The sequence below is a fragment of the Rhododendron vialii genome, chromosome 2a, assembly GCF_030253575.1.
Source record: "Rhododendron vialii isolate Sample 1 chromosome 2a, ASM3025357v1".
NCBI lineage: Eukaryota > Viridiplantae > Streptophyta > Magnoliopsida > Ericales > Ericaceae > Rhododendron > Rhododendron vialii.
The window spans coordinates 23,481,552-23,553,640 of record NC_080558.1 but is presented as its reverse complement, the minus strand read 5'-3'; the positions used below and the strand labels follow the sequence as shown (position 1 = coordinate 23,553,640).

The window sequence follows — 72,089 nt, the reverse complement described above, 5'->3', positions numbered from 1 at the left end:
GTGGGTGGCGGCGATGGAGGAGGAAGGGTGAGGGATGCGGTGGAGAGAGAGAGAGAGAGTAACGCTGCTACTGATGTTATGTGTTTTGGGTGTAAAGTGAAGTAGGGTTTGAGGTTTCAACAGTAGATAGATCTCATTTAAATATCAACGGTGGAGATTAGAGATGGGTATTTTTGTCATTGAAATTGTTTTATTAGGCTAGTAGACTAGAGGGGTTACAAACTTAAGAGATAAACTAGAAGGGTTACAAACATGCTATAGTGGATCCTAGACCATTTTTTTATCAGAAATACTTTCAAATGGAATACTGGGTTGAAGATGCTCGAAGAGCAAGTTTACCAATCTATGTAAACAAGAGAAAAAGCTATTTTAGCTAACCAAAGAGATAAATTTCCCCCTGCAGCAGCATAGGTAAACCACACTGTATAATTCCTCCTCTAGCTATAGTCGTTCGCTTCATCTACTGAACGGCTGTTCATCCGGTTCCCATTTTTTAATTCTTTTTCCTCCCCTCCCCCCCTCTCTCTCTCTCTCCACCAAAGAATTGAAAGAAATGGAACTGAAACGAACGAAGAAAGGTTTCGATCTGGAATGATCGATCGACTTTGATCTTGCCGACCAAGACATCCTCCTTTAATCTCGCTCACCAAAAATCACCCAATTTCGGCAAGACCAGTCAACATGGGCGGCGAAAAAATGGTTGAGAAAATGAAAAATAGGTTCGTTCATGTATATACTTATATAGACATGTATATATAGACATATATAAGCCTGTGTATAATTTTTGGGGTTCCTCAAGTAGGATGAATTTTTGTTGGCCATTTGATTCCAAAAATCCAGATCTAGAGTTGTGTTGTTCTAGGGCATCCTGCGCATATTCTGGGCTTCAAACCCAAAGTGGGAGGAAGAAGAACAAGAAAAAAAAATATTTTAATAGAGAATAGGTAAAATAAATAGTATTAATGTGGTGTTGAAAGAGATGTGAGTAGATAAAATGAAAAAATTGCACTGTTCATTAGCATTTTTACATGATAACTGGTAAACTTGCTCTAAGGCTCGATTTTCCTTAGTACTTTTATTTTATTATTTTATTCATCATTTTCTTAATTTATGTTATAATTTTTGTCACTAAAAACAAAAATATATATATATCAACCAACTAAGAGTATTTTTGTCTTTAGTGTCGTATTGTAAGGAAATTTTTAAATTCGGTCCAAATTCTTATACTTTTTCATTTCTTACGTCAAGGAAAATGATTAATGTCAAAAATTATGACAAAAAATTAAAAAATTAGAAATACCAGACCAAAAAATCAGGAAGAATGAGACCTAAGCAAATAGAGGAAAAGGAAAAACAAAAAAAATAAAAATAAAAAGGATGATTCGCTTGAATATGATTAACACGCTCCCCCAAAACACAAGTTAAGAGCTTTGAAACCCAGAAATGGTATTTACAAATGCTCTTTCAATCCCGCTAGTATTAGTGTATATCTTAGAATTATTGGAAGACAATCTTGAGGGCCTTGTTGAGGCCATTGTGAGCGATTTCCGGACTTGCTTTGATGATCAGAACCATCTACTTTATACAGCTTGTTTATAAATTAATCATAATAAAACATATATATCAGATTTCCCATATGATTTCAAAATATATTTATCTTTAAAATAAGTAGGTTTCCCATCCAATGTGCCAATATTCTTTTTTTTTCCAAGATAAATGTTTAATAATCATATTTATTTATAGACAATTGAATTTTTGGCACAGTTGGGTTCTTGACGAGCTTTTGCAGAGTGACCTACTAATCATTTGTCTAACCACATAGCTCAAAAGATTAATCTCAAATTATACAATAACTGCTCGCAAATCCTTATGTCATTTTAAACCTTTCATCTTTTGCCGATGTGGGATCTTACACACTAAGGGCACACAAATGCCCTAAACTGAACGGTGCTAGAGAGACTCCAAACCCAGAATCATTTAAGAAGGATTCTGCAAGGGAATGAAGATAGAGACCAAAAGAAGAAAGGAATTTGTCACATTATTTCATTGTTTTCTTTTCTTTTGTTTTTTGCTTTACCTTTTTTAACCTCAAAGATTACTCAATAAATCCATGATCGAAAACAATCACGACCAAAACTTCAACTTCGTTACAATGCAATGTGAATACCGCTTGCGACCAAATCAATGGGATGTCTTTCTGAATGAGAACCAACCAAAGAAAATTATCAAAGTTTTTTCACTCTCTTCATCAGCAATCGACCAAGGTGTGTCTCTTTCAGATCCTCGTTATTGTATGTCAACCTTCAAAACAGTGACAAAAAACAAAAACCAGGAAAACCAAAAAAAAACACCGTCTGCAATACATAAGGCGGGGAGAATATGCTGCTTTCCCCTTGTCTATGGTTCTGTACTTTGCTTAATAAAGAGTTCGATAAAAATGAAATGTATACTAAAAAACAGAATGGAAAAGAAAGGAAACGAATCCAACCATGGTGAAAATCACCTTAGGTAATTGAAAAAATGATGAACTATTGATCTTTCTCCTTCTCAGCGCATTGCTGCAAATCGGTTCCTCTTCCACTCCAGAGGTTGGTGTTTCTTCTCTACGTCTTCGTATTTAGTCCATGGGAACTTGTGCTTAGCCATCTTCCGCTTCTTTGCAGCCACTCCGAGGTAGTCTCCAGCACCCTGTGAAAACCAAAGCTTAGTACAAAGACTGCAAACACAACGGTTAGAGACCTTTGAAAAGGCTATTTACAGGATGAAGGGCTGTTTTGTAAATTAAGGACAAGAACAAACACTCAGAAATCATAATACACACTCTAATTAGAGACCCTTCAAAACAAATTTTCACCAAAGCGTGACTATTAGTTAATGGTACACGGTCTTCTTCTAGAATTTATGCAGAGCAGTTGATCATAATGATGTGACCCTAACATCTTTAAAATAAGGGGCTACTTCGGTGAATCTTTAAATTTGAAATCAGAAGACAGTGCCACATCATTACGTACGAATTTCCTGTACAGTCACTTTAGTGGCTCTTTAAATTTGAAATGAGAAGACAGTTCTCACACATCATTATTATGTATATAATTCCTGAACTAGTATATCTTTTTTAACCGCATGCAATCGACTTTTAATAGTAATGCTAAAATGAGCATATTTGACAACCAAATTTTGGGTATCACCTTTATGTGACACCTTAAATGCATCGATCAAAGGTGATATTTGAGGTCCTACAGATGATGTGGTTAGTCCCATACAAAGAGCCACATCAAATATTTTCAAATGTAATACCCCTAGATTATTTCAAAAAGATCATACCAAAAGTCAATATCATCTGGAATTGCTACGTTCTGAGTTTCCAGTTTATCTCTAAAACAGAGAACCATTTGTTTTATCTTGTAGTTACGAAAAAATCGACTACCACATCTTGGTGGACAAGGATTTCGTGTAATAATTATCAAAGAATTTCGTCCAGAATGTTCAAGAGAAAGCATAAAATACATACCCGGAGACAGAGTCCTTCTTCAATGTCACAAATGGGATAATCACTAGGGCAGCAATACTCAGTACCAGTACAGCACACAGCATCTGTGTACTCGCAGCAACCGTAGATGAAGCATACATCAAAGAATTCAAAAATACAGCAGCATGTCTCCGATGCAGGGCAATAAGAGTAGTCTCCACACTCACTAGGCGATGGAGAGGGAGGTGGTGGAGGCGGAGGCGGAGGCGGTGGCGGTGGCGGTGGTGGTGGTGTTGTTGGTGGTGGTGGTGGTGGTGGAACAGATGGAGATGGATAAGGAGATGGAGAAGAAGACTCTTTGGTTGGATAAGAAGCCATGGCATTGATTGCACAGACCCCATACGTTTTAGTAGTGCCCCTTCTTATATAACCGTACCCCTCCATTCCCCATTCAGTTCCCCATGAGTTCTTTATTATCCAATACTCCTCATCCTCTTCGGCACCATAGCCCACTATCAACACAGCGTGGTCTATGTCGTCTGGATCGCTCGAGCAGGTCCCATCATAGATTCCCTGCATTACATCACACATATAACCTCATTTTAACACATGATTTGGATCCAAAAGAAGATATGAGTAACGACTGATTGCCTAGATGTAAGTTTTTGTTTTTTAATAATCAGTTATAGTAGGAGTTAGGCACACTCCACATATCCACACAAGAAAAGCATTTGCCCTCTCATTCCCTAAATCTGCTTCTTTGGGGCAATTCTATAGTACACATGCCCTAGTTAAGTGGCATAGTTAGAGGTGGCAATCTCAACCCATATTTTTTAACCCGTACATATTTGCCCATTTATAACCCAACCCAATCCGCCCATATTGTATAATGGGTTGATATGGGTTGAATATGGGCTAGAATTAAAAGACCCTGTTCCATTTTTTTACTCTCAAGAGCGCGACCTCTGCAATAAACAACTTGCAAGTGTGAACAAGTGAAAAATTGGGTTGAGTTGTCACATGGTCAAAGCCTCGCATCACGCTACAATTGTTGATGTATTGGGACACGTGTCAAACCGCTATGGTGCATGGGTTCCTTCACACGCGTGAGTCAGCGCCCCAGCCCTCTTATTCCTCAGATGTTTGGTTCCTCTCTCAGCTCATATGTGCTTGCAACACCAAATCATTTTCCTCTTGACAGGCGACAGCTCAAGTACACTCCAGCTCTCTCCTCTCCTTCCTATATACTCTGTACTAAATGTATCCATTGGGTTTAGAAAAAGGTGAGGAAAAATTACAAAAGAGGATAAAAAACAGAAAAAGAAAACCCCAAACAAAATAGTAGTACCTCTGACTCGGGGTCAGGGAAAGAAAGAAAAAAAAAAAAAAAAACTTTCTTCCCTATGGGATGGGTCGGGTCCGGTTTGGGTATGGCTTGACCCATATTTGACCCGACCCATTTCAATCCGCCAGCTATTGACCCGTATTCAACCTGCCCATATTCAACCTACGACCCGTTTCAACTCACCCATTTGCCACCTCTAGGCATAGTGGTTGAAGTTATGAATCACAGCAGTGTTAGTTTTGACTCAAAGTTATCGTCAAAGTCAAACAAAATGAGGTCAAGCAATGGCCAAACCTAAGTGATCCCCAACTTGTTTATGAGGAGGCAGGGTACTTGGTTATCTATGAAAGGGCCTTGGTAATTCGTTTTGAGAATTTTGGTCATGGCTGAAAGTTTTCTTTTATTAACCAAAGGAGGTGTTGGTTATAATCAACTGCGGCAGAAAATTTGGGTGCATATGGTATGCACCTGTTTGGTTTATATAGGGTGTGCAGTGTGTTTGTCCTTCCTCTTTTTTTCCTATCTCTCAGTCTCGGAAGAAACCAAAGTACCCATTTTCTGTGGCACATTATTTGGGGATGATTTTGTCTTGTCTCTTACTTCTTATTGAAGTAATGTGTTCCAGGTTAAAACATGAAATTGAAATTGGAATTTGGTAGTGATTGTAGTTGGTTCCTTCTATACGTTTTATTAAGTACAAGTATATGAATGTCACCACAGAGGAAAATTCCGAGAGTCCACATTTCATAAAAATGTGTATAATAAATGAAGCAGAAATTATACTTACACTGGTATATAGTTGGAAATCCCAAGCACTTCCATCAATACCGACGCTAATAGGTTGATTTAGAACAGCGCAAAAAAGCGAACTTTCCTCTTCTGCTACATCCACATAGCCATCAATGGTCACTGCCTTGGTTTCCTCCTAAAGAACAGAACAACAGACATTGTTGAGAAAGAGAATGTAAAAAAATGAGGAATCTTCACGTATACCAGTATCATACCATCTTATTTGAATAAGTTAGGTAAGAGAAGCAAAAGAATGCGTTATATTCTTCGGTTCGTTGCAAAAGTAACCAAGATCGGGGAAAAAATTAGAATGACAATGTATTTATGTCCACATCTTTCCAGAGATTCAAAAAAGGGTTTACAGCATCTCCAACCATACTATAGTTCTACAAAATGGGGACAAAATCCACTCCAACCAATCTCTATTTTACATCTCCAAAATGGAGAACTGGATCTGAGTCTCCAAAGTTGGAGACTAGAAGGGATAAAATTAGATGCATCTCTACTACTACAAATTAAATAAACCTTTCAATGTATCAAATGAAATGTGAACTAACTAGGGAACATTAAATAGATATGGATGACACCTTTACAATAAGTTCAATTGTACACATATTTCAGGGAATTTTTATATTTATAGTAAAAAACATAGATTTCGAGCAAAAATTTTGCAGAGCAATGGAGGCATATGGTTTGGAAACTTGGAATTCGTATGACTAGTAAAAGACTCAAAACCACTTTTCAGAGATATAAATGGTGTTCCTGTTCTCCCCAATGGAGAATTGGGTTTGAAATGCTCTAAAAGGAAATTTTCTCTCCATTTTCCCCAGTTATCTCCTGCTATGTTGTCTGAACAAGTGCTGGTAGAAGTTTTTTTTTTCCCTCCCTGGATCATCAATCCAAATTCCAAGCGGGTTGGGAAAGTCCAACATTTTGCATAAATAGCTTAGACTATTGAGATCACAACTAATAACTAGATTCAAGACAGGGACTAAGACCTTGGAGGTGACACAGGTACCATCCTCTCCTGTGTATGGATAATCAGTTTCCGTATCTATCCCACCATTACTAATAACCCACTCGAAAGCATAGTCCATGTATCCACCCTCACAACCATAATTTGTGGAATCACAATCCACAAGTTCTTGTTCAGAAAGGCTGACCAGGTCACTGGTGACTATGGCATTTATTCCCTCTATGGCTCCAGTTGAAGAGAATGCCCAACAACTTCCTGTAAAACCAAAGTTGAGATTACAAACAGATAAGAAAGACTCCTTGGAGAGAAAATTGTTAGGAAGTGTATTTCTACCCTCCCTGTGATCCGATAATACGTGATACGTGACACAATAAATTTAGTTATTAAACCACGCTATACGGTTGAGGACGTGGAATTGTGTATCCTCTTTTTGTCACATATGCAGTAAATTCCATATTTTGCATTGGGTAACTAGTTTACATCTTACATTTAGTTTGGTAAACAAGTATCCCGCATATCACAAAATGAGAAAATTTCACAACCTTGCATTGGATAAGTTCTTATCTTCTTCCAACCCTAAATCCATGAAAGATGAACCTCGCAATCAGAAGATTTTCTTTAATGCAATGTTTCGACTTCCAAGGGAAAACTAATAGTCCTTCTTCTATCCTGATTATCTACTCTTAGTCCCTATTATATAGGTATTCAGTTCCATATTATGCGCAAAGAAGCGTGGAAACCGTACTGCATTTTATTTCCTCATTGTCGACAACCAAGAACCATTTGCATTCATTGATATATCTCTATACCTAAAAGGGAAGATTATCGAATTACGAACCACTAGACTTTACCAATGAATCAGAAAAACGTTTTCCTTGTTTGGCCTCTAATTTCCCAGATTTCTTTCAACAATTCAACAAAATTATAGCAAAACAGATCAGTGAATAATAAAATTCCCACGAAAAACCCACATGGAAACAGAGCTCCCAAAAATCCAACGTCACACAAATCAAAATCAGCCATGAAATAACCGGAAAATGTCAAAATAGGAAACCCAATTCGGGAAAAATAGGGTATGTATACCTCATTGTTCTCAGTTCTCTCGGCAGCAAAACCATACCCATTAGTGTTGATGGCAACATTTGTCTATCCAAATTGAACCTTTCAAACAATCCCTAACGGGTAATCATGAACCAGTATCTACATCTTTCGCATGGCAGTGATCGGTGGTGGTTCTAGGGTTTGTTATTAGGGCAAAAACGACATCTTTGTGTATAAGCGACATCTTTCAAACAATTCCAACATACATAACAAATTTTTGCTGAATGTTGAAGGCTATTCAGTATACACACAACATTGAAACACAGCCCTGGGACAATTGTGTCCATAACTGTTACGCGTGCAGGGCGCAGCTATGTTGCGAGCGGGGGTTTAAAATTTTTATTTTGTATGATAGTATCTGATTTTGAAAGGGTGCACTTAAGGGCGTGTTCTTCTTAAAAAAAACCATTGGCTTTTCTGTAAAAAATGAGCCAAATAAACTCACATAAAAACAAAAATAAGTCAATAAGTCACTTTTTTCGTTTTTATTCAAAAAATATTGGATTTTGATTAAAATTTTATACTTTTTAGATTCCTCTCGTCATGAAGATGCAATAATCTCCAAAAAAAATGAGGATAAGCCAAATGATACGAAAATAAATTTGAATAAGGACAAAAAATAAGCCACTTTGGCTTATTTGTCCGAACACCCCCTAACTTGAAGTTAAAGGATTTCTCTTTTTCCAATCAAATTTTGATAATTCAAACCATTTAATATGTGCAGAACGTGATTTTAAGGGTATGCGCGAAAAATCGGCAAAACAGTTTTGATCTGAACAGTTTTCATTAAAATGCATTTATAACGTTTTTATGAAAAACTGCTCGGATCAAGCCCTTTCTGGTCATATTTGTTGCCAATTTCTCGCTTGTACCCTGAAAATCCCGTTTTAAACACATTGAACGATTCGAATCATCAAAATTTGATCAGGAATAATGTCAAACTCATGAGGTCCTTAAATTAATAAGTTAAGGGCACCCTTAGTAGAATGAGACTGACTATTTATAATTTTAATAATTTTGATTTGATTTAATAAAAAATTAGTTATTTAACATTCTTATTTTTCAATTTCTTTCGTAAATAAAAAATAAGGTGTGACTGTTGAACTAACCTAAAGAAAAAAATAAAATGAACAATATACTTTAATTGCATTAGGCTAAAATTATTTTAATGTATAAATGTAATGTATGGCAAAGTAAAAACTTTATGATATGATAAGTATACGTTCTGATAAAAAATATACTATATGTCTGTTAAGCCAACATCCCAGGTCAAAATGTCAAATAATCTCAAAATATAGCTATGTCTAGAGTTATATTTTAAAATTGTGTGCCTAGCATTGGGATCAATATATAAGAGTGAGAAACAACCGCTAATGCGCGAACGATGAATCTAGAACAAACAAGTTTTGGTTCAAACTTTTTTTTTTTTGTCAATCAATAGGAGGGGATAGGAGAAGGGGTGCTGCAGCAATTCGCAGCGATAAAACACAAACTCAGATATTTTACCTGATAAGAGAGTGCCACAACCACTAGGCCAACTCCTTGGTCTTTGATTCAATTTTTTTAAGGATCCTCACGATCCAAAAAAGTTAGTCAATTGATCCAAATGGTTTGACTCTCGGATAGGCTTGTCAATGGACTGGATCCGATCCAAATTCGATAACGTCGATCCAATAATCCGAATCTGGTAATCCAAATATGGATCGGATTGAATTGAATTCAGATCGAATTAGATTAAATCCGTTATCAATCTGATCCGAACTTTATTTATAAAAAAATATTTTTTATTTTATTTTATTTTAAAAAACTGTAAATTTTTTATTTTGAAAAAAAAAGGTTTAAAAAGTTGTTTTTTTAATTTTTTTTTATTTGGATTTTTTATTTTTTGAAAAAAATCGTATTCTTTTGAAAAAAAAAAATTTCCTAAAATTTTTGAAGTAAAAAAGTTTTCAGATCGGATTCGGATCTTATTTCATAGGGGTCCAATATGTATTCTTTTTTTGGTAATGAATGCGATAGACTAAAATTAACATTAACAATCTATGTTTATGTGGACACCCACATAAAATTTCACCTACAATGTAAAATAACTTCTCATCGTACATTAACTTAAGATTTTTTTTTACTTTTTTATTTTTGAACTTCATATAATGCCCAAAAGGCTACGAAACAGAATCAGAACATATAAGAGATCTAACTTAAGATATTGGTCATGCATTTTAATGAATTTGATGGGAAAAGAGCTTACCCATTGATTTCTGTTTTGTTTCTGCTTTTTCTTTTTTAATCCGATTTTAAGTGCTTTAATTTCTCTTTTAAATTTTTTTCTTGAAGTGATATCTGATTTCAAACAGGAACCAAACGTTATATCTATGCTCGGATTGGTTCGATTCTATGGTTTGCATAAGGATTGATTTGGTTCTTGATTTCATATAATCCACACCAATTCTGTCCTATTCTATAAACCTACCAATAATACTACGTACTACCACAAACACTTACACACACAAATTCACTCATATCAAGTGTGGGGTTCAAACACACAGTATGTGTACGTAGACCACATATTTAATGTGAGTGAGTTTGTATGATTATATGTGTAAGTGTTTGTAGTTATAGTGTATTTTTGACCTCTCAGTAAGTAAGTAAGTAAATACTGCACAAGTTTGGCGAACTAGCTAGCTTAGTCCTAATCCTAGAGCGTTATGTCAAAACCTTAACTCACACTCAAAACTTATGACAAAAAAGAAAAGCATTAGTAGGAGATGGCTAGCTAGAGCATATATTTCTAGTAGCGTGTCTTATCACTCATATATTACGGAGTACTTGTTTTGTCAAAATTTGTTAGGAGCTAAACCAAAAAAAAAGAGGGATTATCTCTAATTACTTTCTAAGTAAGCAACTATGATCTCTTGCTTGCAGCCCTTTCTCTCTTCTCTTTCTAAAGTATATGCCATTTATCTGTTAAGCATTTTACACATACATACATACATACATCTATTGGCACTTTTTTTAATTCCAAGAATTCCAACTTGCAATTATGTTAATTAGGAAATTCAGTTCTATATGCCTCGATCGAAACAAAACTATATACAGAAAAACCAAATTTATGGATCAGATTTACTTATAGCGTTGACTTATTATTTTGCGAAGACTATTAATCCACTCCAATTTCAGTACTCCTATAGGATTTGACTTCGAGTAAATCGATTTATTACCTTTTAATTTCAACCACATAACAATATTCTTTTTTTTTTTTTATCAGCCACATAACAATAATAACGTTGCGGCCAAATAACACCTATATTTGTTTTATCGGCAAATGCCAGTAATTTTAGAATAGTTAAATCAACACCTCATAAGCTCAGCGTTTGAAGTCCTGAGCCCCTCTCTCCCAACACCTAAATACAATGCTGATGCTGCTGGGCCAAAAGACAATTTGACCCAAATAACACCCATATTGTGCAAGGTCATGACCTCTTTTTGAAACAGAACTACGTACTATTTCACTATGGCAAACTCACTAATTAACATGAAAGCATTATGTCATACTTGACGATCTATAAAAATAAAAACAAAAACAAAAAATACCGCAACAATATCTACCAAGATCATAAACAGAAATCACATACCACAGTCTCCTTGGTCCTTTATAGCAGTGACAACCCCATACTTCCTCCAATCCAACGACGACGGCCCCTCGCACGCCGCCACCCCCTTCTTCCCCCTCCTCTCGACGGTCATCGTCTTGTTACTCGGTTTCCTCACCTTCGATGTGTAAATCTCCCTGAACTCCTCATTGCTCAAATCAGCAAACTTATTCAACCCCACCGAAAACTCCGACCTATCCCTATTTTTCTCCATTACATACTTCAAATTGTTCCGAAAGTTTCGGAACCTCTTCGCTGCCTCTAGTGCGTGCTTGTACACCTTTCCGTATTTCTCTTTCCAGTGCTGGAATAGCTGAGCCACTGTCTCCTCCGAAATCGACTCGCTCGCTGCCGGCCGATTTACTATTGAGAAATCAGCAGGGGGAGTAGAACTGAGGCATGTGGATGAAGCCCAGATGAAGAAAAGGAGTGTGAGTTGAAGCTTTGGGGTACCCATCGATCCTTCTCCAAAGTGGTGACCAATTAAAAGTCTGATCTTTCGATCTTTGCTTTGGAGTAGTACTATATAAAGTTGAATTACACTTAGCCTACCAGTCAGTCAGTCAGCTCAAGTGAAAGTACTGATAATTCATATTTATAGTTTAGGCGAGGGAAATGTGTTTCTGTTCCGTGTGGACAAATTTGACACTGGAAGTCATGAGTTGGGTGGAAATCATGTAGTTTTCATGAGGGTATTTTGGAGAATTCCAAGATGATTTGCGGAATTTGATTGGGAATTGGAGGGTTGTTATACTATTTTACTTGGTTGTACCAAATTGTCGTGCTGGTTTGTTGTCCAGTATTCAAATCATTTGACTGGTTAGTGGATTCAAGTGGGAGTATGTGAAGAGTTAACTACCAGTCAACGAAAATGAAATTAGACGTCCTCTACGTTGGATGGAGTCTTGGACTAGCTCTCTTATTGTTTGGGGGGGCAGTTTTGTCCATCTGCCTACGTAATTACTAAAAATTAAAAATTGTCATTGAGCTTGTCCATCTGCCTATGTAGTTAGCTCCTACCCATTGGATATGCTCTAATAAGATGCTCAATCCAACTCTACTTCTTCCGCTCACCATCTCTCCATGTCCTACTTATATAATACTAGGTGCTTTGCTACGTGCAAGGCACGTTTATCATGCCCGTTGTGAAGATTGGTTTTGATTGTTTCTAAAATTTTAGACGTGTATGAGTATAGCAATTTTAGATGTGTATGAGCATGACAAAAGTTGTACGCATAAATTTGATCATGGGTTTGATCATAACTAATTGTTTGCAATAGTTTTGTTCTACGTAAGTAGCTACGATTTATGACTAACTGCACGACTTTGGCTAGCATCAAAGTAGAGTTTGTGCAAGTTAGACAAAGCATAAGTCTTTGGATTGCAAACATGAGTCTAAATTCCAAATACAAGAAAAGGAATGGGAAAACTGAAATAATCCCCTGTATAATGTATCTATGGTGCATAAATATCAAGAAATAGAGAATCAAGAAGAAACCAAGACAACTTTCTGTCTATTTCCTCCAAACATAGTGTTCATAAGTATCAATCTGGCTTAGATTACTAAAAGTACAATTGCCTATATTAAGCTTACAACAATGCTATGTACACTCCTAACAAAGCCCTTGACTAACCTCCAGAGAGATACACACAACCAACATCAATGGAAATCCTAAAACATTACATCTCCACATCATGAGTTAACAACCGGGAAAAAATATGTACAACACAGGGACAAAGCATACTCCCCTTCAGGTGCACAATGTAGAAATTCAATAGTTGTTATAATCATACAACAAAGATCGGCATGAAAGGGTAGCACCACAACCACATCTTTTAATCTTGTTATTGAACTTGCTGTTGTTTGCTTACGATTGTCAATAACCTAGATTAATGGATGTGTCCAACATGGAGCAACCAGACTATAGATGCACCCATGTTACTTTACTTGATTCCAATAAACACAGGAATATATTGCCCACATACCATCACCAATATGCAGAGTTAGCAACTTTGACCATTCCAAACTACATTAGCAAGCTCAAATCTCAAATCTTTAGAAGTCATCCAAATATGGCGTAATCTAACCCCAACAGAAGCGCTACATATTGCCTAAGGTTAAACAATGCAAACTGTAGAAAAGATGAGCACATTCCAGCCACATCTCAATCACATCCAAATATGAAAATGAAACTAAAAAAATTGATCCCTAGTTTGTATATGAGGCTCAACTACAGATTTAATTTTTATTGCAAAAAAAAAAAAAAACTAAGCAAATAATGCATATGAACACCAACTTCTCACACAGGGCCAGTGGGAATAAAGCCCAGCCGGCCCGTGGGATCCAAGTTAACACCAATCAGTCCTAGTCTGAGGTTTATCTATACAAATGCAAAAGGGCTAGCATCAAAGTAGAGTTTGTGCAAGTTAGACAAAGAAAAAGTCTTTGAATTGCAAGTTCTTCGTGTCAAAGGAAAAAAATATTTTGGGTTAAGAAACTGCAGTTTATGCTTATCGACTTCTAACCCAACAGAAATACATGTACTATTTTCATCTTCTCCATGCTGAGTACTCAATTGTTCCTGAGCAGCTGCTATGCATGAATTTATCAACTTGCAAGTAATGGAGAGTTCACCAAGTTTTCTGCTAGCATTGTTGAGTACCTAGTCGAGATTGAAAATGACTGAAAATATCGATGACTATAGAAGAATGCAACTAACTTCAATCTTCAAAAGCCAAAGAGGATTATGATATCATTCTTGTACACCTTCCGCTTATTATTAGCCTCATTTTCCATTTTGGGATATTCCAAATCCAAAATATTAGTCTCTTTAAAAGACACATGTTTCCAGATTTCCAAAAGTAGGTTGCTAGCAAGAAGAGATTCATGAAATAAATGAGCAAGACATGCATTAGATACATTTCTATAAAATATATTAGTAGAAGGGTTAGAGTCTGATGGATCAAGATGAGAATTGATGTTTAAAGGTAAAGGATAAGACACCCATGTTTCTACAAAACTGATGATACATCAGACTCTAACCCTTGCAAAACCATACAATTACAGATCATTGTCCAACAAAATTTTCTTCTTTTTAGAAGAACATCACTAATAAACTATGAGTAATCTTCCCCATAAAACTGATCATTACTATAAGCAATTTAAGTTCGTTAATTAATGGAACTTACAGTGCCAATCACATGTGTACAGTTGACGACACTATAGGTACCTGCAAGGTGGGAAATAGTTTTCATTCAGTCTATTCAAGCACTATAATCTCCGTAAATGCATAGATCTTCTCATTCTAGAATGGAGTTTCAATTCCACAATTCAATATTCCCATTAATCCTATTGATCACTGCACAATGAACATATCTTTCAAAGAAACAGAAAGAATAGACATGATAAAGATTAACCCAACTAATGAGTAAAACTTTTTTTAAAAAGACCCATTGGAAGTAGTTATATCAATGTGTGTCCCCAGAAAATGAGCCATTGTTGGCTTCATACTTTCTTGAGAAACTGGTACATCAACAGAGATACATTCCGAAATTGACAATGCAATTCAAAAACCCCATCTTTGCAAGGAAAACCCTGTCACCAATCACATTATAAGAATTCAAATTCAACCAAAACACATACACCAAGTAAAAATTTCGTACAACCAGTCAAAAGCAAGCATCTCCTACTCCAAATTCTAAGAAGGAATTAGGGAATACATGCTTACAATCAGTCACACCAAACAACGGATGGATCTCATGATGACAACCCATGAGTTCCTAATCAGCCTTGCAAAAGGAATGATACCGACGAGAATGTATTGAACTAATAAGGGATAATCAACACCATCAACTATTCCTACTAAGTAACCCAACAAAATGCGATTATGTCCAAATGGGGCTAATAACTTTTTAATCTGCTTAGTGATTCATAATAACCAGGATTCCAAAAAAACACTTAATAAAGATCATGGCTAATATTTAATAAATTTTCTTTCGAAACCTGGAAAAGTGAACAGAAAACATACCCAAAATCCTTCCAAAAAACTTCGGAGCTCCACTTCAGCTTCAGCTTTCAAAATCACTCGATAAACTACAAAAATCCAATAGGCTTGACCCACTTTAGACTGGAAAGCGGAGAAATAAGAAAGTGTATCCAAAAACTAAACTTCCATTTGGTTGGTAAGAAATTAAAGCAAAATAGTTCTGATTTCTACATATCTAATGTTGTTTTTGTAGCAGCTGGAGTGAAATCAAATCATATGGATCCTACCACAACAATAGAGTCTAAATCCTAGAGTGCGTTCTAAGTACCTTTGTTAATATCTATGCCATGATGTCCTCTTTTACCAACTAAGACTTACGAATTTCGATTTAAAACATGTTAGCTTTAATCAAATATAAAAGCTTCTTCCCTACATAGATTCAGGACTTGTCAATCCTGCAAATTATCTTGTTAATAAGCTGCATAATATGTGCTAATTTGATTATCTACTCACTCTTCAATCACAAATACCAAATTATTAGTCAAAATACCAATCCAAGAATTGAGCTCTATTCCACATATTAGAGTAAATATAAGTCCAGTAAATCTAAACACATCACTACATATTGGAGTTTAAAGTCCATCCATTGGAGGAGTTAGGGTTTTGGAAAAATATGTTTGCTATACATTGGAGATTTGAAAAAAAAAAATAGCTACGAAAATCGTATGGATTAATTAGAAGCATATCTTTAAGCAAACAAAAGAGAAGCACTTACAAATAAAGATGATTGTTGATACAATTAGAGAGCCGACTAAGGAGAAGCACTTACAAATTCAGCGAAATAAGTTTTACCAATCTACGAGTCTTAAATAAATTTAAGGAAATAAAGTTACACAAAGTAATCTTTATCCCACTACTCTTTTCAGAGCATAAAGATGAAAGCTGGCGCTCAAGAAATCCAATCTAAAAAACTGTGAAAAAAACTGAACGGCCCACAAAGAGCAAAAGAAGGGAGAAGCAAAACTAAAAATTCCAAAACAGCACAGGCCAAGGGAACTGATCAAAGCCGAAACCACTATCCAATATGTTGAAACTAAGAAATTATTTGGAAAAAGAAATTGGTCAAGAAACTTGATCGAGTTTTTTCCCACGGTTTCGCAGAAAATCTGAAATTTAACAAACAAAACATTCCCTCTGTACAACCGAAATCATGTCCAAAAACTTACCAAAAATGTAGACGGAAAAGTGTAGATCGGGAACGGAATCAGCTCTGTGATAAACTCTGCAAAAAAAGTTACGAAGAGAAAGAGAGGAGAAGAAGAAGAAAAAGGGAGTTGATTTGAGACCAGTGAGAGACATGCAAAACTTGTTAAACTGATATAGTGCGAGTGACTCACCGTCGCGATAGCTGTGTTGGTTGCCGGAAATTTGGACTGCACTGGTGCTCAAGAGTCGCCTGCCCTGAGTGGAGAGGGAGAGATGAGGGTTTGTCTGTCGTGGTGAGAGAGGGAGAGAGAACGGCGAAGGAAGAGTTGAGAAAGCCTGAGGGTTTCTCTTCAGCGCCACGTAGCCCACTATGTTCTAAACGTAAAATGACCATCCCGGACGACCGAGCAAGCACAACACTCCAGCAATAGGGGCTAAAATTGTCCAAATTGAGCCTAAATTGACAAGCGGAAATCCCCCCAAACGTGATCTTCTTAAAAAGAGGTAGGAAAAAAAAAGCCCGTAGGTATTTTTTCTGGATTCGTAAGGACAAAATTATTCAAATATTCAGTTTTGTTTTTACAAATTCAGAAAATATATCTACTAAAATCCATTAGAGCTAATTTTTTATAATGCTCCATAAAAAAAATTTAAAATTTATGGATATTTTTCTGTATTTTTGTGGGATCTGGGGTGAGCCCCACACGGGGTGCGCCAATTCGTGCAGTAAAAAAGTGCGGTAAGGATAGACTTAATGCAAAAATAAAAATAAAAAATGTCGCTCAGAGTCAGAAATTTTTTTTTTTTTTTGCTTAAATAAAATTGATAGGTAATATACATTCAAATTTTTTTTATTGGCCATAAACCAACAACAATATCGTGCGTTCGAATTGTAAACCTAGGGGGTGTTCCACTTTTCAAAAAAAGTACTTTTTGGAAGAAGAAGGTAATTTCAAGTTCAAAAATCATATGTTTACGCAAATAATTTTCCTACTAACATGGATCTTGTTTGATAGATCTCATTAAGATATTTTAAACGGTGCAAAAATATTTGAAAAAATATTTTCCATTTTCATTATAATTGACTTTGAAATTACCTTCTTTTTTCAAAAAGTATTTTTTTTAGAAATTGGAACACCTTAATCCGCCAGTTCAGTGTAGACGTATTGGATCTTAAAACTCGGTTATTGACAGGCGGCGGAAGGGGGGGATCCCTCCCCTCCGATCTCCTCCACCCCCCATCTCTCTCCCTCTGTTCTCTTTCTCCCACCGTCAAATCGTCTTCTCTCTCAATCCAGCGACTGAAATTCAGACGTCCATCGGGAACTTTTTAGCTAGATCGTTTTCCGGCGACGTTACAGGGCTTCGATTTCACTGGTTGCGGGTAAGATGTTGTTCACAACTATTCTCAGCATCTATCTTTTCAGATCTGTGATTTGACACCATCTACCGTGTTTGCTAGACGACCACCTCCCAACAATATGTTCCTATTTTGTGAAGCAAAGGTGATGATTACGAGTTTATCAAGGTGGTTGCGAAAGAGTGGTGGCGGATGTCTCGGTGGTGCTTCTTTTATTTTGTTATTTGTTTTAATATTGTCTTCTCTTTTGGGGGGTTTGTCCTTCTTTAGAAGGCTAATTTCTTCTCATTCTGTAGTGCGGCATATCTATGTGTTTATACGTTCTTTATGTTGGAGTGTCCGATCTTTGGACTTCCGACCTTTATCCACAGGGATCTTTGATGAATAGGTACCTTTTAACTTTTGGTAAAAAAAAACCTGGTTATCATGACTTGAAAATTTTCAGTTGTCACAGCCAACGTCCAGGAAGATTAGTTGTGATCCGAATCTGTACGCATATAGGAGCATTTGTCAACACTAGCCAACAAATTAAAGCAGTTGACCGGCTCGAATCCCATTAATTTTATTTTAAGTAGTACGGAGCAGTAAAAAAGAGAGGGTTCTCGATCGATCTCCTATATATCCTATTCACATTGTGTTGGACAGACTCTAATTTAGAGGAGTGGCATTGGAGGCGGTGGGTGGGAGTCTCATTCTTTTCTGGTTTAATAATAATTAAGCCACCCATTACGTACGTACGTACGTAGGTCTCTCGGTGCCGATCATCGATGAAGAAATTCAATTTGAAATGGTAGTAATTAATAGCGGCACATGGATTCGTTACACTTGTGTGGTGATCGGAATTTACAAAAATATAGGAGTAGTTGCACTGTTTGGTTTGTAATTTTGAGATTTATTTTTGAGATAAATTTTTTTTATAGATTCACGTATTTTTTTTTTGTTTTTAGTAAATTTTTTTAACATTTTGACAAATTCTTTTTACTTTTTGATTAAAGGTATGTTATGTACATTCAAAAAGTATAAAATAAGTAAAAAAGTTTGATAAAAAATCACTAAAGACGAAAAATACGGAGTCAAAAGTTTTGGAAAGATTATTTCTGAGAGGAGAACCAAACAAAGTCAGTCTACATCTTATGTGGGCTCATTTAGGGTCCAAAAAAAAAATCCAAAATAATATCCATAAATTTTAAAATATTATTTTCTAAAGTCCTATAAAAAAATCAGCTCTAACGAATATTGGTAAGTATTACTTTTGGATTCATCCCGACAACTCTATAAATAATACTTACCGATCTCCGTTGAAGTTGATTTTTTACAAGACCCCATAAAACAATAATTTAAAATTTATGAATATTTTTCTGAATTTTTGTGAGACTCAAAATGGATCACATAAAATATAGTATAACGTATAGTGTAGGCAGAGAATTATTTGAATCACTGAAGAATAACTAGAGGTGTCAAACGGGTCGTGCCGTGCCGGCACGGCCCGTTTAACTTCGTGCTAACCGTGCTTCGTGCCGTGCCGTGCCGGCCCGTTTACTATATTTACTCAAATCGTGTCGTGCCGTGCCGTTTGTCGATCGTGTCGTATCGTGCCGGCCCGTTTATTTAAATCGTGTCATGTCGTGCCGTGCCATTTGCCAATCGTGTCGTGTCGTGCCGGCCCGTTTTTGAAATCGTGTCGTGTCGTGCCGTGCCGTTTTCAATCGTGTCGTGTCGTGCCATTTGCTATTCGACTTCGATTGCCCCTTCTTTCCTTTTTTTTCTTTGAACGTCTCCTCTTTTTCCTCGCTTTTCCAGCTTCCTACTTGATAAATCTCTAAACAACTTTTCGGTTAGTATACAAGCGAATTTGGTAAATGGCTCAGTTAATCTGCGCTTGCGCTTTCAATCCTTATTGTCGCACAAGTCTCATTTGACACCTCTATCCAAAATGGAGAGAGTAGTAAATTCTAAAAATAAATAGGAGAGTATCGAAAAAATGCTATGTCATTAATTTTATGATAGGAATCACTTTCCATTTTCCATTGTCAATCCTTGTGTGCCTCACTGCACTCCAAGGCACTAAAAGATAAATTTTAAAGTGCGAAAATCATTGTGGTCTCAAGTTTGTATGCATTGTCTTGTAAAAAATGAAAAGGAACAGCCATGCCTAAGTCCCTTTCAGGCCACAATATCGGGCAAAATCCAAGCTGCTTCAGTTGTACCGGTGAAATTCTGGTTATTTCTGCCACCTAACGCTGTTCAATTTCCACACAAAAAATGTACATAACTTCAAAAGTAGAGTTTTTTTGGTTTTATAGCCCTCGCAAAGGTAAGAAAAATCCCAACTGGCCGCCTTATGCAGATTTCAACTAAATGCAGGTTATTATTGGGCTAATACTGTCAAGACATTATGTACTTCAAAAGGCTGCAATTTCAACTGCTTTGTATAGTTCTAAGATTTCAGTTCAAGTAATTCTCAAGCCTATTCAACTGCAACATATTCACATAGAGGATTGTTTTCCATTAAGAGAGACATCTATATAAACCAAATGGGATGGATAAAGAGAGTTCTACGATGATCAACGATCAATCAGAACTGAAGGAATCATCAACCTTAAAAAGAATAATTAACCAGTCAAAACACATCCCCATCCGAATTCCCAACCCTTCAACTGCAACATATTCACATAGAGGAAAAAACTGGCCAGGAGCAGTACATCGAGACAAAGTTCTACATGGGCACATAATGAATAAAAACTGCCATCTAGCTAAAATTCCCTACTGGCAAACAACCCATTAACATATGAATCACAGGAAAATCGCAAACAATGATAGGACTCCAACTAGAATAACCGCACGTGTTGAACCACAGCCATGGAGGTAGTGGGAAGAAGAACTTGAGCTCCAAGAATTCAATGCCGGGGCTGTGCTGTTTACGAAGGTTCCATTGTTGCCACCACTACATCGACCAAAGGCAAGAAACGTGAGTTGCTCATTAGTTGCTAAACCTTGTTTTCCTTATACTTGTGGGTAGGAGTTCATATGCAATAAGAGAAATTGGGGACATGAATAAAGCATGTACATGCAATTTATAGAATTGGATTTTGATCCTCTCCATTTGACAACTAATGGCGTGAGAAATGGACACCAAAACTCTTAATTTCAAACTGAAAACTATTCCATAAAGTTAGCAACCAACTCATACTAACAACCACATGATCAGATTTGATTGGAGAAATTATTTTATGTTGAGATCAATTAATTCCTGTAGGTGAGTTCATGTCAATGCATGTGACCCTCTAATTATATTATATATATTATATATACCGTATAAAAGTTGATCTATTGGAAATTAAACCGCCGTAAAATCAAATCTCATATATGCATCATTACTAACATGCTTATGGAGATCACTATAACTCAAAACCATTGAAAAAACTCACTCAAATCAAATCAGGATCAACAAATAGAAACCATAAACCCAGATCTGTTCACGTCTGGAGAGGAAAGTGAGAGAGGTACCTGTTGACGTCTGGAAAGGGAAGGGCTAGATCTGTTGACGTCGGTCACCGGAAAAGGAAACTCGTCGTACACGTCTGTCACCGTAAATGACCTCAGTCGTCGCGTTTCAGAGACAAATTGCTGAACGTGACAGGGGCCTTCAGTCGGGCAAACAAACGACCTCAATCGGAAACGGCAGTCGATCTACGGTTTGACTCACCGCCAGACCACTGCCAGTCACCGTTGAAAGTGGAGAGCAGCGAGAGACGGAGAGAGTGAGAGAGAGATGTTGAGAATCAGAACGTTGAGAGTGAAGAGTGTCAGAGAGACGAGAGTGAGATTCAAACGTTGAGAGTGAGAGAGATCGGATTTATCTATTGACAATTCCGAACGTTAGATTTCCGAACGTTGCTCTGGCCTGAGACTGCAAGTCGTGAGAGACTTGAGAGAGTGAGATTGTGAGAGGCAGAGAGAGAATCAGAGATGTCTGCTAGGGCAACATCTCTTCCCCTTTTATATGAACGGTATGATCATGTGCGTACGAGACGCCAATAATCCATATGCACCAATAACGGAAAATTCTCGTAAAGTCCTATAATGCATCACTTGAGGGCGGCCTGAGCTTTTTTTTGAAAATCGAAACCGTCTATCTTTTATGTGGGAGCGATTATATCATTCTTGCCAAAAATAAAGTAATTTGGTTATCGTTATATACTTGATTGTTTATAACGTTTATTTTTCTATTAATGAATCTACGTCTTGATGAAGGAGTTTTTAAAATCCGGTAGACCCAAAAATTGGTGAGAGTCATTAAAACATAGAGAACAACAAAATGAACAGTACGGATCGTCATTTTTGTTTTGTGATCGTGTGGCTAACGTACATTATATTATAGCAGAATACCTTGCTTCATAACCAACTAAGTTTGATGTATATATTTGAAAGGTAGCTACAGACTCTTTTTCCTGAATGTTCGATCTAAACCGTTACGATTTCACGTCTTATCAAATTTATCATTCTCACCTGAATAGGTGATATTCGAATGTCAGAAACCACATGATCGAAGCACATTCAGTTCTTCTAGAGGCATTAAAGTCCAATAATACACTACTTAAGTGCTGCTTAAGCTATTTTTTAAAAATCAGAACCATCTAACTTTTATATGGGAGGGATTTGATCATTCATGTCAATAATCAAGTAAAATGCTTATCGCTACATACTTGATCAGACGTAAAAAAAATTCAATCAAACAATGAATCAATGTGCCGATGAAAGAGCTATCAAAATCTGATGCACGAAAAAATTGGATCCAATGATTAAAACACTAAACACAACAAAATGAATGCATTGAATGGTATCGATCGTTGTGATTGCGTTGCGATTGTGTGGCTACTGCTTGATGGCCTTGTTTTTATATAATAGAGCTACATAATATATACTAATTTTTCAAATTCATAATACAAGTTAATTGGTGGCATAGTGGTTTGTTTGTGTATAAAAGGACCTAAGGACCTGGGTTCGAGTCCTAGTCCAGGCTGTCTAGCTAACCCTTATTTATTTATTTATTTCCCTTATTTCTACTATGTATTTTTTTTCTTTTTTGTTTGACACTTTTTTTTCTTATTTCTTGTTAGATTTGGGGTAAATAATATACGACTTTCGCACGTTTCCTTTCATATTAAATTACTCTTGCACCATAAATATTTTGATAAGTTTTTTTAATTTTACTTGTTATCTTGTGTTGTAATGTTAAATTTGCAAACCAAAGGTCCAAAGCCTATTTAATTTTACTAACAAAAACAAAACAAATATTTTTACCGAATAAAATTTGATAGTTTTTTTAAAATTAAAAAAATGATTTTTTAAAAACGTGATTTTTTAATAAATTTTTTTTAAAAAAAATTAAATATCTTAGTTGTTTACCTTTAAAAAAAGGTAAACAAATATTTTTTACCAAATAGAAATTGTTTAATTTTTTTTAAATTTTAAAAAAAAAAGTCATTTGGCTTAATTAATTTTTTTTCCCATGCCTCGTGCCGTGTCCTTTCGTGTCCATGCTCGTGCCAGGTCGTGCCCATGCTCGTGCCCGTGCCCGTGCCTTGCTAGAACCGTGCCGTGCCGTGCCGTTCCTGTCCACTTTTTGTGCCCGTGCCCGTGTCGTGCCCGTCTACGACTGTGTCGTGCCGTGCCGTGCCAGGCCAACTTTCGTGCCGTGCCCGTGCTGTGCCGCCCACTTCCGTGCCCGTGCCGTGCCCCGGGCCCACTACAATCGTGCTGTGTCGTGCCGTGCCAGGCCAATACCGTGCCTGTGACGTGCCGTGCTGCCCCGTGCCCGTGCCGTGCCGGCACGACCCATTTGACACCTCTAAGAATAACCTTAACCTATACTACGACGGCACCCATGTGTCCACAGTCTTGAGCGAAGCAGCCGGCTCCTTAAAATAAAGTAGTAGTAAATATTCCGAAGTAAAAATAAATAAATAAATAAATAAATAAATAAAGCAGTACAGTATATGCCATATGGTTACCTAGTTGCATTGTGGGGATTCTTTGTCAATTCTAGAAACATTAATTTTTTTTTTTTTTGATAAACATGATCACAACATTAAAATTAAGTAAATAAAAGGGGACATGAATCACAATTCTAGAAACATTAAAATTAAGGAATTTAGAGACTACTACTATAGGTGTATATGCAATGTACATACTATGTACATATGAATTTAGTGGGGTCCACTTTGGGTTCTACAAAAATGATTCGAACCGCTCATTATTTTTAAAATATTTTTTTATGGAGCCCTATTGTTTACACCATATTTCACTGCCTGTCAATGATCGACCGAAAGGTGACAATTATGAGAATGCATCCTATTTTATTATTATTAAGTATTCGTATTAATATTAGAACTAGTATTAATATTTCTTTTATTATTGTTATTTGCATGCAGGACACTTGGCTTGCTCCTACACATGTGGAAGTTAAAAATGACATTTGTGATGCTCCTACACATTTGATGGGAAGTGGAAAGTTATTTTGACAAGTGGAAGCAAATGAATGAATGAAGACTAGTGGAGAAGTTAAGAAGTTATTTCCTACGTTTGTTGTTTTCTATAAATAGTCTTTTAAGACTTTATTGTAATCTCTCTCCAACAAATCAAAGTCTATCTTTATTTGTCTTAATTTTTGGCACTACTAACCTATTCGGGTTATAATTAGGAGTAGGAGTAGAATTTCATATTCTAAGCTTAACTTAGGATCTTTGATGTGTCACTCACGGCGATAGATCAATCGTTGAAGATTGATGGAAGAATCTCTTCCATTCTTCTTCTTTCTTATCATCAATTTCACATTTGACTCGATTGTCATTTCTCTTCCGGTGAAGTCTTGAAATACGGCGTGGAACCACGGATCCGTCTTGTGGAGACATAGCCGCATTCGCCCTTATTTTTGTTGTTGGCATTGTTTCTCGAAATCTCTGTCAATTTCAATCGAAGGAAAAATTGGTAAACACCTATAAAAAATCAGCTCAATCCGATAGCATTAAGGATTTTTCGGGAATACATAGGGACAAAACTGAACAGTTAAGTAGTTTCGCCCTTACAAATTCCAAAAAAATTCTTACCGATATCGGATTATGCTAATTTTTTACGGGGCTCCATAAAAAAAATATTTTAAAAATAATGGGCGGTTCAAATCATTTTTTTTAAAACTCGAGGTGGACTTCATAAAACTTATATATACATGATATGCACATTCTCATATGTATCCATAACTTTATTCAACATTAAGTAAATAAATAAAAGGGGACATGAATCACATGATCAGAACAGCGGAGTACAGATCATAAATCACATGATCATAAAAGTTTAAAAAACTACTCCAACTTATTTGAAGGAAAATGATTTCTACATTTCCTTTTTTATTATGGTACTTCATTTCTTGTCTTTTAGTAAAGCTTTTGTGTACATTTTTCTCACTAAAAGACAAAAAAGAGAGTGCCATAATCAAAAAATGAAATGTAGAAATTATTTTCCTATTTGAAATATATACCCTATTTTTTTTTTTACTTTTTCAAGTATGACCAATCAAAAAAGAAAAACAAGAAATTGACTCAAATTTAGCGGAAGTTTTAAAAAAAACCCAATAAGCCAAATCCCTTAAGTTAAGCCAAACAACATAAATGTTAACTAAATGTTAAGACTTAAGAGCAAGCGATTTGATGGATGAAGACTCATTCTATTGGTTGAAATTGTAACGCCCCGAATTTTGGGAATGTTAAATAGATATTTTCATTGAAAATCTAAATAGAGTCTGACTCAATATTACATCATAATTCTCACAAGAGTACTTTCATTCAACAAAAGGAGAGGAAACTAGGGTTTCTATCTACTGCTCCGCCTGCTCCTCCATCCTAGCCAGCTCCTCGGCTCCGGAAGTCTCCAAAGTGTAGAGTTTTCCTTGTTCATCTATAAAGTCTGACACATTATACCAGCGTCGCCACCAGTATAATATGTCAGGGTCACCAAAGGTAGCACCATGAGCTACGAAAGCTCAGCAGAACAATCTCATACCCGCTAACCCATAACTTACACATAAAAGGGCATAGAATCAGTGAGATCCACATAGTACATGCGTATTTTAACAAAACAATTAACAATGACACATTCACATTCACATTCACTATTCAACTAACGTTGGTGTTCGTGATTTCTGAGTTTCTCCTACGCAATATCTCGTAAACCGTGTCTCCATTTTCCACTTTTTATTTTCCCAAATCAACATTTCTAAAATCGTTTTTACACACTCAACCTCGGTTCCGCCGCTCCGGGTTCCCATTGGCACACAATTGGTATTGTCACTTCTCCGCGGTAACCAAGCCACACACCCTACCTCGGTTCCGCCGCTCCTGGTTCCCGAGTATCCGCACAATGGTTCCGCTGCTCCGGGTTCCCATTGGCACACAATTGGCATTGACACCTCTCCGTGGTAACCAAGCCACACACCTTACCTCGGTTCCGCTGCTCCAGATTCCCGTGTATCCGCACAATGGTTCCGCCGCTCCGGGTTCCCATTGGTACACACACACACACCACACAATGGGCTACCACATCCGGCCTCATTTGTGGTTTCAAAATATTTCTTCTTTTCTTTTTTTTTCAAAACACATCTCATCATTAACCACACCCTAGGTGCCATGTTTCTATTTTCTCGATTTTTGTGTCTCGTTTTCATGCAACGACTCCGCGGTAGGACTTTTCACGTACGTAATCATAAATCATTCATTGTAATCTTGAAACTAAACTAGCAAGATCATCAAACTCTATATTATTCTATCATGCTAATATCACAACTTAAAGCATAACGCCACATGTACGGACGCCTTTGGAGTGAAAATTACTTATGCTTTACAACAAGACAAGTAATGCAAGCAATTCATGTGTAATACCCGCCCCGGATATTTCGGTATTTCAATTACTTTTAATTGAACTATATGTTTTGGGGGTTAAAAACCGTAAATAATAGAACTGGCGAGGGTCTTATAAGTGATTTACAATTAGAACATAAGTTAACAATAGGTCTCGCTTGCACAAGATAATCTTTATATAGGTTTACAAGTATCCTGGGGAGATATGTCTCCCCATTCTTCTCTCGTACATATATATATATATATATATATATATATATATATATATATATATATATATATATATATAAGAGAGAGAGAGAGAGAGAGAGAGAGAGAGAGAGAGAGACGGTTGGGAAGAGGAGAAGAGAAAGCGGAGAAGAGAAAGAGGAGAAAAACCCTAGTCTATTCTTCACGAAATTATTCAAGGTATCTAGAAAACTTGTTAATTTCTGGTATTTTTACTAAGGGTTCAATAGTATGTCTATTGTATTGTGTTAAATTTTCAGAATTTTCTAAGAAATATGGAAAAAGATAAAAATCGTAAACCAAGCTGTGGTAGGATTCCTGTTTTTGAGTAGACAGCTTACAGAGTTGTATCTTTTATCAATTTTTTTATGGTTAAACGATCCTCCTGATTACGGGTCCTTTTGGGTTTGAAAGATTGATAAATTGGTGATGTTTTGGCGTTGGAATTACTAAAAAGTACTCCCTCCGTCCCAATTTATTTTGCCTACTTTGACTTTCTCGTAATTTAAGAAAACATCATTATTACATTGACTTTTTATCAATTTTACCATTTTAGCCCTTTGATAGAATATTAAAATTGGAGCCAAATTTATTTCATATCCTGTCATGATATCCATGTTGATTCCATTCCGTGGTTGTATTAGAACTGATCAGCATGCATTAATTAAGCTCAAAGTACAATGTACTTTTCTTATGGGGGAGAATGGCGCCTTAGATTTAAATTTTGAAATTCTAAACCTTTTTAAATGTAAAAGGAAATGAGGGGTAAAATGGTAATACGGACATCCAAAAATGGAAAGTTTTGAAACAAGCATATCATTTTGGGACATCCCAAAAAGGAATAAGGACATAACAAAGTGGGACGGAGGGAGTAGTAAGTATTCGATTTTTTTATGAATTTTCGAACAAAAACTGTTCTGCTGGAAATTGTGTTACTCTGCTCAGAATTTCTGAGTTCGGGGGTGATTTTGACTAGGTTTCTTTGTTGTGAAAAATCAGGGAAAAATCAGGGATGAACTTTGATGAGTGATAATGGTGTGTACCAAATTTGGGGTTTATTAGATGCATATTCTAGGTTTAGCGGAATTTATAAGTTGGTGTGATCCTGCTGGACTTTGTATTTGTGGCTCCGACATGCCTTGGGAAAAACAGTCATATCTTTTAGCTCGGGTATCGAGTTTGCGCACCGATTTTTGATTTGGAAACTAGACTCGTATGCCTTTCAGAATATGTAGGGTTTGTGACTTGTTTTGTTATAGGTTAAATCAATTTTTGGTTTGAAGTTGGCGGACATGCAAAATCTGTAATTTTGGACAGTTGTGTGAGTAATTTCGGACGAGCATAATTTTGTCGTCCGGACTCTATGTTGGGAAAACTTTATATCAAAATTCATGTACCGGAAGTATACTTTCTAACGGTGGTGGTCTCATGAACTAGTTCTAAACCTATTAAATGTTATGATCATTCTAAGACAGATTGGTCGTGGAATATGTTGTCTTTTTGGAGAATTGGGTAGTGTTTGAGTTTCACACTCATCGTGAGACACTTTTAGGTATTGACTTGGACATATTTGTATCCGTTAGACATTGTTTAGCTTCTTATTAGCTTTATAACCTTGTGCCAAGTATTCGTTGAATTAGTAACTAATATGAGTTAACTTGTGGCTAGGTAAAGAGCCGGTCATTCGGGAGATGCCGAAACCTTAGTTTGGCATACTTCGGTCGACACAAAGGTGAGTGAGTTTGATATGGTTATGTTCAATAAGGTATTACATGGTGGTGGTTGTGTATCATGCTATTTGGGATTTAACTAATGTTATGCATGTTTGTTGGATGTTGATTATACCGCTGAAGGTTTGTGTGTGAGACACATCATGTCACGCCCCGCCCCGCAAAACGACACCCATTGTGGGCCCGAGTCGGCGCGGCCACATGGCATTCCCAAACGCCAACCAAACAATCACTTTACAAGAGATATTAACTCAGAATAAACCAGCGGAAGACTTAACATTTATATTATTAAAAGAGTCGACGTTATACCCATAACTTTACATACTTGGCAAACTAAAGTGCAAAACATCCTTTACAAAACGAGTCGATTCTATATACAAGACAACTCACTACCACCGACACAATCAACATCCTCAAAGCCAACCCCAAAACGCCGACCGGTAGTGGACCATCCTACAAGCCCTTGCTATCTGGCAATCCAAAAGAAAACCAGGAGTGTGTAAGATATAGAATAAATCCAATAAAACTCAACATAAACAACTAACTGAACAACTACAATTTATGTTCACAACACATGCAGTGACACGTCTGCCACATCCCATGTACCCAAGGTATTGTGTCCCGCACACCAAGCTCCCATTCACCGTAAATAGAACGGCACGACCCACGACAAGGTGTGACTCACTCCACAAACCTTATACGGGTACAATCAACATACACCAATCATGCATGCCAGTAACTAAACCAACCATAGCATGATGCACAACCAACATGTTAACATCTTATTGAAGATATAAGATATCAAACACACTCACCTGTGAGTCGACCGAAGTATGCCAACTTACGGTTTTGGCACCTCCCGATTACTCAGCTAGTTACCTAACCACACGCTTAACCGTATTAGTAATGAGTTCAACGAACGATCAACACAAGAATAATAAGCTCATAAGGAACTAAACAATGGCCAAAGAATAACACTCATGAAGTTCAAACACAACAACACTCCCAAAATAACAAGACATCCTACAACCAGTCTGTCTTTAAAAGACTGTAGCATTTTATAGGATTAAAGTTGGGTCATGAAACCACCACCATTAGAAAGTAGACTTTCAGTACACCAATATCGATATAGAGTTTGTCCTAAATAGATTTCGAATGACAAAGTTACGACCGTCAAAAGATGCACACTTAGAAACACAACTCTGCAGTTTTTGCAGAACAGCCTGTGATCGAATGCTCATTAAAAATCACATACTCAATCTTTTCCATTAATTCTAATACCAAAACATCACCAATTGATCAGTGTTTAAGACTCATAAGGACCCATAGCCATTAAGTACATTTAACTATGACAACATTGATGAATAACATAATTCCAAAACCTGCCCAGATTTCCAGAGTTAACAAACCATTAACTTCAGAACCGAAACTGAGTTTTCCTAGAAGTAACTAAGGCACAAACCTTCCATGTTCAGAAAGGTATGTAAGTCTAGTTTCAGAATCAAGAAACAGTGCGTAAAAGCGACACCCGAGCAAGAAGTTATGCCCATTTTTTCCAACACGTGTCTGTGCTGCCTGCACAGACGCGAATCTGACAGCTGCTCGGTTCATGATTTTTATCTTTTTCCATACTACTCAGAAAATTCTAAAATTTTTACAGCGCATGCTACACACATAGAGACATCTCCAGTAAAATTACCAAAAAAATAACATGGTCAGCTTGTTGATGATAAAAATAGGCAAACACAACAAATTCGCAAATCTGTCACAAAACAGATTCTCAGGATCAGACCAACATTCGAAAATTCATAGTAAATTGAGTTCTTAACCTTTTCAAGTGATTCCAAAGCCAAAAGAACAAGCATCAAATCTAGTTCAGATTTCATGAAGAAACCCAAGTAAATTTCGACATAAAAGGGTGAGAAAATAGACAAACTCAGAGCTGTACGAATCTGTCCAGCAACAGATATCATAATGCAGAGCATACACGAAATTAAGCAAAAGGGACTGAAAATTACCTACTGAATTGAGGTTTCAAACACCCTTCTTCCTCTTCTCTCTCTCTCTCTCTCTCTCTCTCTCTACGTTAGAACAAAACCCACCCTGATGGGTTTCTTTCTTTTTTTTCTTTTTGTTTTATGACTCACACACACACATGGCACACATGCACAATACTTTTAAAAAAAATGCACTTTGCCCCTTTAAGTTACTAAAGTATAACTTTAAAGCACCTCAGAGATAAAAGGATGTTACACATCATGTCGTAAGCCATGCCGCCTAATTAATGATAATTGGGAGCATGGTGTGTGGGACACCATTCCTGGGGTATATGGGATTATGGCAAACGTGCCACCACATATGTTGTGATTATATGTGTGTTGTCTTTTTGAGTACATAAACTGAAATTGTGTGAACTACGTTCAAGTGAGATATTCCTTCGGGTATTGTGGTATTTTATTGAATGTATTCTATATCTCACATACTCTGATTTTCCTTTTTGGATTGCCAGGTCACAGGTGGTCGTAGAGTTGGTCCACTACCGGTCGGCATTTTGGGGACACTTAGATTAGTATCGAGTGTTGCTGTTTTTGGGTCGAGTTGGTTGTAATGGGTCAAACTCTAATTTTTGTTAAACTCATTTTGTGACTAAGGTTGTCAAGTACTTTATGATTTCAAGTTTTTTAATTATGTGGGGAACTCTGTTAATGTTTAATTACTTATGTTGGGATAAGAGGCAGCAACTTATGTATTATGTAAGTTTGTAAAATTGTTGACACATTGTTTATGTTAAAGTTAAGTCTTCCGCTGGGGTTTTACTCTGTTATGTGTATGGTTTATCATTTAGATTTTGTTCTTTGATGTGGAATGCCACGTGGTCGTGTCGGTTCGGGCCCACTTCGGGTGTCGTTTCGGGACGGGGCGTGACATCATGTATATGTGTTCATTACCATCTTAAAGATCAAAATACCAATACTTCTACCAAACGATAAAGTCTTATCTTTTGAAATCATTCTTTATTCCTTTGTGGGAAGTTCAAAACAATACATGTTTATTAGAGGAAAAGTCGATTATTCCAACATGTTCATACTTCCATTACCGAGAAGAAGTTTACTAATTATCATGCATTTCAAACCTTATGGGGAATAGATAACCTCATATACTTAAAGATAGGGTATAAGAAGATTCTACGTTATACTTTCGAACATACGGTTCTATGTTATACGTAGAGTTTAGTGGATAAAGGGACTCTACATATACTTAGAGATATAGCATATAAGAATAATCTATCGTTCTTCTTGGCGGCAGGGCGGCTACGGAAAAGTAAGTCGGCTATCAGACGGAGTGACTTCCTACAGGAAGCTTCTGGTAGCTTCGAAAGAGAAAGGTTTCTCTCGAAATTAGTTCTTGACTAAAAACTACTAACTTTTGGATCGAGAGGGTGGTCGGGTGGTGGTTTAGTGGCGGCTTAGGATGAATTCCAAGAAGAACTTCAAGAAAAACTCAAGAACACCAAGAACAAGAAAGAACAAAGTAAGAACTCAAGAATTTCTAGAGAGAGAAGTTGAAAGGTTGGAAGGTGTGAGTCAAATGGCAAGAATGAGGTTCTATTTATAGCAAAAGCCTTGGCTATTACCCAAGGAATAAAATTTTCCCTATCAATTATTGTCCAATGGTAAAGGTTTTTCTAGAAAAATAATATGCCAAAAGGTACATGTACCCTTATAAAAATATATTTGTGTACTTAGAAAATCTAATAAAATACTTTACAATGTACTATATAATCTTTTAAGATTTTCAAGTATCCAATAAAAAAATATAAGATTAAAATTTCATAATAAACTAATCTAATAAGCACATGTTCCTATTATATTATTATATATACACACACACATGTCCAAGTTTTCAAATATAAATGTAGGTACTATTATGTACAATATAATCTATCAAGATTTTCAAGTATCAAATAAAATATATGGCCAAGATTTTCTTATTAGAATAATTCAAGAAGTACAGAAGTACTAGTACTTATATATTTATTAGTGTACTTAGAAATCTAGGAATTTAGATATTCACATATCTTTAATGCATATAAACACATGGAAAAATTTAGGAAGTGATTTATTTAATAAATCCTAGTACTAGTTAGTAAGACTAACTTATTATCCAATGGATAATATTTTTCCTTGCATTTTTTGACCGAAGGATAAAAGGAATAAGGTAATATATACTTGAATAATATTTGAAATAACCAAATGTCCTTTAGGCATGTGTATATAAGTTTATATACAACTATATATGAGTACTTTATCAAATCTAGCACAAAATATCTTTGATAAAAAATCTAGGTTTCCTATTGTCCAATGGATAAAAGTTTCCCTAACTTTTATTGTCCAATGGGTAAAGGTTCATCTATGGTTAGGAGATTGTAACTAGATGAATTGGTAGTTAGATTTTCTCAACTAATTGGTTAGAAGCTAACTATACTTGCCAAGTAAGGCTTTTAATCAAGAAACGAATTTTAAAGGCCAAAATCTATTTATGATGGATTTTTAGAAATTAAAAAGGGATTTCAAAAGCAACCCAAGTAATTAAAAATAAAAATTCAAATTTTTAACGAAATTTTTATTTACCAAAAATTAGGGTCGTTACAGAAATGGTATAGACTCCGATGTTGAAGTCAATATTTAAGATCAAAAAATTCAAGTTAGTATTGACAAATTATGATATTAACTTCAAAGCACTATTGTATGAGCTGAAAGCAGCGGCATAGCCTGAAAGTTGTACTAGTGGGGCACAATCCATACATGCCACTTTCTTGTGGGAAAAAAAAACACATCTATCTATTTTGAGAGATTCTAGCATGCCTTTATTTTGTTTTGAACCTTTCCTCGAAATATATTTCCATTTGAAAAGTGTTTAACTATCATATTATCTTGAAATAGCTAAGAAGAAAAAAATCAAAAAGAATTTTATGTTTCAGACAAATTTAATTTATAATTTGGATAAGTAAATAATTCATTTTTTGGTTGAAATTTCCCTAGTGTTGTGCATGTGTGTCTCATAAAAAACAAAAAGAGAAACCCAAGAGGGGTTTTGTTCTATGTTTTTGAGAGAGAGAGAGAGAGAGAGAGAGAGAGAGAGAGAGAAGAAGAAGAAGAAGAAGAGAAGAAGGAAAGGGAAAACCTAGAGGAGATTTTGCTAGCCTTGAATTGAAGCTAAATTAGATAATTTTCATCTCTTTAAGTGCTGAATTTCATGTTTCTCAGGCTAGGTCTCATGTTCTACATCTACTATCTACTTGGTTGAAATTATTAGAGTTGGATTGAATCCATGAGAGGATTTTAGAAGTTGGAATTGAGTTTTATTTCAGGAAATTTGTATATATTATGATTATGCTAATTGTGTTTTTAGGCAAAGTTGAATCTACCATGTGTTTGACGAATTTTTATCATTAATGTGTCGATCATGTTATTTTCTGGTATTTTTATTGGAGATGTCCCTATGTGCAGGGCCGGCCCTGAGAATTTGGAGGCTTAAAGCGACTTTTAAAATTGAGGCCTTAGATTTTCTTTAAAAAAAATCAACATAGATGGTTAATAAAGGTAAAAATATTAAACATGGTATTTTAGTTTCGTAATTTAACTAAAATAAAATTTCAAAATATTTTATACCATTAGAAAAAAAAAACATAATGAAATACCACTCATACACTGCATTATTTTAACTAATCGTATTATTAACTTTAACCATAAGAATGCTATTTTAAGCAATGAGAAAATTGTTTACTTTACATCTTTTTTTTATCAGAGTTTGTTGAGTGAAAATTAATTATTTTGATTTATTTATAGTCAAAAGTGTTTTATTTGTGAATTTGATATTAGAAGTCGAAAATAAAATTGAAATAAATGAAGGCAAAAAAAAAAAAAAACTTATCAAAACATTTATCATGTGCTTTGAGTAATATCTACAATCACTTAAGCATAACTAATTCAGAATACGATGCAAGAATTGTCGACCTTGTTTGTTTGGTAACTTTGGGTATTTTAGATTTGATAGTGGATGTAGAGAGAAATAGGATAATAATTGAAAAATAAAGTAAAACATCAAAACGAATAAGGCCGTCATCATCTACGGTATCTACCTAGATCGCTCCATCTAGAGAAGATAAGAAAAAAGAAGAAAAAGAGTTTAGTTTGCCAAAAGCCTCCCAAGAGGCGAACCTAGGAAGTGCTGCCTCTATCAACAATCAGAGGACCATCAGTGCTGCGACCCCTCATTTGCAAGATTAGGAACAGATTATATATATATATAGAGTTAGGTTCCGGTGAGGGATCCCTCATTTTATTAAAATGCGGGACTCCCCTTCCCGATTGAATTTCGATGATCCGAGCCGCTCAAAGTGATTAGAACATGATTTTAAGGGTCCTCGTGAGAAATCAGCAAAAAAAATGACCGGAAAGGGCTTCATCCGAGCAGTTTTCATTGAACGGTTCAAAAAAAAACTGCTCGGATGACATCCTTCCCACTCATTTTTTTTGCTGATTTCTCGCGGGGACCCTTAAAATTACGTTCTGCACACATTGAACGGTTCGGATTTTCAAAATTTGATCGGAAAATGAAAGTCCCTCATTTTGTTAAAATGAGGGATCCCTCACTTGAAAATTCTTATATATATATATATATATATATATATATATATATATATATATATATATATATATATAAACATTATCGTCTAGAAAATGAGGCCTAGTATTAAGTTAACTTTCGGAGGCCTAAAGCGGCCGCACCTTGGGCTTTAGCCCAGGGTTGGCCCCCTGAGCCTATGTGTTTAGCTTATATTGTAAAAATTTCAGAAATTTATGAGAAGTGTGAAAAAAGATAAAAATCATACACCAAACTATTGTCAGATTCGTGTATGAGCAGATAGCACTGACACGACTTGAAGAAACGATCATGTAACGCCCCGAATTTTAGAAACATTAAATAGACAATTTTATTGAATATCTAAATAGAGTTTGGCTCATTATTACATCATAACCTCCATAAGATTGCTTTCATTACAAAAGGGAGGGAAACTAGGGTTCCTAACTATATCTCCGCCTGCTCCTCCATCCTAGCCAGCTCTTCAGCTCCAAAGGCCTCCAAGGTGTAGAGTTTATCCTATTCATCTATAAGATCTGACACATTATACTAGGGTCGCCACCAATATAATATGTCAAGATCACCAAAAGGTAACACCGTAAGCTACGAAGGCTCAATAGAAAACCCATACCCACTAACCCTTAAATTACAAATATTAAATCATAACATTAACAGTTAACAATGACACATCCGCATTTACTATTCAAACTAACGTTGGTGTCCATGATTTTCTGAGTTTCTCCTACGCGACTCGTCGTAGACTGTGTCTCCATTTATCACTTACCAAATCAACATTTTCAAAATCGTTTTAACACACCCAACCTCGGTTCCACCGTTCCGGTCTCCCGAGTATCCTCACAATGGTTTCGCTGCACCGAGTTTCCATTGGCACACAAAATTTGCATTGGCTAATCTCCACGGATAACCAAGCCATTCCTCACCATGGTTGCGCCGCTCCGGGTTCCCATGGAAACACACACAACCTCACAATGGTTCCGCTTATCCAGATTTCCATTGGAACACACACCCACATATTCCCACAATGGGTAAGTCCGGCGACATTGCGATTTCAAAACACACCTTGTCATTAACACACCCTAGGTGTCATGTTTCTATTTTCCTTGATTTTTTGTGTCTCGTCACATGCATAAACTCCACGGTAGGACTTTTCGCGTATACATCACTACAAGAAAAATCACATTGGGTGACGATTGAAAATCATCACAAATGGCATATTTTTCGTCACAAATAGTATAAGTGACGAAAAAAAAATTGTCGACTAAAGGTTGTCGAGGATTCCTCCCTGGTGACGAAATCCGTTTTTCGTCACCCATAGTGCCATTTGATGACGAAAAAATTCGTCACGGAAAAATCACTTAGTGACGAAAAAAATTCGTCACCAATTGTGTTTTTTATGACGAAACATTTCGTCACCATTGCCATAATTATTTGTCACCCATTTTCAATTTCGTCACTAATTGTGGCAAGTAATTGATAAAGTTAAGCACATAGGTGACAAAAAAAATTTCGTCACCGAAAGATTTAATTAAAAAATAATGAAAAATAATAAAGGTGACAAAATATTTTGTCACCTAAAATTACAAATTAAAGCCAATCAGTGACGAAAGATTGTCGATCACCTACACTCTTCTTACAATACAATATTATCCTGTTCATTTCAATACGCAGACAAACAAATAAATTATACATTACCCAATATATAATGGCCAACACATCTTCATAAATCAATATAATCATGTCTAAATTAGACATCCATTAACCACGAGAACTATGTACTCTATACCAAAATGTACATCCACTGATAGGGTCCAAAGCATCAATGTCCCCATGAAAAAAACATGAAAGGTAGACCATACCATATAGGTAGCATCATTAAAATAAAAAAAGAAGACTCGAAACTTCAACCAAAAAGGAGTCTTCATAGAAGCATATATCCAGAAAAGAAGACTCGGAATTTCATCCAAAAAAAGAATCTTCGTAGAAGCAGATATCCAAACAAAAAGTCTTCATAGTAGAGCATATATATACCATCTTCCCTGCTACCAAACTTATGCATATTCAATCTGCACACATGAAAAGTAGGATAAAGTTTTTTGGTTATGATATTAATAGAACACAAAACATTACGTAAACTTTACAATATACAAATGAAACGACAAGTGAGAACCTAACTCAAAATACAACACCAGTACCACAACCTTAAGTAAGGAAAAGTTCACCGCATGGGATGACTAATGCACAGAACCAAACTTTTAAAGAGACAAAAAGCCTCATATACTCTTGTATAACTTGGTCGCCTTTCTATCTGTAAACTGTATGTCTAACAACCATGTTTAATTGATCCAATGGTATAGTCAGATTCTAAGCATAGTTGTGCTATTATTGGCAAATATTTGTGGGAGCTTTATCCATGCGCGTTTGAAAAATTAAGGCCCATACTTATAGTCCTACTGTATTTAAAAGCAGAATGTAGAATAATAGAAGGATTGTTATGTTAAGCTACAAGATTTTATACACCTAAGGAGTTGTGTCCCATATATGTTGTGTCCTCGCCGTAAAGAGGTGGAAACCCCCCTGTTTTGGGACACAAGGGATCAGCAGACCCCAAACCACATGTCAGCATCAGATGGAAAAGTCTCATGATTAGCATCAACAACTACATCAAATCTCTATAGATGAAGATATACCACGACAGTAATAGTAGAGCAAAACCAGAGCAGTAAGAGCCCAAAACCAGAGCAATAATAGCCCAGAAACTCCATTATTATCAGCTACAACATAAACCAAGCTAGACAGTGTCAAACATTGGGTTTCTTGAAGGAAAACCACAACAGCAAACAACATAGCAATACCAAAGCAAGAGGAATACAACATAAACTTTTGTTTCTTGATTGATTATTTGTGTCTGTCCATCTATTTTGGACAGACTTATAGGATGTAGAGATAGTTAACATCAAACTAGAGAACATAAAAACTTTCATAATCTCTATAAATAGAAAACATATGCTTAAAAAGGGCACAAAAAAAGGCAGAAAACTAAACCAACAAAAATATATAGCCCACTCCAGCCCAGTTTTCTCATGATGAATGTAAATAGAGAAAGCATGATGTACTAACCAGCAAGTCGTTAACCGGTAAATCCTTGGTGTTTAAGAAACGCCAAAACACTATCCAAAGTCCTCCCATGTTCCTCTTTTGCCTCTACTAGCTCGTCTATCTTATTGTTTGCTACTTCATTTCCTTCCACTTGCTCTTGAAGAAGCGCAATACATGTTAATGTTGATAAAAATAAAAAAGAAGTTACAAATTAAGCAGAAAAGGCCACAAAAAACAATAGCCAAAACAATCCTAAACTTAAGAGGCACTACAAAGAGATCCAAGGATCAACAACAATAGGCACAAGGGTAGAAAAGAACGCAAAAAGGCATCATCAAAAGCAGCATCAAAAAAGGGAAGAAAATTAGACTTGTTTGTGGTGTATTTTTTATCGCTCCTACAAGACCACAAACTAACAGAGAAAACTATAAGGGTTTCAAGTTTAGGATGTGGTTTTTCCAATAAAATCCAAGATTAGGATGCTATAAGAAGAACCATGACCATTTCTCTGGTGAAAGAGAATACCTGTCATATTGGAACAGCCCACTTCTTAGTTATTAAGCTTGTTCACTGGTGGGTTGTTTCTAGCATACTCTTCCCCCCCTCGTTTCTCTAAGTTTCTTGTATTTTTTTTTGTGCACAATGAAGTTGTGATTGCTCAGCCTCCGTCCACATTGCGTTGCTACTGCATTTTCAACATCGATAGGATCATCTAACAAGTCAAACTTATCCTGGAATATTTGATATTTTGAGTAATAACTTAATCATAATTTAGGAAGAAACCTGATAATTTTAGTACACTATACCCCATTAGAAGCTTAAACTAAGAGCTGCTGCAAATGAACAGCTAGAAGTTAACAAAGAACGAAATACAGAGAGGTATAAGTGCTCAAGTCAACAATGAATTGCAAATGAAAGATTAACTGCTACATATCATTTCTGACCATTTCCAAGACCTCGAGCGAGGGGGCCGAGTCTTTTAGAGCACATTAAACATATGCAGATACAACTAAAGTCTTTCAATTTCCTTTGGCAATGTTATGAGCTTCCACCACAGTTTTCCTAGGAACCTTTGTTTCAGTAACATGATCAAAAGTAAAAGTAGCAGCAAGAGCAATAAAATCCTTAAAAACACATTCTGCAAAACACAGCAAGCATGAGAGACATCTTTAATGCCTGAAACTACTTCACTTGCATTGGTTAAAATATGCACACGATGGCAATTCTGTAACACAATTCTCGTATGTTTGTCTGTTTTGTTGATTATCAAACATTGATGTCACTATGACATGCTTAAAAACTATATACAACAAAAAGAAAATCCAAACATTTAGATAGCACCTGTCCAGTCTGAGCCCCCATGCACTCAAGATGAGTCATTAACCTCTTATTAAGCCATTAAGCATACGCTCAATCTGTTTCATGAGCCTCTGCTCAATCACTTCCTTGAGCCTTTGTGCAATCTCAAAGCTTAGCATTTGCTCAATCTCGAGTGGCCTAACATACTTGCGTAGTGATCTTGTTAAGTCCAAGACACACCTGCACCAAAGTACAACAAAATAAAAGAGAAGTCAGGTCATAAACCACAGACATTATCAAACATGACGTAAAGTTTGGCTCCACTACCCCACTTCTTCATGCCCTTAGCACAGCCTCGACCATGCTTCTTCATAGATGTCTCAGGAGCTGAAAATTCAATTAATAGTATGATAGAAACCTATGAGCAAACAAATACCAAACACACACCCCAACAACTCTGTATTCTGTAATTCCAGTTAGAGCATATGGCAAAACAGAAGCAACAACCAGGAAAAGGCATTTACACAGACTAACATAGTAGCAACAGATTCCATCTCATCTAGAGTATGTGTTTCTTTTTAAAAAAAATAAAAGAGTCACATGTCCTGATCATCTGATGACGGTTGAGCTAGCTGTCTTGATTGAGAATAGAATTTGATACTCTATAGAGGCTGCATTTAGACAGATGGATTGGTGCCTTCATACCATGTTAGGAATGGTATATGAATTTCTAATTTTCTACAACTAAAATGCTAAAAGTTTATTATGTACAACATACCAACAGATACAACAAGTAATCCAAAATAGACATGAACTTGATCATTTCCATTTCATGCTCCCAATTCAATTCATTTCGCTCAAGGACACGTTTGTTCCTAATTTTCCACAAGGACCAACAAATAAAAGGACTGACTTTGCATAGCAAAAAGAAAAAAATAGATCTCATGTTTCCCTTTCACAATCACAAAATAAGCAAACTACAACCAAATCAAAAACCCCCATATGTGCAGGTTAGCATCTTGCTAATCTTATTTCTTTTGTACATGTATTCATATACATAGCTGTTCACTTTGCCTATTAAAAAAACAGAACTTAAGAAGATACCAAATCAATTCTTATCATTAATCATACAGAAAGAAATAGATAGACCCTTTAATGAGTACAAATCTTTAATGTAAATATACCTGAAGCCCTAACCATCGTTTACGGAGACTGCTCGCCAACGCATCCGCCGTCAACAGGAAACTCTGACTAATGTACCCTCCACACCACATCTCTCTTGCAGAAAACTTTACTTTGGCGTCCGAACAGCCAGGATTCTCGAAACATCAAACCGAAATCGGTCCATCTGTCCATGTATTGAGAAGAGGAGAGAGAGAGAGAGAGAGAGAGAGAGAGAGAGAGAGAGAGAGAGAGAGAGAGAGAGAGAGAGAGTACAAGCCAATGGCGGGTGGCAAAGCACGTGTCCGATTGGCAAATCCACGGCCAGATCTGAAGCCATACGGTGCGTCCATCTCATAGCTTTCCAAATTGGACGAGAAGCAGAAGGCGAGCCACGAGAGGAGGAGAACGAAGGTCGCCTCGAGGAACACAGCTTGAGACTGAGTGAATCTCCTCATTGTATCGAAGGAGACTCGCAACACCTACCCACCCACCCACCGCCCCCCGCTCTCTCTCTCTCTCTGTAATCAGGGCTTATTTTGGGCGTAGAAGTAAAACCCACCGAAATGATAGTTTATTGTTTGCCTAACATAACCCCTTAAACGATGTCGTTTTTCCTCACATAACTTTTCAATTAATTTGTTAAGCGCGCCTAAATGAATACCAGCCCGCCCACATGAAAATTCAAATCGCGCACCTAAATGAGTAGTTTTTTATCATGGTCTTTGTTAGGCTTTTTATCTCGCTACAAAAGTGAGGTCATTTATCTCATTTTTTCCGACGCTAAAGTTTTTTATCAAGTCACAAGGGTGAGATCTTTTCTCTTTTATCTCGCCACAAGAGCGAGATCTTTTATCTCATTCTTTTCCGCCCTAAAATTTTTTATCATGCTGCAAGAGTGAGGTTGTTTTTCTTTTATCTCGCCGCAAAAGCGAGGTCTTTTATTCCATGCTAAAACCCACTTTTTATCTCAGTTTTGGACTTAAACTAAGATAAAAAAAAATTAAGCACCATTTTTTATTATGTTTTTCACTGAAAACCGTGATCTTTCTGAATCTACTTAGTTTGATACATATCTGTTATTGCAGTAGTGTTAGTCGAGTATCGCTACACAATTGATCGAACAGAAAAACTCATTTTGTAAATGACATTGTGTCTTGATAAAGAAGCTTTTTAAATCTAATCGACACAAAAAATTTTGAAAAAAAAATTAATCAAAAAGGAAAACAAGAGCAACGTAATTGTGTCATAGTCAAATGGCTACCGTACGTTCAAATATAACACAAGATTTAGCTTGTTAACAGTTACACTGAACGTATAGAATTCAAAGGTCATTACGAACTCAATTTTTACAATGGTTGATCTGAACCGTTGGGATTTCACGTCTCATTGATTTCATTGTTGTCACCAAAAACGGAAATCATCGGATATCGGCGACCACCTGAACAGACAATATTTGATGCATCTCGAGGCATTAAAGTATTAGATTGAAAGACCTGACTCCACCAAAGCCTTTATTTTTCAATCCGAACCGTCTATCTTTTACATATTATGGAGTTCATCATTCGTACTGAGAATGAAGTTGATTCGAGGATCACTACACGTTTGATCAGACGATAACTATCATCCAAAAAATAAAATTGCGTCCCTATCAAGGAGCTTTTTAAAATTGATCGAGCCAACTTTTTACGATAATGATATAATCAATAAGCACAACGAAATCAACGGCCTCGACTGTTAAAATAGTTTTGTCTTATTGAGATCTGCTCAAATTTCTTGTAGTTAATGAACGCCCCTGCCCGCTAAAACCCGCCCAAAAAAATTCCCTCTTTAATGGACGACAAAAAAGAATTCCTCTCCCAAATTCTTTCCTTTTGTGAGGAACTATTTCGTCACATAATGGTTGCAAGTATCTGTGCAACGTATGGAGGAAACGGATTAGCGACAAAACTTATTTTTTTGTCACCTTATATTTTTTGGTCCACACTTTTGTAGACGAAATTTATTTTTTCGTCACTGATTAGATATTTTTGGCGACAAAATAAAATTTCCTCACCTTAAATTTGTCTACCTTCTTAATTGGTGACGAAAAAATATTTTCCTCACAAAATAGGCATATTTGGAGACGAAATCTACTTTCCTCACCAGCATTTCGTCACATATTCTCATTTTTCTTGTAGTGCATAAATCATTCATTGTAATCTTGAAACTAAACTAGTAAGATCATTCAATTCTATGTTATTTAGCATACTCAAATCACAACTTAAAGCATAACGCCACTTGTACGGACGCATTTGGAGTGAAAATCACTTATACTTTATCACACAACAAGTAATACAAGCAATTCATGTATGCATGCTCATAACCATCTTTAAGATCAAAATACGAATACTTCCGATCAAGTGTTAACATTCTAATCTTTTAAAATCCGTTCTTTCCTCCTTTGTGGGAAATTCTAAACAACATATGTTTATTGAAACAAAGGTCGATTATTCAACATGCTTATACTTCTATTAGCAAAAATAAGTTCGTTGACTATCATGCATTTCAAACATTGTAAATGATAGATAACCTTATCTACTTAAAGAAAACTATTAAGGATAATCCTTATTATACTTTGAACTAAAAAGTAAAGACATGCTACCTTCCAACATACGGTTCTACGCTATACGTTGAGTTAGTGGATAAGGGACTCTACATATACTTAGAGATAGGGGATAAGAATAATCTACTTATACTTCCAACATACGATTTTACTTTATACTTTCCAACATACGGTTCTTGTTATACGTTGAGTTTAGTGGACAAAGGGACTCTACATATACTTAGAGATAGGGGATAAGAATAATTTACCGTTCTTCTTGGCAGTAGGGCTGCTACGGAAATAAGAGTCAATTATTCAACATGTTCATGCCACCATTAGCAAACAAGTTTACTAACTATTATGCATTCCAAACATTATAAGCAATAGATAACCTTATATACTTAGAGATAGGGTATAAGAAGATTCTACGTTATACTTTCCAACATACGATTCTATGTTATACGTTGAGTTTAGTAGACAAAGGGACTCTACATAACTTAGAGATAGGGGATAAGAATAATCTACTTGTACTTCCAACATACGGTTTTACGTTATACTTTTTAACATACGGTTTTATGTTATACGTTGAGTTTAGTGGATAAAGGGACTCTACATATACTTAGAGATATGGGATAAGAATAATCTACCGTTCTTCGTGGCAATAAGGCGGCTACGGAAAAGTAAGTCGGCTATCGGATGGAGTGACTTCCTACGGTAAGCTTCCGGTAGCTTCGAAAGATAAAAGTTTCTCTCGAAACTAGTTCTTGACTAAAAACTACTAACTTTTGGATCAAGAGGGTGGTCGGGTGGTGGTTTAGTGGCGGCTTAGGATGAGTTTCAAGAAGAACTTCAAGGAAAACTCAAGAACACCAAGAACAAGAAAGAACAAGGTAAGAACTCAAGAATTTCTAGAGAGAGAAGTTGAAAGGTTGGAAGGTGTGAGTTAAATGGCAAGGATGTGGTGCTATTTATAGCAAAAGTCTTGGCTATTACCCAAGGAATAAATTTTTTCCTAGCAATTATTGTCCAATGAGTGAAGATTTTTCTAGAAAAATAATAGGCCAAAAGGTATATGTACCCATATATAAATATATTTGTGTACTCAGAAAATCTAGTAAAATACTTTACAATGTACTATATAATCTTTTAAGATTTTCAAGTATCCAATAAAAAAAAATATAAGATCAAAATTTCATAATAAACTAATCTAATAAGCACATGTTCCTATTATATTATTATATATATACACACATGTCCAAGTTTTCAAATATAAATGTAGGTACTATTAGGTACCATATAATCCATCAAGATTTTCAAATATCAAATAAAATATATGGCCAAGATTTTCTCATTAGAATAATTCAAGAAGTACAGAAGTACTAGTACTTATATATTTATTAGTATACTTAGAAATCTAGGAAATTAGATATTCACATATCTTTAATGCATATAAACACAAGGAAAAATCTAGGAAGTGATTTATTTAATAAATCATAGTACTAGTTAGTAAGACTAACTTATTATCCAATGGATAATATTTTTTTCCTTGCATTTTTTGATCAATGGATAAAAGGAATAAGGTAATATATACTTGAATAATATTTGAAATAACCAAATGTCCTTTAGACATGTGTATATAAGTTTATATACAGCTATATATGAGTACTTTATTAAATCTAGCACAAAATATCTTTGATAGAAAATCTAGGTTTCCTATTGTCCAATGGATAAAAGTTTTCCTAACTTTTATTGTCCAATGGGTAAAGGTTCATCTATGGTTAGGAGATTGTAACTAGATGAATTGGTAGTTCGGTTCTTCCAACTAATCGGTTGAAAACTAATTCTACTTGACCCGTATAATTTCTAGTCAACAAATATAATTTAAGATTTTATTTTATACACTAGGAAAATATACAAGTGTTTATACAAGTACACTTGTCTTTTGAAAATGACTAGATTGTCTGGTGCAAAGAAATATAATTTTATAAGTTTCAAATTTAATTATGACAGATTATTAAAGTTAAAAAGGAATTTTAAAGGAAATCCAAGTAATTTAAAATAAAATTTAAATATTTAACGAAATTTTTATTTACAAAAAATCAGGGTCGTTACAGGTCATATCTCCTAGCATGGGTATCGGTTTTATGCACCTTTGCTGTAAAAATTTCAAAAATTTATGAGAAGTGTTGAAAAAGATAAAAATCATACACCAAGCTATTGTCAGATTCGTGTATGAGCAGACAACACGGCACAGTGACACGTCTTGAGGAAACGGTCATATCTCATAGCATAGGTATCGATTTTATGCACCGTTTCTTGATTTTGAAATTAGACTTATATACCTTTCTGAATATGTAAGGATTGTGCCTTAATTCCTCATAAGCGAAATCAGTTTTTGTTCAGACATTTAATGGTTTGGTAATTCTGAAAATCTAGACAGCTTTTGGAGCTGTGTTCTTCATCAATTTTGTCATAGTTAAATGTGCTTAATGACTATGGGTTCTCATGGGTCTTAAACATTGATCAGTTGGTGATATTTTGGCGTTGGAATCATTGAAAAATATTGAGTAGGCAATTTTTAATGAATTCTCGAACACAGACTGTCCTATAGAAACTATAATCTCGTATTTATATTGTGTAACTTCAGTTGAGCATATCTTGGTCATTCGGACTTTAATTAGGAAAATTTTTATATTGACATTGATGTTCTGAGAGTCTACTTTCTAACGGTTGTAGTCTCGGAATCTAACTCTGAACCTATAGAATACTATAGTCAGAATTCGATCGATGGTTCTGTTGGATAGTGTGTGTTTTGTAAGATTCTTGGTTTTGGGGAGTGAAATGGTGAACTTACAACTTACTTATGTTTTATATTTGTTAAGCCTTTCAAGTATTTATATACTAAAATGTTTGGCTTGTGAATATGTAACGAGTCGGTGAATCAAAGAGCACCAAAACTAGGCCTGTCAATGGGCCGGATCTGACAGATCCGGATCCGATAAGACACAATCCGATTCGAATCCGATAAGACTCAAATCCGATAGTGAGAATCTGGATCCGAATCCGAAAAATCTGGATCCGAATCCGATCCGGAAACTTTTTTTACTTCAAAAATTTTAGCAAAAAAAAAAAAAAAAATCAAAAAAATACAATTTTTTTTTTCAAAAAAAAATTATTTTCCAAAAAAAAATTTAAAAAATTTAAAAATAAAAATAAAAATAAAAATACAACTTCTCAAACATTTTTTTTTTCAAAATAAAAATTTTACTATTTTTTTAAAAAAATTAAAATTTAAAAAAAAAAAAAGAGTTCGGATTCGGATTGATAACGGATTTAATCCGATCCGATCCGGATCCGTATTGAATTACCGGATTCGGATTATCGGATTTTCGGATCAATGTTATCGGATTCGGATTCGGATCCGGATCCGGATCGGATTTTTCGGATCGGATCCGGATCCGGATCGGATTTTTCGGATTGGATCCGGATCGGATCCGGTCCATTGACAGGCCTAACCAAAACCATAAGCTGTACTTTCTTTGGAGCACGAGATGAGTGTTTGATTCATAGATATTGTTCTATATTGAATTGAACTTAAATCTTAGCTTAGTGGATTGGCTTTATGCCTTAAATTATTGGTTGTGTTTGATATTGCTATAAAATTCATATTGTTTACAATTTGAGATTATCTTTAGTCGTGCATTTAATATGAAATTGCATCCATGTCTCATAAACACTCCCGAATTCCATTCTGGAATCCTTTTTTTTTTTTTGCAGGCATTATAGATATTCACTGTTGATCGTTGTGTGGTTGTACCCTCACTTATGGTAGTGCGTTGGGGAGGCTTGACGAGTTTTGGCGAGATATTGTAGATAGGGATGTTGTAGCTTATGTTAATAAAACCTCAACCGCTTAGTGAGCAGTGAGCATGAATCCTCTTCCATATGATCTTCATATGAATCTGGGAATCCTTTTCGACCTTCCACCTCTTTGAAACCCCAAAACAATACAGTAGCAAACGGAAGACCGTCCATAGCTGCATTGGTATCATAACACAAGTACCCTAGACCTCTGAATATACTTCAGGAACAACTACAAACGAATTGACCCCATTTTATCATATTCTCAAAGAAAAGAAAATGAGCAATCAAGCCTCTGAGAGTTCAAATCATTCACTGCAACTATGAATCTCATGGAGAGTTCAATCATGGCTTAGGATGAACACTGGCGGCATGCTTGTCTTTTTCCTTTGATGAAATCCAATAAATGAATGAAAGAAGCAATGCTTTATGAAATAACTGGTGGAATAAGATAGGATGAATCCTCGGAATGGCTAGAAATAGCTTAGTTTTTACTTGCAAATACTTTTGCCACAAAAAAAAAAAACATGCATGTACTCACAGGTGTTCCTTTGATTGCCTTCCACAGCACCATATGGGCGATTATCCATAGTCTCAAGATAATTGATGCCACCAACACCAAAATTCTGTGCGAGAGGATCATCCCTCTAGTGAACCATCCATCGAAAAAGGATATCCCCTGTCAACCAGATTAGTATCCAGTTCAAGGGGAGACAATTCCTAACTTCTTGGGCAACAAAAAACACCTCGAAATCAAGTGCACAAAAGTTTAATCATCTGTATTACAACAGGGTTAAATTTTGGGTCTCGAGCAATTATTCTTCAAAATAAAACATCCTTCGTGGGCACAATATTGTGAATGCACTTCCGAAGGAAATATGCTTGATACTGCCCTGAGTTGGTAGAGACCACACACTGTTCCGTAGCTTCTTGGCCTCCGCTGACAATTAACCTTCTCCCTTCAAGAATACTCCTCCATATTAAGATGGTTTGCAACACCCTCTAGGTAATCCGATAGCATTTTGGCTTGAGGACTCTACTTAGAAGGCTGCTGCTATTTGCCGGCAACCTTATCTTTGCTAATATAGCAAGAACGAATCACTTTAGATCCCTAAAACGAGGGGATGGGATTCGTGGCCGACATGCTTGGTAAGGCAATCGCCATGATTCAAATTGACCTGGAACTGTGCATAGAACCCTTATACTATGCATGAAATAAGGCACCTTGTAAGCTGTCGATTGTCGTAGAAGATGAAAGACATATAGACTACGAAATAAGACTATCTTCGGTGCTCCCTGTGTCGTTGAGATGGAAATTAGATGAACCCAACACAAACATACACACCCCAAGCCCATGTGACGTAATAAGCACCTCTGCTTATTTGTTTGATCCTGATGTTGGGTTGATGTCATTGCCTTAGCACAACAATGCAAAAGATTCATTGTCCAAGTACAATTCCTCTCTATATCCTAAGCCTGAACAACACTCTATCTATGAAAACAAGAAGCTTTTTTCTTTTAATAGAATACATTTGAAAATAACAAGCTGGATTAGCTTTTTAATCATTCCTTGGTCGGTTAAGAAATGATTCCAGAAGCTATAGTCAACCACAAAAAGTCCTTTTCTGGTGGAATAAATGCAATATGAGCATGTGTTGCAAGTATGGGCACAGAATAACTACAAGCTTTCTGCTCTGGGTTAAGGAATTAAGTAAGGCAGTATGACTACTGTGTTCTGTTCCATCGTGAAATACCAACGCAATCATCGGATTCAGAGTAGTCGCATTGCCACCCAAAGAAACATCTGCAACATAGTAGATATCTTACAGCATGATGCAAAACTGTTTCATTGATGTGTCTTCTCTAAATTGTAGAATGTAGAATAAATAAGCCGCCAATGTAAGTATGTCACATAGAAAACAAACATATGGAAAGTTCATGCAATTTACTTCAAGAAAGGTTCTAGATAACAATTTTACAACCAGAAAATCGGTCCTCTCTTTTTTCGTTGGAAATTCTAATTGCATACCTGCCTAATCTAGGTACAAATGCAAAAGGCAGGCCTAAGTTCCCGATGCCACAATTCGTAAACAAAGACAGCGTGGCATATTTGTTTAGAGGTTTATTCCATAAAGAAACTCACTCACACTTCTACAAACAAACTCGCCCACAAAAGCAACCGAATTCTCTCAGTTTGTAACCATTTCGAGGCAAACGAAAATCATAGCTGCATGACTGAAGTGCAATAATTAAGTATTGAAGCACTGGACTATTTCACTCTCGTCATTATCCATTTGGTGGTTGGAAAAATTAATGGTCAGAAATAAAGGGTTCTCGACTTTAATCTTGGTGAGATAACCAAAACAAGGCTTCCATATTCATAGGATTTCCTCGTCTTCGCTCCTTACCATATATTTCCTAGTCTTTCCTCCTTTGCAAGAGCCTAGTAGAAGCTATCACCAATTGGTAATTGGGATTCCAAATTACAACAATGTACACTGATTGAGGTTGCATTTTACAATCTCAACCCAACAATTTTACATGTGGGGATTATTATTGATCAAGTTTTTGATTGAAAAAATTCTAATTATTGCACAGCTATCAACCACAAGTTACAGTTCATGACAACCATGAGCTCCCAAGACAAGTATATAGCAATGATCAGTACCCTCTTTCAAAAACTTGAAGCTCAATTGGAAAGTTCTAACAAATAAGATAACGAACTTCCCTTTTATGGTGCTCTGGGGTCTGTCCCGTGCTGCCAAACATAAACGAGCTCATCCCATCCAGTGCTGGCTAAAAGCCCCTCAACAAGCACACTCATATCCACACCAACTGCAAACTCTGTGTGGTGATCATACCTCCCAATAAGAGCATCCTCCACCATGTAGTCCCACAAACAAACCGTCATGTCATACGAACATGAAGCGATCAAGCTTCCCCTGTGGGGCGAAAACTTCACCTTCCTCACAGCGTAACCATGCCCATTGAGCACAGCGACTGGAACCCGATAACTCCTCACATCCCATACCTTGATTGACTTGTCAACTGAGGCTGTGGCAATCACACAATCATCATATTTGTTCCAATCGCAAGAGAGTATTTCAAATTCATGGGCGGGCAGGATCATAGTGGAACCGGGCTCCCGCACATCCCATACACGTGCAGTGCAGTCACCAGAGGCGGAGGCAAAGACATCGCCATGGCGGGGGTTCCAGGCAGCCGAGTAGACGCAGTAGGCATGTTCCTTATGAACAAGAAACACACAAACATATAAATGGGATGATTACGCTGAAATCAAATTATGAAGGTGAAAGCATTCAAATCATAACATTACAAATCAATAATTTTCTCCACCAATTATTTGGACATCTCCAATTCTTACCCCCTTTTCCCCATAGAATTTGAGTACAAAATTTGGTTAAAGCTTGGGTTGATATGAACCGCTCCAATGGTTCGTCATCAATTCTTCAAAAACTTCCGCCCACATCCAAAAACCAATGTTTAGAAGAATTCAATGCTCCAATCCGGACTCTATTAATATGCAACTAAATCTTTTGGCGTATCCCAGAAGCCTCTTTCACCAAGTTTGGTGAAAGAATTAGAGCTTTTTTCTTTCTTTGTATAAACCTTTTCAGCCCTTGCTCAACTTCAAATTGCAAGTTTCAAAAAACGTTGACTGAAAAAAGTTCAGAACAACTCCCTTCTTTCAAGTTGAATTTTACTCAAATGAAGGGCGATGACTCAAACATCTATGGGATTCGATTATAACTTTTTAAACCCTAGGTTATAAATACACCATATATGCACCAGCCAATCTAACTCGTACTTTACTTCACTCGAGTCAATAGATAGTGAGAACTTGTGTGAGGCATGGATGTAACTTGTACCGAAACTCATTTTTAAATAATAATAAAAATAAGCAAAAAAGACCGCCGTTTGGTCACCAAAATGATACTCAAACAACATAAACCTTTTACCCAAACAAATAAGTTTAGATATGTTCTAACCCAATTTCCATTGAAACAAACGACCAAATACCTTGAAGGTGCGAACACTAGTGGGCCGATCAACGGTCCACAGCTTAACGGTGTCGTCCCACGAAGCCGTGAGAAACGAATCCCTTCTCACGGGATTATAATCCGCCGAGTGGGCCTCGCGCGTGTGCTCGTGGAGCGATCGGACCGGGTTCGAGGCAGGCGGGAGGGAGAGGTCGTAGAGCTTGACGGAGCCGTCGGCGACGGCGGCGACGAGGAGGGAGTCGTGGGATTCGGACCAGGCGACGTCGTAGACGCCGTCGGCGGTGTCGAAGGCGGCGATTTCGGAGATGGGTCCGGGCGATAGGTCGAGGACGTGGAGGCGGCCGTTGCCGAGGATGCCGAAGTTCTGGGCGGTGGCGACGGCGAGGCGGTGCTCGTAGAAGGGGCTGAATTTGACAGAGTAGCCGTTGAAGGGGGTTTTGAAGAGGGGCATGGTGGAGAGAGGGTTTTGGATCGGAGTTGGGAGGGTTTCTTTTCTTGATTTTGGGATTTTGGTCAGCTCCAGTTGGGCAAAATCGGAGTTGGATTGGGTTTATCAGCGATTGCCGAACGTTATGTCATACTATTTCTAAAAGTAAAATATAGGAAATTCTCTCTCTCTCTCTCTCTCTCTCTCTCTCTCTCTCTCTCTCTCTCTCTCTTTTTAATTAACAAAATCCTAGGCCCTTATCAAAAAAATAAAAATAAATAAAAATCCTAGGTCTAGTTTGGGACCTTGGACTTTGAATTACTCCGTAATTTTTTTTTTGTCTATAATTAAAATTATATTGCCTCGATTGATTTGGAATCATTTTTTTAATAAATTATTGGTTCATTTTGACAAGAAGAATTTAAAAAGTAAAAATAATTGTGATATAAACCTTGAAAAAATTTACCAAAAACAAAGAAATTCCAAAAGTATTCCAACTGTTTTAGTTTGGTCAAAAATAACTCATAACTTCTAGATTATTTTTGTATTTGGACAACTTTTTTAAAGTTTTGATCATAATTTTTTATTTTAAATTACTCTCATTGAGATTAATTAATAATTAAAAAAAACACAAAATTGATAGAGTTAAAAGAAATTGAGCAAAAAATAATAGAAGAAATTAATTAGGCATCCTAGTTACACTGCTTATTTAGGTGTCCATCCTAATGAGTTTGAATACTTATGTTCTTATCTTCAAATTGTCATGTTTCCCATCATGCCCTTAAATTCTATTCGCATAAAAATAGGTCTAAATCAAAAGTACAATTACGTAATTATCATCTTATCTCCTACTGCTTTTAATATCCTCTAACAAAATCGAAGTAAAATCGTGATAGGAATTGGGGTTTGTTTGTAATTGTTGTAGACATTCAGGACTTATGATGTAATTATTGTAAGTCTATTTTGGTTGTTAGTCGGTTATTGAGTTGGGGGAAGAATATATACACGTAGTGGAAGAGGGGAAATGTGAGACCCAGCTCTTATTATAACAAAAGAAGAATTTATCATGTTAAAAGTTAGACTTGTTTTATGTGAGCCACGTGTGTGGTGTGGTGGAAGAGTGAGGTCGTGCTCCTACAAAATTCAAGAGTTAATAAAAGAAATACTCATTTGCATGGAGATTGTTGTTGGTTGAGGCGGTGCGGCACGTGAAGGGCTTGTGTTGTGCGTGAATTTGGTTGTTGTGAACACATGGAGGAGAGAATGGGGGTAAAAGAAAAACAAAAGCCAAAGGAATGGACACTTGTCCACCGTTTGTGCATTCATAAGAAATGACTGGGCTTGACTCTTTAAAAAGAACAAAGACGAGGTGTTAGGGGGATTTCCGGGGGGAGAAATATTGGGAAAAAAGGAGGTAGTTTAACGAACAGTAGGGAGGGAAATGGGAAGAAGAGAGGGAGTGAGTGAGGTATGTTGCATTGACAAGGGTGTGTGAGAATAGTTTACTGAAACTTCATAAGTATTTAAGGAGGTGGGAAATGGCTTTCCAATAATTGTTTTGTTGTTTATTTTGAACTAGTGGGGAAGAACACGCGATTTTATTATGTCTTTGGTTGTGGTGCTTGGAGAGTTGGGTTGTTACAGGAAAGTAGGCTTGTAATCACTCTCTCTCTCTCTCTCTCTCTCTCTCTCTCTCTCTCTCTCTCTCGTAACCTTCTCTTCATCTCCACTCCTTCGTAACCCAATTCTCCAATCAATAGTGAAATTTTGTGTTTAATTCTTTTTTTCTGTAAAAACCCTATCAGTGGTATTAGAGCCAACCTCCTCTGATTGTGTGTGTGTGGGACGGGTGGTTGAAACCATGACGGAAACTCGAGCTCAAAAAGTAAAGCATTTGGAGGAATCCATCAGGAAACTATCAGAAACAACTAGTGAATCGATTCAGAAGTTAACACTGGTTACAGATCAACAGACTGCATCCATGGATGGAATGAAGGACATTATGGAAGGGGTTAAGAACTTGATTACGTCGTTGAAATCCAAATACGACCAGATTCAAGAAAAGGTATCGTCTTTAAATTCTCATCCATTACTATCAAATCCTCTTCTAAACCAAGGGCCAATGAGGATGTTCCAACCAAAACTTGATTTTCTGAAATTCTTTGGGGATGATCCAGAGTCCTGGATTTATAAGTGTGAAAAATACTTTGAGTTGAATGTAATCGAGGAAAATCAGAAATTACGTCTAGCTTCCCTTCACATGGAGGATAAGGCAATGCATTGGTACAGATGGTTTGAGAACGGAAATCCTATGTGTACCGACCAAAAGTGTAGGGAAACCGTACCGACCGCTGCGCGCGGCCGTCGCCGGCCACCGGATGGCCGATCCGAGCCGTCAAAAAATTTAAAAAAAAAAAATCGAGGGGCCTCGCGCGGGAATAAACGGCATCCGATGTGTGTAGAGTGTTTGATTTAGACACCTTATTTTATACACATATATACACGAAAAATAGGGTGTCTAGATCAAGCACCCTACACACATCGGATGCCGTTTATTCCCGCAATGGGCCCTTCGGTTTTTTTTTTAAAAATTTTTGGACGGCTCGGATCGGCCGTCCGGTGGCCGGCAACGACCGCGCGCGGCCATCGGTATACCGTCGATAGGTTGGTGTCGGTGCAAATAGCACGACTCGTTTGAGAAATCCCACACTTTGCGTATTTGGAGGGAATTTTCTAGGGTTCTCCTCCTTAGGTTTGGGGATAATGCCTTTGAAGATGTTGTGGGTCAATTGACAAAGCTTAGACAATAGAATTCTGTTAAGGTGTATCAAGAAAAGTTTGAGGAGTTGGCAAATAAAACCATAGGTGTCACACCCCATCCCGAATAACACCACGCCAAATTATTTTCCAAATGGGATGTACATAAGCCTGGTCCTACTCAAACAGTAAATAAAAACACCAACCAGGTGTCCAACACATAAAAAAAAAAAAACTTAACTTGCATATATATGGAAATAATTGTCGTACAAGACGTGCCCACAGATATTTACAACATATACAGGCTCCAAAAATAGGCACATAACCAAAAGAGTCCAAAAGCTAGACCACTATATCAACAACTCATGTCTAGACTCTGCAGTGGACCCGCGTGCCGTCACGCACCTAAAAAGAAAGTACTGTGGGGGTGTGAGCTATCAACATGCTCAGTGAATGTCCTTATCCATAATAAGAGAAGCAATATGATAAGTGCTTAAGAAAATTAAGCGACAATATTCAGCTCATCAAATAACTTTCCACTTTTTTTTTTATCAACTCATACAAATATATATATAGGCCCTTGGCCATGGCTATCTCAGCACCAACATAGTACTCATAACGCCACTAAGGCAATATTCATAATCATGCCAATAAGGCGATATACTTTATGCCACTAAGGCAATACTTGTCACGCCACTAAGGCAATATCATTCTTCCCACTAAGGCTGTAACGACCCTAATTTTTGGTAAACAAAAATTTCGTTAAAAATTTGAATTTTTATTTTTAATTACTTGGATTGCTTTTGAAATCCCTTTTTAATTTCTAAAAATCCATCATAATTAGATTTGAGACTTTTAAAAATTTAATCTCTTCGCACCAAATAACCTAGTCATTTTCTAAAGACCAGTATGCTTGTAGAAGCACTTGGATATTTTCTTAGTGAGTGAGATAAAGTCTTAAATTATATTTTTGACTAGAAATCCTACTTGGCCAATATAGTTAGCTTCTAACCAATTAGTTGGAGAAACCTAATTACCAATTCATCTAGTTACTTTCTCATAACCCTAGATAAACCTTTACCCATTGGACAATAAAAGTTAGGGAAACTTTTATCCATTGGACAGTAGGAAACCTAGATTTTCTATCAAAGATATTTTGTGCTAGATTTGATAAAATACTTATATATAGTTGTATATAGACTTATATACACATGCCTAAAGGACATTTGGTTATTTCAAATATTATTCAAGTATATATTACCTTATTCCTTTTATCCATTGGTCAAAAATGCAAGGAAAAATATTATCCATCGGATAATAAGTTAGTCTTACTAACTAGTACTAAGGTTTATTAAATAAATCACTTCCTAGATTTTTTCATGTGTTTATATGTATTAAAGATATGTGAATATCTAATTTCCTAGATTTTTAAGTATACTAATAAATATATAAATACTAGTACTTCTTGAATTATTCTAATAAGAAAATCTTGGCCATATATTTTATTTGATACTTGAAAATCTTGATGGATTATATGGTACCTAATAGTACCTATGTAACGCCCCTGAATTTTGGTCAGTAAAAATTTTGTTAAATATTTAAATTTTATTTGAATTATTTATTTCTCTTGAGTGGCTATATGATTTCTTGTTAATTTCCGTTATAGTTAGATTTTGGTCAGTGGTTGACTCTCGACTAGAAACCCTACGTGACCAATTTAGTTAATTTCCAACCGACTGCTTGGAGGAACTGAGCAACCAACTCACCTAGTTACTAGTTGAACCTTTTGAACCTTTTGGACCTTTTGAACCTTTGCCTTTACCCATTGGACCATAATGGTTAGGGTAATTTTTATCCATTGGACAATAGACTTTCCTTTAAAATATTTTGATAAGTACAAGGATATAGTATTTTAATGGATTTAAAAACACATGTGCAAAGTACATTTATTATTTGTTTATTGGGAATTCTCCCACCCCTCCAATATCTATTGGTTAAAAACCACAAGGGTAATTTTTGTCCATTGGATAATAAACTTTTTATTATAAAAGTACATGTAGTCTTTCAAAATCTTATTTTAAAATAAAAGGTATTTGTACTCTTTTGTCCAATGGTTATTAACCGCAAGGAAAATTATTACCCATTGGGTAATAACCGTTAGAGAAGTTAGTAACTCTTGGATAATAGAGTCTTTTGACCAAATAAAGAACCGATGTGACTAGAAAACTTTTCAATAAAGTTGATTTGACTAGTCAACCTTTTCAACCCTAGAAATTACTTATTTATTTTCTTTTATTAATTTGGCTTTATTCTTTGTCCTTTGGACAATAAAAGTTAGGGGAACTATTATCCATTGGATAATAGAAACCCAATTCTTTATATTATAAGGGTTTAATGAAAGATTTAAACAAAGTACTAGTATCTTAAAAAAATAGACTTTTGTAAAGTACTTTTTGATTATTTTACTATAAAAGTTTCCTAGTAGCTATTATCCATTGGACAATAAATGTTAGGGGATTTATTATCCATTGGGTAAAAGGATTATTCTTTCAACTAGTACATGGGTCCATTAAAATAGTCATTTTTCCTAAATTCCCATGTGACGAAGTACCATATTTTATTTGGTAAGTACTTAGTAGCCTTAAAACCTAAGTTTTCCTAAGTACTATTTTATTATTTTGTATTGGGGTTTTGTACCCAATTGGATTAATTTATTGGGGAGTTGATCTTCCTAGAGTACACTAGTTTATTTATTTAAAGGGGCATGTGCCTAATTGGATTTCTTTAATGGGTATTTGATTTTGGAAATCTTGTACTTTGTACCTTTCTTATTCTTTCTTGCATTTGTGTGTGTGTGTATATATATATATATATATATATATACATGTATGTGTGTGTACTTGAGAGAGAGGGAGAGAGAGAGACCCGAGAGAGAGAGAGAGAAGAAGATGGGATTGTACTTTCATGATCCTTCCTTGATCTTTCTTCATCCTTGGTGAATCTTTCTCCTAGCCAAACATAACTCCCCCATTGTACTTCTAGGATTGTTTAGTTCCCAAATCTTGTACCATTGTCCCCTTTCTTCCAACAAATCTCCCAAAGATCAAATCCAAGGACTAAACCTAGCCTTGCAAGCTACCTTATTAGGCCTAAGACTATTTTGCCTAATGACAACCTATGATGGACCTTTATGACACAATCCTAGCCTTTATTAGCCTTAGACCTTAACTACAAGCTAAACTTAGATTATAATTACCTAGATTCACCTAAAAAGCCTAAGATCTTAGTTGATTACATAGCCTTATACCTAATATTTGGATTGGACAAAGCATGACTTGACATGTGAAGTGATTTGATGACTTAATGGAGCAAATCCATGGAGGATTTAGAGAGAGAGAGGGCCGGCCATAGAGAGAGAGGAAGAGCCAAAAATTTTGCCTATAAATAGCACCCCATGCTTCTCATTCAACTCACACCTTCACCTAGCAACTTCTCTCTCTAGAAAAATTGTGTTCTTTCTTTGTTCTTTCTTTGTTCTTGAGTATTCTTGAGTTCTTCAAGAAACTCAACCTAAGCCGCCACTAAACCGCCACTCGACCACCCTTCGATCCATAAAGTAGAGTAGTGTTAGTCAAGAAGAAGTTTCGAGAGAAACCTTTCTCTTCCGAAGCTACCGGAGACCACCGTAGAAAGTTACTCCGCCCGACCACCGACGTATTTTCCGTAGCCGACTAACCTTCCGTAGCCGACTACCGTCAAGAAGTAAGGTAGGACTTTCTTATCCCTATTCCTAAGTATAATGTAGGATCTCTTTACCTTCCACCCCAAGTATAAAGTAGGTTATCTTTATTTACTTTCGTCTCAAGTATAACGTTGTTATTTTGAACCGCTAATTATATGTAGTTCATCCTTACGTACTTATTGTTTGATTAGAAGTATTCGTATTTTGATCTTTAAGATAGTTATGAGTATGCGTATATGAGTTTTTTGTATTACTTGTGGTATGTGATAAAGCATAAGTGATTTCACTCCAAAGACGTCCGTACATGTGGCGTTGTGCTTTGAATAAGCATAAGTGATACACTCCAAGGGCGTCCGTACATGTGGCGTTATGCTATAAGTAGTAATTGAGCGGGATGAGTAATATGAAATTGGATGATCTTGTTAGGATGATTCTTGCTTACGTTTGTCCTACCGCGGAGTCTTTACATGTAAACGAGACACGAGAATCGAGAAAGTAGAAACATGACACCTAGGGTGTGGTTAATGGAAGGAAATGTTTTTCGAGGAGAAAATATTTTGAAACTACATAATGACCGGTTTTTGGTGGCATTATGTGAGTTGTGTGTGTGTGCGTGTATAAAAGAAAGATTTGAAAAGAGTGAAAAGTTTTGGAATCCGCAATGTGGCCGGACTTGCCCATTGTGTGAGGTGTGTGTGTGTTCCAATGGGAATCCGAGAAAAGCGAAACCATTGTGAGGTTGTGTGTGTTCCAATGGGAATCTGGAAAAAGCGGAACCATTGTGAGGTTGTGTGTGTTCCAATGGAGATCCGAAATAGCGGAACCATTGTGAGGTTGTGTGTGTTCCAATGGAGATCCGGAATAGCGGAACCATTGTGAGGTTGTGTGCGTTCCCATGGGAACCCGGACCGGCGGAACCATGGTGAGGTATGGCTTGGTTATCCGCGGAGAGGAGCCAATGCAATTGTGTGCCAATGGGAACCCGACGCGGCGGAATCATTGTGAGGATACTCGGGAGACCGGCGCGGCGGAACCGAGGATGGGTGTGTTAAAAACAAATTTTGGTTTGAAAGGAAATGTTTTGGAAACCACAATGTGGCCGGACGTGGTAGCCCATTGTGTGGAGTGTGTTTTGTGTGTGTTCCAATGGGATCCTGGAAAAACGGAACCATTGTGAGGTTGGGTGTGTAACTTGGTTATCCGCGGTACGGAGCCAATGCAAAATTGTGTGAGTTAAACAAATGATTTTTGAAAGTTGAATTGGTATGTGAAAATGTTGACACGATCTACGATGAGTCGCGTAGGAGAAACCCGAAAATCTTGGACACCAACGATAGATGATTAATGAATGTGGATGTGTCAATGATTAACTGCGTATATATGTATCATGTGGAAATCGATGTGTTATTATTTTCCTGTTGTTTTAAGTTATGGGTTAGTGGGTAAGGATTTTTCTATTGAGCTTTCGTAGCTCACGGTGTTGCCTTTTGGTGACCTTGACATATTATATCGGTGGCGACGCTGGTATAATGTGTCAGACTTTGTAGATGAACAAGGTAAGCAGTACACCTTGGAGGCCTTTGGAGCTGAAGAGCTGGCTCAGATGGAAGAGCAGGCGAAGATGTAGTTAGGAACCTTAGTTCCCTTCCCTTGTGTAATAAAAGTACTTCTTTTAAGTTTTATTGTAATAAAGAGCCAGACTCAGTTTATTTTCAATAAAATTACTTATTTAACGTACCCAAAATTCAGGGCGTTACAACCTACATTTATATTTGAAAACTTGGACATGTGTGTGTGTGTGTGTGTGTGTGTATATATAATAATAATATAATAGGAACATGTGCTTATTAGATTAGTTTATTAGGAAATTTTGATCTTATATTTTTTTTATTGGATACTTGAAAATCTTAAAAGATTATATAGTACCTTGTAAAGTATTTTACTAGATTTTCTAAGTACACAAATATATTTATATACGGATACATGTACCTTTTGGTCTATTATTTTTCTAGAAAAATCTTTACCCACTGGACAATAATTGCTAGGAAAAATTTTATTTCTTGGGTAATAGCCAAGACTTTTGCAATAAATAGCAACCCATCCTTGCCATTTAACTCACACATTCCAACCTTTGAAAATCTCGCTAGAAATTCTTGAGTTCTTACTTTGTTCTTGGTGTTCTTGAGTTTTTCTTGAAACTCATTCTAAGTCGCCACTAAACCGCCACCCGACCACTCTCTTGATCCAAAAGTTAGTAGTTTTTAGTCAAGAACTAGTTTCAAGAGATACCTTTCTCTTTCGAAGCTACCGAAGCTTACCGTAGGAAGTCACTCCGTTCGATAGCCGACTTACGTTTCCGTAGCCGCCCTACCGCCAAGAAAAATGGTAGATTATTCTTATCCCCTATCTCTAAGTATATGTAGAGTCCCTTTGTCCACTAAACTCTACGTTTAACATAGAACCGTATGTTGGAAAGTATAACGTAGAATCTTCTTATACCCTATCTCTAAGTATATAAGGTTATCCATTGCTTATAATGTTTGGAATGCATAATAGTTAGTAAACTTGTTTGCTAATGGTGGCATGAACATGTTGAATAATTGACTCTTATTTCAATAAACATATGTTGTTTAGAACTTCCCACAAAAGAGGAAAGAATGATTTTCGAAAGATAAGAGTTTATCAATTGATAGAAGTATTCGTATTTTGATCTTTAGGATGGTTATGAGCATGTATACATGAATTGTTTACATTACTTGTCTTGTTGTAAAGCATAAGTGATTTTCACTCCAAATGCGTCCGTACATGTGTCGTTATGCTTTAAGTTGTGATATGAGCATGATAGAATAATATAGAGTTGGATGATCTTGCTAGTTTAATTTCAAGATTACAATGAATGATTTATGATTATGTATGTGAAAAGTCCTACCGCGGAGTTATTGCATGAAAACAAGACACGAAAATCGAGAAAGTAGAAACATGACACCTAAGGTGTGGTTAATGAAAATGCGTGTTTTGAAAAGGAGAAATGTTTTGGAAACTGCAATGTGGCCGGACTTGGTATCCCATTGTGAGGAGTGCGTGTGTAAAGTATTTTCGAAAAACCAATGGGAACCCGGAGCGGCGGTACCATTGTGGTATACTCAGGAACCCGAAGCAGCGGAACCGAAGGATGAATTGTGGTTTGGTTATCTGTGGAGAGGAGCCAACGCAATTGGTTTAATGATTTTGGAAAACCCACATGGGAACCCGGAGTGGCGGAACCATTGTGAGGATACTCAAGAACCCGGAGCGGCGGAACCGAGGGTTTTGAATTGTGGATTGGTTATCCGTGGAGAGGAGCCAATGCCAAAATCAATGTTTTGTGTGCCAATGGGAACCCGGAGCGGCCGAACCATTGTGCGGATACTCGGGAACCCGGAGCGGCGGAACCGAGGTAGGGTGTGTGGCTTGGTTACCGCGGAGAGGTGCCAATGCCAATTGTGTGCCAATGGGAACCCGAAGTGGCGGAACCATTGTGCGGATACTCGGGAACCTAGAGCGGCGGAACCGAGGTAGGGTGTGTGGCTTGGTTACCGCGGAGAGGTGCCAATACCAATTGTGTGCCAATGGGAACCTAGAGCGGCGGAACCGAGGTTGAGTGTGTAAAAACGATTTTGGAAATGTTGATTTGGAAAAATAAAAAGTGGAAAATGGAGACACAGTTTACAAGATATTGCGTAGGAGAAATTCAAAAATTGCGGATACCAACGTTAGTTGAATAGTGAATGTGAATGTGTCATTGTTAATTGTTTTATTAAAATACGCATGTACTATGTGGATCTTATTGATTCTATGCCCTATTATGTGTAAGTTATGGGTTAGCAGGTATGAGATTGTTTTGCTGAGCTTTTCGTAGCTCATGGTGTTACTTTTGGTGACCCTGACATATTATACTGGAGGCGACGCTGGTATAATGTTTCAGACTTTGTAGATGAACAGGGAAAACTCTACACCTTGGAGACTTCCAGAGCCGAGGAGCTGGCTAGGATGGAGGAGCAGGCGGAGCAGTAGATAGGAACCCTAGTTTCCCCTCCTTTTGTTGAATGAAAGTACTATTGTGAGAATTATGATGTAATATTGAGCCAAACTCTTCAATGAAAAATGTCTATTTAACGTTCCCAAAATTCAAGGCGTTACAAAGGCTATAATACTTGCAACGCCACTAAGGCCATATTCTTAACGCCACTAAGGCTATATAGCAAATAACTTCAAGCCTAGCATGATTATCACCATTTACAATTTTTCACATGTTTTACACATTACCATAATCTTCTGTACAAACAGATAAGTACACCCACTTCGAGGTCCAGCCAAAAAAAGGTACCAGCACGAGCTCACTCCCAACATGGAGTTGCGGTGCTTGTTGCTGCTTCCGAACCTGGCATGGAACACATAAATCCATACATGTGAGTATTTGTATAGAGCTGTCCATAAAATTAAACATCAGCAACCATTTTCACTATACCCTCTCCTTAACTAAGTATTCCAAATTCCAATGTCCAGCAGCTATACTCAGTTTTTGCACCAAACGTACACATTTTCTGCAACAAGGTTCTCATTGGCAGCACATAGAGTCAAATTTCAGCACATAAAAAGTAATTTTTGCACTTAAAATATATTTCACAGCTTCAAAATCATAGGTTCAACACCTGTTTTCTAGTTTCAGCACTTAAGGATTTGTTTTTCCAGCAAATTCACATTTCCAACTACTATAGGAGTAGATTCCGATCCTATCATTCCACTCCAACCAGCTAATTAGGTATTATACATCAAATTCCTCAAGAAAACTTCAGTTTAAACATCTAGGAAATCAATTCCCAATGCCTACTACGTGTGTTTAAGTTCTTAAAAGAATACATGTTTTCATTTATCCAAATTGTGGGCAGCGTGCCCTTCGGAATTTCCAGATTCCGAGACGCGAGATGCCCGGGTCGAGGGAGCACGAGCGGGGAAGCAAGCGCTCGCAAAATACAGAGTCGCCACTTGGGTTTTGAAGGTCCGACACCCAAGGAACCGTATTTCGAAGCACTTGCCGCGCTCGCCCAATCCGGAGATCGGTCTCTACTTAGGCATTTGCGAAAATGTTTGTTTTGCGATTCTGTTTCATTAATCAATTTTTAGCCAATTAGGGCGGGGGAACAGTTAATCGGGGATTTAAAACTGTAACAGTTTGCAGGATGTGATGAGATATGGCATGGATTAGTAAGATGACAGGTAACAAATGGAACGAAGTTCAAAACATCGATCATACATCAAGACAGCGCTTGTGTATGATTTTGGCACGAAGAAACAGCCAGCTTGCATGCGTGAGTTCATCCGCATGCAAGCAAACCGTCGCGCGACATATCCATACCCTCGCGCGAGTGTTCATGTTTCACCAATGGTTTGAATTTCATTCCCTTCTGGGCTCTGGAAGAACCAGTGCTCACCCAGGTGCAAACCAAGCAGTTTATGGGTACTTGAAAGTAAACAATATTACAGCCAACAGATAGAAATATTATGAAAAAGCAACCCCTAAACAGTGGGGGTGTCTAAACGAAGGCCAAGGCCAAGCTGCTCATGCAAGGGCATTCCCTGGGAGAGAGAGAACCATCGCGCGACTGTATGAGACAGCCGCGCGATTGTTCTGACTGGACTTCCAGGAATTGCTTTGCATACTTGGGGCTCTGAGACATGTTCAGGAGCATCCCAAAAGCATTCCAAGCCAAGAGGTGTTATAAACTAAGCCTAACAATGATTTTCAACATGTAAAACAGCAAAGCAGTGAGCTAAAGCTCCTTGAAAGACTTTTAAAAGACTACAAGCACAATAATAAACTTAAAGACCAGGGTCCCTTCCCCACGTGGTCCATTCTCACGCAGACAGAATTGTCGCGCGAGCATACAGGACCATCGCGCGAGGGTTTCCCTGCTAACGGCTCTTGAAACTCTGCCAGCTTTAGGGCCAGAACTGGTATCAATTACCAGCCTTGACCCTGCCAGCCCCCCTCAGGGGTTCGAACAGTGAGCAGAAAGATATTATACCTTTGCTTTGAGTGCCTTGGAAATGGCTTGCATGATGAGATGGTGAGACTTGGAGAGTGATTACGTGGGAGTGAGTAGTGTGAGATATTTGTGCTTGAGCTTTTCTTTTTCTTTCTCAAAGAGGGGTTTTTTTTTGTAACCCTTTGCAAGGAAGCAAAGGGGTGTATTTATAGGAGAAGAGGGTTAGTGGGTGGCTAACCAAGCCCTTGTAACCAGCCAGCAATGCTGGTTACAAATGCTTGGTGGAGGAGTGGGTGACAAAGGTGATGGGAGAGTGGGGGGTGAGGTGGTGCAAGGGGAGCCCCCCCAGAACGCTGTTCAGCCGAGAAAACGGGGTCACATGGGTCTGTAGCCCCCTGACCAACACGCAATCTGGGTGAAAATGACAGGTGTTGACCATCGCGCGATGAAGTGAGACCATCGCGCGAGGGTTCAGCCAACCCCGCGAGGGTCAATGGTCAAAGCTTTGACTTTGACCACCACCTGGCAAATGAACCATCGCGCGAGGGTTCCAGTACGTCGCGCGACATTCAAACCCAAGGTTCAGGTTCTGATTTAAGGTTTTAAGGCTAAGGATGGGTTCCTCACATACCAAACTCAAGCCATTCCAAGTTCTCGGGACTGTTTCGACCTGACTCATCATCGGGGAATCAAGAAACCGAAGAACAAAGTAAAACGATCGGGAAGTCAGATTGGGGTGTCTACAGTAGTCCCTCTTTGACGGCACGCGGAGCACCATTGACTGGTACGGGTAACGTCAAAGATTTCTAGACACCCATCCAATCCACCCAAAAGCCGATTTAAATGAAAAGGGCTAGCAAGTATATACAAATACCGTGCACCAACGGATCGGGGAGCAGATTGATTGCTGATCCGAAAATTGGACGGATGGATCGTCGCTGATTGATAATTGGACGGATGGATCGTCGCTGATTGATAATTGGACGGATAGATCGTCGCTGATTGAAAGTTGGACGGATAGATCGTCGTTGATTGATAATTGGACGGATAGATCGTCGCTGATTGATAATTGGACGGATGGATCGTCGCTGATTGAAAGTTGGACGGATAGATCGTCGTTGATTGAAAGTTGGACGGATAGATCGTCGTTGATTGATAATTGGACGGATGGATCGTCGCTGATTGAAAGTTGGACGGATAGATCGTCGTTGATTGAAAGTTGGACGGATAGATCGTCGCTGATTGATAATTGGACGGATGGATCGTCGCTGATTGAAAGTTGGACGGATAGATCGTCGCTGATTGATAGTTGGACGGATGGATCGTCGCTGGTTGAAAGTTGGACGGATAGATCGTCGTTGATTGAAAGTTGGACGGATAGATCGTCGCTGATTGATAATTGGACGGATAGATCGTCGCTGATTGATAATTGGACGGATAGATCGTCGTTGATTGAAAGTTGGACGGATAGATCGTCGCTGATTGATAATTGAACGGATAGATCGTCGCTGATTGATAATTGGACGGATAGATCGTCGCTGATCGATAATTGGACGGATAGATCGTCGTTGATTTTGGCGCGGGCGGACCACTGCTGGGGATATATAAACGCGTGTCGGGTTTAAAAGACATTGACTCACAATAAACTTCGAAATTGTTGCAGCGCCTAAGTGAGAACCCATGGGCTCTTAAGGGTGAATGAGCATGATTGGGCCTATCCAGAAGTTGCATTGGGCCGGGAGGCCCAACCAAACCATCGCGCGACATATTCAGACCATCGCGCGAGGGTTCCTTGTTCAAGCCCGGATCTGTTAAGAGCCCAGACCTGGCCCGGACCTGCCTTCTTCCATACAACCGACGGGGACGTTCGAAAACCGCTCACAGCAGTTTCGAACTCCCTCCAACACTATTCTCTCCCAAACTCCTCCTCTCCAAACCTTGATTTCGTCCCAAAACCAAGCAAACCCACGTGCGTATCATCGTCCATGGCTGATCACGACGTTACTCGGGGCAGTGGGGAAGTAGTTGATTGTCCGGAGGACGAGGGAAGACCCATTGTGGTCGAAACAGAGGATCAGCCGGCAACGGGGGTTGTTATAGACACCAGTGCAGAGGTAACGGGCGGCGGTGATGGCGTACAGAGCCACGAGCAGGAGGCGGTTGGCGGCGAGAATCGTCGCGCGACGCAGTCAGACCGTCGCGCGATGGTTGAGATCGGGGCCGAGAGGGCTGGGGTCGTGCAATTGGACCCGAGCGAGGCCGTGAGTGGTTCGGTGGTGGTTGGTAGCAGCTCCGAGGGTGTGGGCAGTGTAGGTGCCGAGGAAGGTGGTGCTGAGCCAAGCGAGACTCCGCCAAGGGATCCGGCGAAGGGTAAGGGTGTGGCGAGCGAGGAAGAGGAAGCCACGGAGGTTCCACTGGAGGAGGTACTGTTTCGGCCGGGGGCCATGTCGTCAGGCCACAGGCCGATCACACGACAGGATCTTGCAGAGTTCCTGAGTGACGAGAGGCTAGCCCAGCTGCTTGAGGAGGATCCCATGATTGGGGCCGCCGTTTTGGAGGCTCGAGAGGAGCGAGAGCGGGAGATAGCCGCTTCAGAGGCTGCGGCGAGGGCCGAGAGGGCGAGAGCCGGTGAGGAAGAGGTTTTGAGGGACGCGGAGGCTGAGGAGCGGGTTGGAGCGAGGGGGGAGGGACCCAGAGTGACCGCGGTGTCGGAGGCAGAGAGCCTGACTCGTGCTCCGTTTTCAGCAGAGGGGTACAGGTCACCGACTCCACACCTGTTTGTGCCATCAGGTTTTGCGGCATACAAGCCACGGCAAGCGGAGTACGACCCCGAGCTCGTTCTGAGAGACCCCAATACCCACATTTCTAGCAGCTGGGCTGAGGTAAATTTCTGAAAATCCCTCATTTACTTTTGTGATAGTCATTTCAATACAATGCATGCGCTCGAAAACTGAGAAACATAGCGCAACCCTTTGAAGTAGATAAGAATAGTGAGACTATAGCTTTACGTCGAACGCCATGCATGAAACATAATAACTTGAACCAACCATCCACTGCCAAGTTGTATTGATTACCTAGAACTTGAGAATGAAAGCTTTGCATGCTGATATATCCTCTGTTGCTTGTTTCCGTGTCTAATGCAGGAGAGAGCGAGACAGAGGGACATCCGGGGTTTCGGGGGCGCTTGCAGCTCCTTGGCGTTGTACCAGGGTTTGCCGGAGAGGGTGAGGCAGTTGGTGGATATGGCAGGTTTTGGGGAGTTCATACAGACCTTGACTCGGGCCAGAAATGACCACGCGGTCTTGGTTGCGCTTGCAGAGAGGTGGAGAGATTCCACCAACACTTTCCACCTACCGCTCGGGGAGATGACAGTGACGCCTACTGACTTCGCGGCGCTTACCGGTTTGAGGGTTGGGGGTGACCCTATCCCGTTTGACTCGGGCATTCAGGAGGACGAGGCGGCCCTGGAGTGGTTCTTGGGAGAGGTGCCCAAGGTTGAGGAGGGGATGGCGAGATATGGCCAGTTCACGAGATACCTTGCAAAGGAGGTGGCGACGGAGCAGGAGGCGGAGCAGATGGCCCGGGCGTACCTGTTGTACCTTTTTGGTGCTACCCTGTATCCGAACAGGCGCAGCAAGGTCCACCTATCGTACTTGCCTGCACTGAGGGATCTGAGGACGGCCTCACGTTTTGACTGGGGAGGAGCTGCGCTTGGCGCGGCCTATGGTTTCATGGGGGACTCGTCGAGGACCGAGATGAGCACAGCTGGATACTGGCGGATTTGGGAGGTATGATCATAATTGAGTAAAGCACATTTCCAATATGCACTTATCCTTTTGAATATGTAAACTGCTTAAATATACTCCTGCATTGTACTAATGATTTGAACCTTGATAACTGTACAGCTCTGGGCCTACGAAGTTCTGAACATGTGCCGTCCAATGACAAAGAGCCTGGACCTGGGGATCCTCCCACGTGCTCATATCTGGAGCAAGAAGAATATGGGAGAGAAAAGAGGGCGAGGCGACCTGAACGGCTTCAGGGTATACCTAGACGAGCTCCGACCCTCACAGGTATGTCACGACTTCATCAAATTTAAATAAGCGTCCCGTTTATTGCTTTAATGCTGTCGCTGACCGACATTTGCGTTGCTTGCTTGCACAGGTAGAGTGGGATCCTTGGAAAGTGGCCGAGTCAGAGCCTGAGTACTTGGCCAGGAGCAGGGTCGTGACGGCGAGCAGAGTGCTGCTGGAGTCAGCCTTTGGTTGGCAGTGGTACTTGGGTGACCGAGTGACACGCCAGTCGCTTGGCCACGCAGGGTTCCAGGTGCCCGGACCGCTTCCACCACGGGCCTCACACACAGGGGAGTACACGCTGGCCGAGCTAGAGGTCTTCACACGGCCCGACACTGACTTGACGCGCTACCTGCGTCCCGGCATGGACTATGCAGTTTACCAGAGAGAGCGCTTGGCGGGGCCGTTGAGAGTGCGAGAGTTCAGGGAGGTCCGGAGTTAGGCCCGGGGAGCTGCTGAGGAGAGGAGGGCCGTCGCTGCGAGGCAAAGCAGTGGCGAGAGTCGCGCGAGGCGGGGTCCGAGTGGACCTGTGAGAGGTGGGCCACCAGAGTTGACATGGCGTATAGCCGTGGTGGATTCTCAGGGCAATCCGGCCGAGCTACACCTAGTTCCTGCCAGAGTTGAGCCAGCGCCCGTCACCGTGTCGGTAAGGCATTGTACCCTTCATTATTATACTTCCATAAAGCCTTGAAATGTTGCTCTATTACTTATGCTCAAATTATTCTTGCAGGTGCCCAGTGAGTGGGCGAACGAGGCCATTCGGCGCATGCTTGCTCTGGAGAACGTGATAAGGCGGGCGGCAAGTGGCCTGCCTTTGGACTTGCGCTATCCATCACCGGCAGCTCAGAGATCTCAGGTATATCCCTTAGAGAAACGATACATTCCTGCATTCGATACTTGACATATGCATGCTTTGCTCGATACATAGTGTACTTTAATTGCCGTCAATTTTGAAATAGATTGTACCTGCTTGCAAACATACAACATATAGAATGTATACTAAATGTGCAAAATTTTTACAATGCAGACACAGGGACAGGCGGCTCCTAGGAGGAAGAGCGCAAGAGAGCCTCCGCAGAAAAAGCTGGCAAGCAGGACTCCCGCTCCTCCACCTACTACTAGACCACAGACGCGGGGCGTACAGCCACCCGTCGCGAGCGAGGAGGCGGCCCGAGAGGCCATGGCGCGCGCAGAGGAGAGGTATCAATTGAAGATGCGCCAGAGGCCCTCGCAAGATGAGCCGGTCCGCAAGAAGCGGCTGATCCTGCCCGAGGATTCCGAGGAAGAAGAGGAAGAGGAAGGAGAAGAAGAAGAGGAGGATGAGGAGGCGCCTGACAGCAGCGGTTCAGACGACTCAGCCGATGACCCTGGTTTTAGACAGGATCCTAGAGAGGGAGACGACGACGACGACGACGACGGGGATGGTGACTGGTTCGGGGAGGAATGAGGGCTACTAAGAAGCCTCACTTGCCTCTCCGCATCTTTGATTTTTGCTTTTGGGCCTGCGTGTCCGCGTAGATAGATGGAAGGCCGGAGTGCCTTAGTTGATACTTGATACATGTTTTTGGGGCCTGCGCGCCTTTTTGATTTGATGGGCGAGTGTGCCCGAGCTGACATGATGACTTTTGACTGGCCGAGGTGTGCCATATGCACAGTAGTATTCCTTGTTTTGACGTGGATAGACATGGATTAGCTATAAAATTTGCATTTTCAGTTCATTTTACCCTTGCAATGATCTTAGAATAAATAAACGCTTGCCACTAATACCACACTTGCATTGATAATGTACCGAGACCGTTCACAAACGCGCACACATGCACACACATGATTGACTCGGAGAAAAAACGAAAATGTACCCCAGGATACGGTTAGGATACGAGGATACGAAATATAGGACCTTCAAAAGCCAAAACCTAGAATATTCTAACTTGGATAAGAAGAACACTTTCGTGAGGTCATGTATACACAAAATGACTCAAGAGAGCCGACGGATTCGAGAAACACCTCCCGAAACGCAAAAATGCCCAAAAACCTTACAAAGGACACAAAAGGGACACGAGATGGGGACAGAAGACTCTATTATGTCCCGGACTGAAACCGACACCTCCGTATAGTCACAACAGGTCACCATGACTTGTACGGCCTGAGAGAAAAGGACACGACCCTCCGGCACGAGTTTCGACCTTCCGAAACACACATTTGGCCTTGAAACGAGCCACCGAGGGTTCAAAAACCCCGTAAAACGTGATATCTCGCATCCGATGCTTGGACATGGTTGCATGTGCTCATATTGACTTGCCGGAACCACAAAAGTTGCAAAAGTACCCTTGGAATAGGATGCGACCAAAATTGGACAGTAGCTGGTGAAATCTGTCAAAATGCAGACTGAACCATCGCGCGAGGGTTTGAGAATGTCGCGCGATGGATTGGATGGTTTTCTGTCGCGCGATGGACTGATATCATCGCGCGATGGTTGGGCCGTGCCAGGCCACCTTTATTTGACCATCTCAGATTTTTGGACGTCCAAGCCTTGTCATCAACCTTTAACTGTTCAGAGTACTTCAGAGAGGGGGGGGGGGGGGGGGGGGGGGGAGGGCAGAGGTGCCCCTTCTTTGAAGAAGAAAACGCCACATGGCATGGGTGCTTGTACTGGGGAAGGACGACATGCTTATGCATTCTGCCTACAAAGAGGCCAATATCCTGCAAATTAAAGGCATCTCTCCCACAGTTTGAAAGTCCCACAAAGAAGCAGAATGGCAAATAATCTTCCGGCCTTGATCAGCCCTTGGCTCACGGCCTTTGTTGCTGGAGATTGGCTGTCATTCCGGTTTCACGGGTTGGCCGCATTCCGTTTTCTTCGCAATGTGAGGGTCCGTCCAGAGTTTCTGAGGGCAGCCCTACAATTCTGGGACCCAGAGGTTCACGTATTCAGATTTGGGATTAACGAGCTGTGCCCAACCGTGGAGGAATTCCAAGCATACCTCCAAGGAGTTGCCTCGAGCGTGATTGTCGTGCCGCCTTATAGGAAGAGCATGCCAAAGCTGTTACAGTCAAGTCTTGATATTACTAGAGGGGCGGCTGAAAGTTTGCTAACTGGAGGGCAAATCAACATCATGCGCCTAATGGAGTGGTATGGGCCAGAAGGTGACGTAGAGAACATAGCCGCGCAGGCTCGACGTCGATTTGCCCTGGCGATCGGCGTGCTAGCTGCCTATTTACTGGTATCTCCAAATGGGCAAGTCAACCCCATGTTGGTGAGCGTCGCCGCTCAAATGGGTGCTCGGAGAAATGTGGTACCACTGGTTTTGGCAGAGACACTCATAGGTTTGGATTTGGTTTCTTCAGGCCAAACAGACGTGTTCGGCGGTAGTCCACTACTACTGCAGGTTAGCTTAATTCTCACTCAGCTCTCCTTTTTCCGGCTTTCACACGTTCTGTTTTTACCTCATCTCTCAGCTAAGGCCATATCGAGGCTCCTTACTTGTCTTTTCTCTCAAGCTTTATGTGACTTCTTACTTGTTTTTCCACTCATGCAGCTCTGGCTATCTGACAAATTGGGATTGCTCACAGCACCGGAAGCAAACTGGCCTCATCTGCCCGGCCGAATGCACCAGCGGGGTATG

General features: G+C 38.3%; 3 protein-coding genes and 3 long non-coding RNA genes across 9 annotated transcripts; 1 reads left to right on the top strand and 5 right to left on the bottom strand.

Annotated features, from left to right (window-relative positions):
* Window positions 1-2,222: 2,222 nt before the first annotated feature.
* On the bottom strand, window positions 2,223-11,893 carry LOC131317724 (low-temperature-induced cysteine proteinase-like). The gene is made up of 5 exons (XM_058347302.1): window positions 11,313-11,893; window positions 6,602-6,834; window positions 5,602-5,739; window positions 3,512-4,042; window positions 2,223-2,688 (listed from the first exon to the last, which is right to left on the bottom strand). The coding sequence occupies exons 1-5, from the start codon at window positions 11,785-11,787 to the stop codon at window positions 2,548-2,550; spliced, it is 1,518 nt and encodes a 505-aa protein (XP_058203285.1). The 5' UTR covers window positions 11,788-11,893; the 3' UTR covers window positions 2,223-2,547.
* Window positions 11,894-12,474: 581 nt separating this feature from the next.
* Window positions 12,475-16,973, bottom strand: LOC131317723 (uncharacterized). 2 transcript variants are annotated; one of them, XR_009197388.1, is made up of 4 exons: window positions 16,714-16,973; window positions 16,543-16,598; window positions 14,520-15,423; window positions 12,475-13,993 (listed from the first exon to the last, which is right to left on the bottom strand). XR_009197388.1 is itself a non-coding variant. In XM_058347301.1 (3 exons), the coding sequence occupies exons 1-3, from the start codon at window positions 16,914-16,916 to the stop codon at window positions 15,305-15,307; spliced, it is 378 nt and encodes a 125-aa protein (XP_058203284.1). In that variant the 5' UTR covers window positions 16,917-16,973; the 3' UTR covers window positions 12,475-15,304. The 2 variants fall into 2 exon arrangements, 1 of the variants encoding a protein (XP_058203284.1); XM_058347301.1 differs by having other exon boundaries at window positions 12,475-15,423.
* A 10,174-nt stretch (window positions 16,974-27,147) lies between these two features.
* On the top strand, window positions 27,148-31,557 carry LOC131316079 (uncharacterized). Its single transcript, XR_009196998.1, has 3 exons — window positions 27,148-27,202; window positions 28,691-28,754; window positions 31,262-31,557. It is a non-coding gene; the product is annotated as an uncharacterized LOC131316079 (long non-coding RNA).
* Window positions 29,004-30,225, bottom strand: LOC131316080 (uncharacterized). The gene is made up of 2 exons (XR_009196999.1): window positions 29,568-30,225; window positions 29,004-29,222 (listed from the first exon to the last, which is right to left on the bottom strand). It is a non-coding gene; the product is annotated as an uncharacterized LOC131316080 (long non-coding RNA).
* Window positions 31,558-37,132: 5,575 nt separating the features above from the next.
* On the bottom strand, window positions 37,133-41,248 carry LOC131316534 (uncharacterized). 3 transcript variants are annotated; one of them, XR_009197156.1, is made up of 6 exons: window positions 40,998-41,248; window positions 39,298-40,200; window positions 39,040-39,199; window positions 38,536-38,670; window positions 38,106-38,189; window positions 37,133-37,481 (listed from the first exon to the last, which is right to left on the bottom strand). It is a non-coding gene; the product is annotated as an uncharacterized LOC131316534 (long non-coding RNA). The 3 variants fall into 3 exon arrangements; XR_009197157.1 differs by lacking the exon at window positions 38,106-38,189 and having other exon boundaries at window positions 39,040-39,245; window positions 39,856-40,200; window positions 40,998-41,229; XR_009197158.1 differs by lacking the exons at window positions 38,106-38,189; window positions 38,536-38,670 and having other exon boundaries at window positions 40,998-41,229.
* An 8,625-nt stretch (window positions 41,249-49,873) lies between these two features.
* Window positions 49,874-52,083, bottom strand: LOC131316257 (peroxisome biogenesis protein 7). Its single transcript, XM_058345565.1, has 2 exons — window positions 51,461-52,083; window positions 49,874-50,666 (listed from the first exon to the last, which is right to left on the bottom strand). The coding sequence occupies exons 1-2, from the start codon at window positions 51,890-51,892 to the stop codon at window positions 50,151-50,153; spliced, it is 948 nt and encodes a 315-aa protein (XP_058201548.1). The 5' UTR covers window positions 51,893-52,083; the 3' UTR covers window positions 49,874-50,150.
* Between the last annotated feature and the right edge of the window lie 20,006 nt (window positions 52,084-72,089).

What these genes read in the sequence shown, in the direction of transcription:
- LOC131317724 (XM_058347302.1), bottom strand. Translation starts at nt 11,787, where the DNA reads ATGGGTACCCCAAAGCTTCAACTCACACTCCTTTTCTTCATCTGGGCT. An exon ending in AAAGGACCAAGGAGACTGTG is followed by an intron (nt 6,835 to 11,312) that starts GTATGTGATTTC and finishes TTGGTTTTACAG; the next exon opens with GAAGTTGTTGGGCATTCTCT. An exon ending in AAGAAGGACTCTGTCTCCGG is followed by an intron (nt 2,689 to 3,511) that starts GTATGTATTTTA and finishes TGGTTTTCACAG; the next exon opens with GGTGCTGGAGACTACCTCGG.
- LOC131317723 (XM_058347301.1), bottom strand. Translation starts at nt 16,916, where the DNA reads ATGGTCATTTTACGTTTAGAACATAGTGGGCTACGTGGCGCTGAAGAG. An exon ending in CCAACACAGCTATCGCGACG is followed by an intron (nt 16,599 to 16,713) that starts GTGAGTCACTCG and finishes CTTTTTTTGCAG; the next exon opens with AGTTTATCACAGAGCTGATT. An exon ending in CTTTTCCGTCTACATTTTTG is followed by an intron (nt 15,424 to 16,542) that starts GTAAGTTTTTGG and finishes GGATTTTTGTAG; the next exon opens with TTTATCGAGTGATTTTGAAA.
- LOC131316257 (XM_058345565.1), bottom strand. Translation starts at nt 51,892, where the DNA reads ATGCCCCTCTTCAAAACCCCCTTCAACGGCTACTCTGTCAAATTCAGC. An exon ending in CTAGTGTTCGCACCTTCAAG is followed by an intron (nt 50,667 to 51,460) that starts GTATTTGGTCGT and finishes CTTGTTCATAAG; the next exon opens with GAACATGCCTACTGCGTCTA.